Source organism: Chelonia mydas, chromosome 3 (genome assembly GCF_015237465.2).
Source record: "Chelonia mydas isolate rCheMyd1 chromosome 3, rCheMyd1.pri.v2, whole genome shotgun sequence".
In the NCBI taxonomy this organism is placed as follows: Eukaryota; Metazoa; Chordata; order Testudines; family Cheloniidae; genus Chelonia; species Chelonia mydas.
Genome location: NC_057851.1, coordinates 193,616,108 through 193,671,660, shown reverse-complemented (window position 1 = coordinate 193,671,660; position 55,553 = coordinate 193,616,108). Strand labels below are relative to the sequence as shown.

Sequence of the window (55,553 nt, the reverse complement as noted above, 5' to 3'; positions counted from 1 at the left end):
CCCCCTCATGCTTGACTAGCCAGATTGGCTACCAAGTAGGGAAGGTCAAACCAGAGCTCTTCTCACCCCGTGGCTCTCTCCACCCCTTCCATTCCACCACCCGCCTGAGGTGGGATTATCGGATATGTAGCCCTTGTTCTCCTCATCTAGCCCCACCAGAGAAAGGCTGAGCAGATGAACAGGGTTGGGGCTTCCGGTAGATTTAGCATCCCTCCTTCCCCACAAAGCCAAGTCGCTTTAATTTGGGAATTGCAGCCATCTTTCCTGACATTAGAAAATCTGGTTCATCTGTACATTCTTCACATAGGGTAGGTAAACTGTGTGCCTGGCTCACGTGGGGTTAGCATTTGGTACACTCACAGTGAGGGAGCACTTTACTTCTAAAGTAGATCCTTTTAAATCAGTGGGACTGCTTGAGGAGAAAGGGACAACACAACGTCAGGAAGGGTTTCACAATCCAGCACATGGTACACATGGCCGTTCTGCTCCTTCTGTCTCAAGGATGATGTTGCTTTTCCATTACATGCTGCTTTACTTTCTGTTTACAGGTTACATTTCCAAGAGGTTCAGCAATAATTCGGGGTTTGCAGGAAGACAGCAGCCATTTCAGAAGAGCTGCTTTCCCAACTCACTTCTGTCTGACATGCATTATTATTAGCTGAAAATTGCTCCTTTGTTTGCTGCATATGCAATGAGGGTGATCAATATTTCATTCGCCTTGTTTATAAGAAATGCTAGGTGAATGACGCACTTGAGGCCATTGTTTCTCATCAGTCTGGCAAACTTAAGTAAGCACCTACAATACTTATTAGCGGACAATAGTGATAATGTAACAGCAGGGCTCACAAGGGTTAGACATTAGTGTATGCAGAATCAAATGGAGTCTAAGATACCCTAGGGTTGTCCTGGAGTCTCCAGGAATTAAAGATTATGACATCTGATGAAACCTCCAGCAATATGTCCAACCAAAATTGGCAACCCTAGCTACGTCTCACCATTACTAACCTGCCCTAACTACACTAACATTAATGCAAAAGAACTACAAAAAGAACTCTCTTCTTACTTTTTTTTGTCCTAACGATAGTTGCCTACAAAGAACTAATGAAAGGAGTGAAGTGGATCCATACTACTGTATTCATTGGGCTTTGGCCTAGGCCCTTAGACAGGTGGACAAAGATGACCTGAGGAATGAGTAGGGGACAGTAACTTATATCCCCTCAATTCCAGAGCTTAAGAAGCATGGAGCACCTTTCCAATGGGGATTGGATACACTAAAGTAACCTTAAAGTAGGGGTTCTCAAACTGTGGGTTAGGACCTCTCAGGGGGTCGTGAGGTTATTACATGGGGGTCGCGAGCTGTCAGCGTCCACCTCAAACCCCGCTTTGCATCCAGCATTTATAATGTTTTTAAATATATAAAAACATTTTTTTAATTTATAAGGGGTGGGGTTGCACTCAGAGGCTTGCTGTGTGAAAGGGGTCACCAGTACAAAAGTTTGAGAACCACTGCCTTAAAGGGTTAAAGTGCAGAGCCTCCCACAGCACTTTAAAATTCTGGTCCTATCTCTTTTGTGCATCCAGAGCTCCTGCTGAAGCGAGTGGGAGCTTTGGGTGGACAAAGAAAGCAAGGCAGGGCCCGACATTTGTACTTGGGAAGTTAGGAGGCAAGTAGAGCTGTGTGAATAATTGACTTTTCAGTTCCCTGGCTGGAGCGAGACATTGAAACAAAACATTATTTTAGATTGACTCCAAATTAATTTTTTCCCCTCTCTTGGTGAAACAATAAAAATCAAAATTCATTTGGGGTTGACTAGAGGAGAGGTAGTAATTTGAGACACCCCTTTATGATGTCTCCCCAACCCTATACACCCATCCAGCTCCAGTGGCCAGGTTGTGAGGGGGAGGATATAGGGCTCGGTCCAGACCGCCCTTCCCTACCCAATCCCACTCATTTGCTCCTGTGAGATTCTGTGCTCCCTTGAGAGTCTGGAGGAGAGATGTGGGCAGCACTCAGACAGCTATGCAGGAGCTCCTCCTTCCCTACAGTGCCAGGTGAGGGCTAGGCACAACCTAGCCCTTGGTTAGGAACAATGTGTTATTTAATTCTACCAAGACAAATACATTCATTAGCCAGGCTAAAGTGATCTCACTCTCCTGCAAGGTAACATGTGGCTGATTTTAACATCATTTATGATCAAGACAGACATTATAATTAGCCTCATGCTAGGCTTGTGTCATTGCACTAAGCATCAGGCTTGCAAGCTGGTATGGAGAAGAGCATACAACAAAAGGACGAGTCTTGCAGTAACATGGGACTAGATGAAAGAGTATAGTAGTAATTAACCTTGGGAAGCTAATGATTGGAGGAGCAACAGGTTTAAGTCACAAACATGCTCAGCGTAATACAGAACAGCATGTAATACCAACGAAAATCACACTAGGCTCCAAACCAGCTCCCACTGAGGTCAATAGGGCCAGAATACCACTCTTTGTGCCTCAGTTTCCCCTATCTGCATAATATTTCTGACAATATACAATGCCACCTTCACAGGTGGGCTCTGAGGCTTAGTTAATGTTCTAGGCTTTGGGATCCATGGATGAAAGGCACATTGAGACTGCCAGCAGTGTGCTGCTCCTGTCTTGTAGAGAGAATTTCTCCAGTTGCTGTCAGCCTGGTGCCTTACACCAGCACTGAACAAAGCACTCAAAAGCTCTTATATTTTAATTCCAAGCACTCTGAAGCAGCTGTTCTGCATCAAAATCTTTTCATGTGTAATTAGCTCATCCTGCTGCTGCAAAGTGAGCATATTGGTAATGGGAGCTTTGCCCGCCATCCTATGAGGCACGCATGCTGTCTGAGTCTGAATAGGTTAACACTTAGCATGTATAAAACAGGACGAAACAAATTCCCTTCTTACAAATTAATATTTTATTGACATAGCGCTGTTTAGAAACTAATACTTCATTTATTTCTGATCATCTAACTATCAGAATCTGCTGTTATACGCTGAACAAAATGATACCTCCTGCATCCTGTTCTGTCGTTGGATTAAATTCATTCCTGGTGTCACTCTTTGGAGAACACTTGAGTTTGCTCCATCAGTTGCAGGTTTCCTTTTGTTTACCACTGTCAAGGGCAGATCCTAGCCTTTGTTTCGTCCCTTTGTGTCCTCCAGCAGTACCAACAGGGCTGTAAACTCCCCTAAATGGGGCAGCTGAAAATTCACCTGGAGTGGGGGACTCCCCAGCTGGCATAGTCAGCTTTGTACAAATCTCTCTTGGCCCCTCGTAGTGTAAAGAGGTGTGTGGGGAATAAGGGCGTATGGACAAAGCATGCAGAACTCTAGTAAGTCCTGGACAGCTTAACAGACCTTTGGGAGCTGTTACAAACTAGTGCCGGTTAGAGGAGCTCTGAGGCTGCCCTAATTTATGACATGGGTTAAAATGGCTCTGCCCAGCTCTGCAGATCAGATGAGCACAAAGGTAGCATACAGCAGCTTTGCCTGCTCCATTGAGTGCTACATCAATGGCAGTTCAGCCAGATCGAAGTAGATCAGGATCTGATTTTTCCTGTGTCTTGATCCCAACTTCTTCACCTTCTCTGGCTGATTGATCCCTCCATCTAAGGAAGCTGTTTTTTTCCAGTCACAAATCTTTGTGGCATAGTCAAGGCTCTGCACCATTTATGTTTCCTTAGCGAATTCAGTCTCTCTACCTCTGACATGGCATCATACTTGGCTCATCTCCAAAACTGAGTTGTCAACCAACAAGAGCTAAAAAGTTGGGAAACTGAGTCACAAGTCTATTTAATTTAGGCTTAATCAATTTTCACCTTTATTTATACAATTGCCAACAGAATTATTGTCACTTATAGTATCTGGAGATATATTTATGCCAGACATATAATAACAGACAAGACAGAATTGGTAAATGGGTCCAAGTTGCCACATTTTGCCATGATAGTTTCACCCTCTATGATCTCTTGGCCTGGTCCGGCAGTCCCATTCTTCAGTTTTCTGGTCCAGTGTCTCTTAAGTTTGGGCCCATGTTCAGTTAGGTCATTTATACATTTCCACATTACAGATTACTTAATCTTTATCCAAGTGGTTTTAGCATGTCAACTGTTTGGATTTTAGGTAACCCATATATTATGCATGCACAAGCTTCAGTTACCCAACTTCTAAATACTTTGTGCTGAGTTTGCAGTTTCTAGCTCATGTTGTTTTTGTGTCACCTTGCCCAGGGCCTTCCCAGGAAAAGGGTTTTTTTTTAATTTATCATTACACATTTGTGTATCTTTTATTTACATCTTCCAACACGACATGTTACCTTTGTTCTCTCAGCAATAACATTTTAAGCAGAGTTGCAAATCTATGTAAAAGAAGAATTGGCAAAGCCACATTTATACCAGCAAAGACTTGGCCTAAGTGTTATCTCATCTGTACTCCCTCACTATACATAATTACAAATCATTAAAAACATCACTATCAAAGCTCTTAATCGTACCATTAATAATTCTCCATTTTATATTTCACTGTTATGAGTCAGTATATGTCATTCTGTGCTACCTTATTAGAAATGGGAGGGGCAGTTATGGAAAACATGATGATTCTTTAATGTCAACATTTGCTTTCATCTGTAAACATGGGCTTTTCATTCAAATCCAGCTTCATTAAAAAGAAACTTCCTTAGACATTTTCCTGTGAATGCATTTTGATGGGTATCTCAGTTTTAGAGCCTTGATATTTAGTTGTTTTTAATGGTACCCCAACAAACCCAGCGGTGTCAGGCTCCAATTCCTGTATAATTCTTTCTGATGATTTTTTTCTATTCAGGGATCTCGATTCTGACGGCTTATGTTGCTGAGAATTTGTCATGCAGGATTTTGATCTAGTCCTGTCTTGGAGTGTGGTCAGGGCAGTTCCCTTATGTCATAGTGGCAATTGTCTAGGCAGAGACAGACTTCACTCTTGGGGTAAAGATGCTGTGAAATACCTAATTTTTCTATTCCACAGCTGCTGAAAAGGGATATTTTCCCCTTAGAATCAAGAGTCCCCAGCATCATTCTCAAGAGCATGACAGGATATAGGGCAATCAGACTGCATGGTCTGAGGGAATGAGGCAGTCACTATAGAAGGAGGTTATGCCCCACTTAGAATAGAATACAAATCTCAGAAGTTCCCATAATGTATTAATTTGAAGGTATCATTCTTATTTGTGTGTGTGTGTGTGTGCTTAATTGGATCTCCTGTATTTTGGCATTAAACTACATTTCAAATTAATCAGGTTGGCGCCATCTTGAATTGTCTATTTTAAAAACCAAAAATGAAAAAGAAATATTTGCAAAAGTTCCTCAGCATAGAATTTTGCCACCCATATTAGTGCAAGTCTTGCTTTCGGAAGGCCCAAAAATACAGCAATCGCCGCAACAATATGGGTGAGCAGACAACATTTTGTCCTGCCATACAAAAGCACAATGACTGTGACACCAGCCTAATGCAATGGGGCATGTACCTCTGCCAAAGCAGGAATGATCAGCTGAACTAAAGTAATAATTGGCCCACAGTCTGGCTAACTCAGGTTCCCACCATAAGCAAGTGCTGGCTGGAAGCAGCTACCATGCACATGGCACTCCTGTTAGGAGAAGCAGTAAAGAGCTCACATACTGAGATGAAGCAATAGGAGCCATCCTGTTTTGTGGCAGCAGGATGTCTCTTCTTTTGGACCTGGATCCGCCTATGCATCGCTGCCCATTTTGATGAAGATATTTGATACATAGTAGAACTGTCAAGAGACTAAAAAAATTAATCACGATTAATCACGCTGTTAAACAATAATAGAATACCATTTATTTAAATATTTTGGATGTTTTCTACATTTTCAAATATATTGATTTCAATTACAACACAGAATACAAAGTGCACAGCGCTCACTTTATATTTATTTTTTATTACAAATATTTGCACGGTAAAAAAAGGAAAAAAAGAAGTAGTATTTTTCAGTTCACCTAATACAAGTACTGTAGTGTAATTTCTTTATCATGAAAGTTGAACTTAGAAACGTAGAATTATGTACAAAAAATAACTGCACTCAACCCATGGTTTGGGTTCTGTAGTTTCTGCATTGGAGTTTTGCTCTTTTAAGACTTCTGAAAGCATGCTCCACACCCCGTCCCTCTCAGATTTTGGAAGGCACTTCAGATTCTTAAACCTTGGATTGAGTGCTGTAGCTATCTTTAGAAATCTCACATTGGTACCTTTTTTGCGTTTTGTCAAATCTGCAGTAAAAGTGTTCTTAAATCGAACAATATGTGCTGGGTCATCATCTGAGACTGCCATAACATGAAATATATGGAAGAATGTGGGTAAAACAGAGCAGGAGACATACAATTCTCCCCCAAGAAGTTCAGTCACAAATTTAATTAACTCATTTTTTTTTAATGAGTATCATCAGCATGGAAACATATCCTCTGGAATGGTGGCCAAAGCATGAAGGGGTAGACAAATGTTTAGCATATCTGGCATGTAAATACCTTGCAATGCCGGCTACAACAGTGCCATGCAAACGCCTGTTCTTACTTTCAGGTGACGTTGTAAATAAGAAGTGGGCAGCATTATCTCCCCTAAATGTAAGCAAGCTTGTTTGTCTTAAGGATTGGCTGAACAAGAAGTAGGACTGTGTGGACTTGTAGGCTGTAAAGTTTTACATTGTTTTGTTTTTGAGTGCAGTTATATAACAAAAAAATTTACATTTGTAAGTTGCACTTTCATGATAAAGAGATTGCACTACAGTACTTGTATGAGGTGAATTGAAAAATACCATTTATTTTATCATTTTTACAGTGCAGATATTTGTAATTAAAAAAAATATAAAGTGAGCTCTGTATACTTTGTATTCTGTGTTGTAATTGAAATAAGTATTTTTGAAAATGTAGAAAAACATCCAAAATATTTAATAAATTGCAATTGGTATTCTATTGTTCAACAGTGCAATTAAAACTGTGATTAATTGACAGCCCTAATACATAGCAAGGGTTTGGCCTTATGCTTCAGTTGGTTCTGAAAGTGTTTTAGAGGGGATGTTTTGACAGTTGTCTTGAATAAGAAGTGGATAACTTGCCTGATTATGATAACCAAACTGATGTTAAATGCAAGGGTCTGATCCTGCCAACAACAGGTGTCCATGAAGCTCCTGTTGAATTTAGTGGGAGTTGAGTTCAGATTAGCAGGCAGAGTCTGGGCCCAGATGTTGAAATCAGAGACTGATCAAAACGGACATAAAAGAAATAGCTCACTCATCAAAAAGGGTGGAATTTTCAAAACCTTCTAAGTGACTTAAGAGCACAAGATTTTTAAAAGGGCTTTGTGCTTCAAGTCTCTTACACTTTTTTTCAAAATCTTTCCCCAAAATATCTAGTTCGAATGCACACCAAGTGGGATTTTCAGCAATGCTGCCCCTTGAGGATTTTATATGGCTGTCACATTTTGGAGATTACCCAGGCCAGTAAGGGGTTCTGTCACCACCTGCCCTATAACCTTGGGCATCTTTATACTATACTATACTGCAGAGCCCTGACATCAGCAGACAGCCTAAAAGTATAAAGGTTTTACCCTGCAAGGAGTAATTAGGCTGGAGCAGCCAGGGTGACCCTTATGCTTTTAGGCTGGCTACTGGTGTCAAGAGTACTGAGCCATAGCAGCATGCATTAAGAAAACCAAGGTTATTGGTCTGGGTGATCCCCAAAACATCACAGCCACATGAAATCCTCCGGGAGCAGCTGTGGAATTTTGGGCATGGGTTAGACACACATTTCATTCACTTCTTCTTCTGACCATGCGCTCTAAAGACAGAAATCTGAGGAGATCCGAATGCGCTCTCACATTCAGAGCATTGCTACCCCTAGTGCTGCTGCACAGGGATGTTAAGACCCAACTCGCCTGCACAAATCAACAGCGGAAATGGGGTGGGGGTTAGGGGAAGCCTGTTGCTCAGAGGAGCGGTGACTTGCAGTGCATTTTGCATGGTGAATTGCAGGACTCGGAGAAGCACAGTGTACCACATTTAGTGTACGCGACCTTAAGGGGGTCTCCTTTCCAGGGGACTGCACAGGGGCAAAGGTGGCTCTACTGCTCTTTCCCCCCCTCCCTTTGCACCTCCACTTTCCAAAGCTTTGCAGCAACCTGGGCCCCACCTTGGCCCTCGGCAGAGAGGAGCAACATCCCAAACCATGGTGAGTGCAAATCTTCCCTGTGGTTTCAGGGGGAGTTAGGCAGGCGGACGAGGGGGGCACAGGGAACTCGAGCAGGGAATGGGGGGATCATGCACATTGCGGGGAAGACGTGCAGGGAACAGGGGGGGGTGCGGATGAGGGGGGCAAGGAGCCGGGCTGCAGACTAGGAGAGGGGGTGCAGGGAACTGGGGCCCAGAAGGGGGGAATGGGGCGCAGGGACCGGCGGAGCGCAGGGAAGCGGGGATGGGGGCGCAGCTGCCCACAGAGGCTGGAATCACCCCACCCCGCAGCAGCAGCGCGCGCCAGGCGGAGCCGCCCAGCGCGGGGGCGGGGCAAGGCTGGCATTATGACGCATGTGCGGGCGGGGCTGCCGGTTGCTATGGGAGCTGCGGGGTAGCAGCGTCCCTCGCGCGGCCTGTCCCGGGGCGCGCCGCGGCCCCTCCAGCGCGCACGCGTGCCTGAGCCATGCTGCCCGGCCGGCTGCTCCCCGCCGGGAGGTGAGTCCTGGGCTCGTGCTGGGTCCGCCCCCCCCCCCTTCGCTCCAGCACGTCACAAGGCAGCACGCGCAGGGACCTCCCCCAGTGCACGTGCGGCAGGATTCCCCGCCCCTCTCCCGAGCCCTCGTGCAGGAGAGGGGGTGCAGCTCCAGTGCGGTGGCCCGCCCCCAGAGGTGGCTGCATTTTAGCACTGGGTGAAGGGGGCGGGGGAGGGGATCCTTGTGCGTCGCTGTTGGGAACTCTGGCCTAGTTCTTCTAGCAGGAGACTAGGGTGACCAGACAGTAAGTGTGAAAAAAATCGGGACCGGGGGTGGGGGGGTGCTAGGAGCCTATATAAGAAAAAGACCCCAAAATCGGGACATCTGGTCACCCTCGCGGAGAGGTGCGGTAGGGATGCCGCGGTGGCTGTCCCTAAAGCCTGGCCATAGGGACACCTGCGCTCCACTGGGCCCTGGCCTGTGCGGGAGTGAGGCCCCGGGGCTGGCCCATGCTTTGCCAGCCCTGGTGCGTTCTCCGGACCCTTCATTAGAGTTAGGGAGGAGCATGTCAGTTGGAGAGGGATGTGATCCCATGGCTGTGTGAATGTATTTCTCATTAATCTTCCGAGATGTTGCGTGCGAGGGCAGACGAATGGATTCATTAAGCCCCCGCTCTTTAGCTTCAAGGCCTGCTTAGCCGCAGGCCTCTCCACGTGGCCCTCGGGATTGGCCCTTACACCCCTGTTGTGCAGTGGGTCTGCACAGGCAGATCCTTGCACCAGGGTGGAACCCCTCTACCTTCCATGGAGGTCCACCCATGAGGAGCTCAGAATAGGAATTGGAGATTTAGCAATTACAAATTAGAAACGGACTGTGGCGCTGATTTTTAATTTTCTAGGTGGGTGCGTGAGTCCGGTGTGAAGTCCCTGCAGTGTCCATTCGCTTTACGCTATACAGTGTATCTCTGTCCGAACAGAACATTTTTTGAGAAGTGACATACAGTTTAAAACTAAAAGGCGTAGAAGGGAAGGGGATATCCATCTGAGCCTTAACTGTAGCCTTGTAGTTATTTGCTGTCCTGGGATAAATTTTCATCAGACGTCGTTGCTCAGGTCCCATTAAACATGAGTCAAATGGAGTCTTTATTTGTATAAAGCAATAAACGCATGGGGGTACTGTTACCATGTTACGTTCTTTTATGTCACACTGTAAGGTTCATGCTTAGATACAGTCAATGTGTCAACTAATTAGAAATTTTTAAATGCCTATTTTTTTAAAATAAAAGGTCTGATAACTTTGTTTACTGATTTGTGAACAGTCATTGTTAAAAGGGACATTGTCAACTTGAAATTTAGCTTTTAGAAAGGTTTCAGAGTAACAGCCATGTTAGTCTGTATTCGCAAAAAGAAAAGGGGTACTTGTGGCACCTTAGAGACTAACCAATTCATTTGAGCATAAGCTTTCGTGAGCTACAGCTCACTTCATCGGATGCAACAGCTTTTAGAAAATGAGTAAAAGTAGTTTGTGACTGCACCTGACCCTGTATTTCTTTGCCAATTTTTGTGGTTTTCCATTTTCCAGGGTTGTTGTTTTTTTAAGTGTTTCTTTTTGTTGTTGTTGCTGGGCGTGTCTCCCACACAAACAGTGTGTTGCAAGGAGCCAACAGTATACACAAAGTGCTGTCACATGCACACGCTAAACAAACAGAGGAAAAAACATTTCTCTTTTTCCGACTCTTAAGGCCTTGCTCTTGCAAAGACTCATTGTAATCCTTGAGACTACGCTTGTGAGTAAAGCACAGTGCATATGTAGGTGTTTGCAGGATTGTGCCTTAGGTGTTGCTGGTAACAATAACGGGAAAAAATCTGGCAGCAGTGTGATATTTTTGATAATGGCCTTTGAGAAGGCCACAGTGGGGGAGATTTTCAAAGACATAAGGGGCAATTAGGCCCCCAGCTTCCATGGAAAGTCAGTGAATGGGAGTTGGACATCTAATTCACACTTGTGTGCCCTTGAAAAGCTTTCCCCTTGTGCATCTAGCTGGTTTGGCAAGTTCCACAAAGAAACAGGAATCTGCTTGAAAGGATCTTCCTACTAATTGGTGCACTGGAAAAATAATTAAATTGAAATTAAAATGAGTTTTTTGATTCTCAGCCTAGTCCATCACAAAACCATGATGAAATCTGGCATGATTAGCTAGAGTTTCCCTCAGTGTTTATCAAGAGAGACAGAAGTGTTACAGGTTTTGATTTAGGTTTATTGGCATAGCTGTGTGAGATGTTCACCAGAGTATACCTGGCTCAAAGCTATGCTATCAGTCCTTCCTCCCAACAAAGAATAATCCGTCACAGGTAAAACTATGTAATGAGTTCCGTTCCAAATATTTGCTTAACAACGCAGACTAGCAAGATGCTGAATAATATTTTTTAAAAATCAATACCAGTGTAGTTGCAAATTGCACAGAATTAGAGTTGGCGTTGGTAACATAACCCGTATTTTAACATTCCCTGACACTTCCCAGGCCTGTTTTCAGTCGTTTATAACTTTGACAGACTGTAACTGCTTAGGCTGGAATTTTCATGCTGAGTGTTTGTCTGAAACGAATTATTTAGAAAAGTTTCAGCAAAAATGGTTCAGCTATTTCCAAGAATGAGTTTAGGGAAAAATATTGTTTTTTCCCCCATGTTTTTAAAAAAGATTGTACAACCATTTTCACAAGAAACTCCAACTCCACCATGCTTTGGAGCATGAAAGTTGGCAGGGACGTCGTGCTAGTGTCAGGGGTGTGCCTTCTGCGGCTGTTGTGAAAACCTACTAAATTATAAGCCTCTGAAAAATCAGTTTGCACATGGTCAGTAGGGATGCTACTTTGGCACTTAAGTTCTCTGAAAGTTTAATCTGCACTGGACATGCTCCACTCTAGGGATGCAGAGGCAAAGCAAGACTTTCCTTGCATTTGCAGGAGGTTGGGCACTAGAACTGAAAGCAGGGAGTCTTTTTCCTGTGCTGTTCATACTCCCACTGCTGGTGCCCAGGGAGCATGGAGAAGGAAGAAGTTGCTGGAGACTGAGATCAGATGAGAAGTCTGGCGGGAGAGGGGGAGCCGCATGGAGAAGTAGGATACTGAGACTGATTGGACAAGGAAGAGGAAACCTGGGGGGAGAATGGAACTGGAAGCTGGGGCAGAGGGAAGACTGGGAATTGGCTGAAGAGCCTGGTGTGGGAGCGTGGGACTGCGAGGATTAGCTTAGGTTTGAGGGGATTCAGATGAGTAGCCTGGGGAGAGGGAGACAGGGACAAGGAGCTGCTGGGGGAAGACTGGGATGAGGCGCTGGGAGGGAAATACAGGACTAGGACAGAGACAGGCTGAAAGGGACAGGGCCCAGAGGGGATCAGCCTTTGTGGAGGAGAGAGGAGCAGAAGGGTCTGTGGCCATTGGCGCATGCTCCCTTCTAGAGCCTGGAATGGCACCCACTATTTCCCAAATCTGCCAACAAATATCTGTGAAACCACTGGCAAAATGTGACTCATCCCTTCCTAGTGGCTGGTCCACGTCCAGTATGGCAGCCTACTATTGCTTTCAGTTACTCCCTTAGCTCAAGTAGCAGAGGTCTCTGCTGTGGCTATCACAGTTCTGACCCTGCTGAAGACCCTTGTGGAGATCAATATGGTTCCACGTGATGGAATCTGTTTTTTCAGGGTTAAAAAATATGCACAAAATTAGTTATTAAAAGAACAGTAAGGTAGCAAGGTCAAATGCTCTAAAGTTAGGAAATGCCAGAATTAAGATTGTCTATGCATCTTTATTTTGGTCCCTTTGTGTATATGCATTATGCTATCGTCTGTAATTACATGATCATATACTCTTATTCCACAGGACTCTTGCCTTATTCAGAGCACAGGATGGGCAGTGTTCTGGGTTGGAATCAGGGTTGTAGTGAAGGAGGCTGTTGTCTGGAGGACTCCTGCTTCATTTGTTGCAGAAGTTGGGAGATACTTAGTGAATGAAACTGGGAGCTGCTATAAGAGAAAGGAGGGTCTTGTGGTTAAAGAAGTTGATTGCTGCCATGGAAAATTGGATTCTGTCTCTGCCTTTGCCACGCAGTTCCAATGTGATGCTGGGCAAGTCACTTAAAACAAACTTTTCACAGGTGGCTGCAAATTGTGAGAGCCTCATTTTCCAGGCGCCAAACTTGAAACATCTGGGTTTGGATGTGCACATGTTGTAAGCACTTAAAACTGCAACTGAAGTCACTGAGAGCTGTGTTTTGGACAAATAAAGTGCTGTAAAATAAGCTGTTTGAATTTTTAGACCTTAAGCATCTCAGAGTGGGCACCCAAAACTAGTGGACTCTTGTGACCTTAATGTCTATGACTCAGTTCCCCATCTGTAAAATGGGGATAATACTACCCCACCTCATAGATGAGTTGAGAAAATTAATGTCTGTGAAGCATTCACAGTGATGAGCCCAAGAGCAAATTAATAATCCTGGATTCAGAGCAGGGCTTGAATAGCATGCAGTAAATAAGACCTAAGCCCACATACTGAACACTAAGGGTTAAACGAGATAGTGAATAGCTGCTCGTTCAGTGAGCGCCGTCCATCCTGTGTACTTACTGGGGCAGAGATCCTGTGGAATAAATAGTATGCGATCGTGTAATTAAAGACAGTGTCATAATGTGTGCACACAAGGCAGCCGAATTAAGGTTGCACAGGCAACTTCAATTTTGGCATTTCCTAACTTTTGAGTGCTTGACTTTGCAACTTGAACATTCTCTGTTTATTACACACAAAAAAGCTACATTCAGTGTGTTGAATCAAAGAATGTCCCATAAAACAAAGCCAGACGCGCTGAACATCGCACCTGTTATGTATGGGTACTACACGTGGCTGGCAAATACTTATTTTTCTAAATTGAGACACTGCCCCTATGTGGGAAACCTATGGCCTAACTGTCCCCATTCCAGTGAGAAGGAACCTAAAGTTTGTCTTTAGGCTTTTATGTGGGATATGGAAGGGAAGAAAAAGTAAGACTTGCTCCTAAATGCATCACTGACAAGTACTGCATCGCATTCAGATTTGTACATAAAAGCAACAACCTTGACTGTAAAATCATCCGATCTTCAGCTGGTGTAAATCAGTCAATGTAGCTCTTTTGACTTCTGTGGCACTATGCCAGTTATCACCAGCTGGGTGGCAACTTGGCCCGTACTCTTGTCTCTAGGTCTTAGATAGAACAATGGAGGATTTTTGCACTTCTTCCAGAGAGCAAGGAGCTTTGTACGTCCTTCCTCTTTCCACTTCTCTCCTGGGATAACTTTGCGTTTCCTGAACATCATTTGGATAGAAGATCTCATAGCCTGAGGGTACTGCTAATGACAGAGCCAGTTGGCACCGCTCACATGGGGAGTCTCATGGCCCCAGAGGGGAGCTCTTGGAGGGATTGCGCCTCCCAAAGCTCACCAGCGCACACGGGGAATGCACAACCTGCACCATCCTTTTGGGTGTTACAGCATGCTCTCCTCTTGGTGAGGAACCATTTATGCTGGCCGGGGTGGAACCTTCCCACCCTTCCTTGTCCATTTTGGGATGTCTTCTACCTCCGGAGCACTAAGAAGGAGCAGGGACTGTGAGTATGCCTGGCTGTTGCTCGGAAGTAGGGACACACAAAGCAGCTGAAGGACTCTTTGCGCACCCACTCCCCCCACCCGGCCACCAGCACAGGGCCAGGCACAATTGTGCCTTGTAATAATATAGTGGTATGCGTTTTTTGCGGAGGGAGGGGGGAAGAGTGACCAGAGTCTCGAAGCACTACCACAATGCAAATCAACAACAAGGTGGGTGACGAAGAAGGGCTCCACTAAAACATGTCAGATTTTTAAAAAGCGAATCCAGTCTTCCCTAGCATCCTATGCCAGCAGGCAACGGAACATGATTACAGGCAAAGAATTCATAGTGCAAATTACAAGGGGCTTCCTCCTGTTCCCCTTAGCATCTTCAGACACCCCAGCCCTGCAGAGCTCATGCCCCTTTGCCCGTAGCGGCCAGGCCCCTGTGCTGACTTGCTGTGTAGAGTCTCTGCTCCCAGTGGCTTGTTAACATTCCAAGCTGAACTCCCTTGTGGGTTACAGCTTCCCTGGTGATCTGGAATGGAGAGCACCTCTGAGTTCTCTTCCGTCTGGGGCGAGAACCGTGGGATGCAGCTCGCATCAGTATACAAGACATTCATGATCGTCTGTTACAAGCGACTGCACTTATTCCCTTTGACAGAATCATCAAATGCAATATGTCTGAGGATGAAATGACAAACCACACATGACTGACGTTAGTCTTTTTGCTTAGGATGCTACCGGGTGGTGTCTGGATGCGATGGTAATAAGGATGGTATAAGAACCGACACAGAATAGAATTTAACATTTCAATCCAAGTATTTGCCTAAACAGGTTGTCACTTAGATTGTAAACTCTCTGGGTCAGGGAATATCTTATTGTTCGTGTTTGTACAGCACCTAGCACAATGGGGACCTGGTCCGTGACTGGGGCTGCTGAGAGCTATGGTAATACAAATATAAATAAATAATAATCTAATTCCTTGTGATATTTAGATTCCACATCCTCTGGAAAGGTAATTCGTTAAATTATAGGCTGGTACAGGGGTTGGCAACCTTTGGCATGCGGCCCATCAGGGTAATCCGCTGGTGGGACGCAAGACATTTTGTTTACATTGACCATCTGCAAGTACAGCCCCCCGCAGCTCCCAGTGGCCGCGGTTCGAATTATATATATGCACATATAAAATCAAGAATTATGAGGCTGCTCAGTGACCTCTGAAGTCAAAATGAAAGACTTTAATTGACTTAAATGCGATTTGGATCAAAACCCATTATGGCTTGTAAGGAGAATAACTTCACACGTGTGTTTTGTGTTTTTTTGCCCAGAAAGCCTTCCCTTTGAAGAAGACTAGCTTCAGTTGATCAAGGATGTCTTTGACGGACAAAAGACTTGAAGATTTGCAGATCTACAAAGTTCTCCAATGTGTTCGCCAAAAGGACAAGAGGCAGATAGAGAAGCTGACCAAACTTGGATTCCCAGAACTCATTAATTTCACAGAGCCTGTTGATGGAGATAGTGCCCTTCATTTGGCATGCATCGCAAATGACATAGACATGTGCAACTTCCTGCTGGAGCAAGGAGCTCATCCAGATGTTCAAGACCGAATGGGACGCACTCCTGCAATGAAAGCAGCTGAGCTAGGCCATGACTTAGCCTTGGATAAACTAGCGAAGGCCGAGGCAGACATGACCGTAGTTGATAATGAAGGAAAAGGTAAAAAGAGTCCCTCTTAATCATATTAGACAGAAAAAGTATCTTTGGAGCCAGAATCAACACAAATTGCAGTCCTGCTTTCTCACCACATGTCACGTGCTAGCCATGTGTGTTATGTCCCCCTCTAGTGGCTGGTCAGCATAATGGATAAGAGTCTTCTGCTGCAGAACTGTTCTTTGGCTCATGTAGCAAAGGTCTGTGGTTTGGTACTGAACATCCTAAGGTTCAGCCCCAGGTGGGTGTTCACTGCACATACAACCCAACAAAGCCATTTTTCTTCAGAGTTTTTGTGGTGCTGAAAGTGAGGACATTTTTGCTGGATCAGGCATTTTGGTAGCTCTCTCCAATAGTTAGTTTTAGATGTGCCTAACTATTAAGGGTCAGATTCTGATACCCTCACTCTCATTGAATATTGCTTTACTCCACAAGCGGTCCCGTTGAAATCCCAAATATCATTTCATGTGTTAATTTCTGAAGTCTTCATCCTGTAATCTGATTCAAATGGACAGGCCCTTATGCCTGAGAAATGAATGGGTCACTATACTGGTTCAAGGGGTCTGTCTGTGCAGATCAGATTCCTGAATCAGGGCCTTTCCTGCTATTTGATTCAGCCCCCTAACGTTTGTTGCTTAACAGCCATTTTGTTTTTTGTTGCAGGTGTTTTGTTTTACTGTATTTTACCTACGAAACGGCACTGCCGCTGCGTTCAGATCGCTTTAGAATGCGGCGCAGATGTTAACAACTGTACTATCAATGGGAAGCCAGTATTCCTACAAGCCTGTGAACAAGCACACGAGATTAAAGAAATATGTCTGAAATTTTTGGAAAGAGGAGCAGACCCCAATGCGATAAACCTAGTAGGAATGTTCCTATAATTAAATATGTATGCATACTATTGTAATGCAGTTGTAAGACCACTACAATATAGGACCATTCATCTTTAAAATGAAATAATAAGACACATCAGGTAGTTAACTTTTGGGCAATGTACATATTACTGCCACTGATAGCACCTCTCCATCATTCTTGTTTTATTTTACCGAGGTCCCACACCTGGATCATTTGTCTCCTGTTTTGGATTTTGGTAGGTTGTGATCCAGTTATTTATATGCATAAAAACAACCAGGTCATCTCCCCAAATGGTGTGAAGCGCTATCGCCCGTTGACTTCAGTGAAGCTGTGCCCATTACACTGGCCGAGGGATCTGGCCTATTGTTTTAAATGTTGAAATTATATTCAATACAATTAGAAGCATAGTGTGGCCGGCCCTGCATGAGAACCAAGGCAGTGAGATGTTACAAGAAACCTTGTCCTTTACCCTCCTTTCCGTCTGCACAGCTATGCAAGGGGCAGCCATAATCCAGGTCATTTATTTGTTTGTTCATTACAATGAGACATTTTAAAAAAGCCAGACCAGTGCTCAAGGCACATTCAATGTTTCATATGTTTCAGGTAACCACAAATCCAGGAGCTCATCCTCATCCCTCTAGTTAAAGTTAATCAGCCCAAACATTCCTCATGTGCCCACAAACACCGTCCCTTACCGCATTTTTGTCTTCAAAGATGAAGATGCATTAAAGGTCAAGAGACTCAGGCTATTTCAGCCCAAGAGGGGGAATGAGTTTCAAAGCCACTCACAGAGAGTGCCCTTCCAGCTGCACCTCTTTATTAAACTGTGGGGGCCTCCAACTGGAATGGCTTTACTGATTGTGGGTGATTTGAGCTCCAGAGTGCAAAGAAAGAAGAGTATTAGTACCACAGATGGTGCAAGACACTCCATAGGGAATGGCTTAGGGCTATTGCCCCGCTCTCCCTTAGTACCACCTGGTGGATTGAAGCTGGAACAGGAACCTGCAGGCTATGCACCCCCCAAAAAAATCTTTACAGCATTTCTCCACAGTAAACTCCCTGAACCCCACAAGACACATTCAGCCTGCCTGGAATTTGCACAAGCATAATCACTCCAGCCACTTACCAGCAATACAGCAGCTACTTCCATCGCTTACCCCAAATATACCCTTCAAAACAGACCAGAATAACGTATGAACAATCAAATTTCTTTACTTATTAACTATTGAGTTAATCTGCTTGTTTTTATTGGGTCAAAAAGCAGTGCAAAACTGAATGTTTTTTAATAAGATAAAAGAATCCCTGGCACCTCCTCCTAACAGTGATAGGCAATGAGGAACATTTTAATATCAGAGCTTAGCCGTAGGGAATTATTTTCTGCTCAGTCAGTATCTTCACCACTCCCTAGGACAAATAGTTTCCTATTTACTGCATTTCGCGCTGTTTGGCCCCAGCTTGTACAGAATAATTTTCAAAGGAAGAGAGTCGCACTGCCTGGCTTGCATGTCCAGGGTGATACCAAGGGGAAGGAGATTCTATTTCCTCCACCTCTGGTCAGCTAATAATACTTTACATGACTGGAGCATCTCTTATATTAGAGTGCTTCACAAACTATATATATATATATATATATATATATATAGACTCCACTGAAATGTGCTTGCCTCTGGGGTGTAAAGAACAACAGCACAATGTCTTAATAATTCTAGACTATATTTCCTATTCACATAAACACATTTGAAAGAGATAAAATGTGCAGGCAGCTATGCAGAAAGGTCGTGATCCAAGTAATTCTGCAGTATACACTTGGATTGGTGTATAGCCCCGTGCGTGAATAAACCCTTCATGTAGCGCACTATCCTGTGGTTATTTCACTGGAAATCCAGCATAAGGCCACACTCCAACATGTGGGCCTGCTGTAGCAAGTAAGGGGCAGAGCGTGTGCCACTGACTGTCTAAGAAGATATGCTGTGTCAGGCAGGGGTGGCCAACCTGCAGCTCCGGAGCCACGTGTGGCTCTTCAGAAGTTAAGATGCGGCTCCTTGTGTAGGCACCGACTCCGGGGCTGGAGCTACAGGCGCCAACTTTCCAATGTGCCGGGGGGTGCTCACTGCTCAGCCCCTGGCTCTGCCACAGGCCCTGCCCCCACTCCACCTCTTCCAGCCCCCTTCCCTGAGCCTGCCGTGCCTCGCTCCTCCCCCCTCCCCCACAGAGCCTCCTGTATGTCACAAAACAGCTGATCAGGAGGTGCAGGGAGAGAGGGGTGGGGCTGCTGGTGGGCGGGCGGTGCTGGGAGCTGGAGGGTGGGAGCTGATGAAGGGCTGCTGACGTTTTACTGTGGCTCTTTGGCAATGTACGTTGGTAAATTCTGGCTCCTTCTCAGGCTCAGGTTGGCCACCCCTGTGCTTTGTATAAGGAAAGGTCTCTGGGTCTCCTAAAGCCAGACATTCCTAAGAGTGTATATTCTGTTGTAACTAAATGCGTAGAGATGTCATGCATAAATTTGATGTTTGTACTAGCATATGCTAGTTTTGCTTGGGGATATAATACTACTGGTGGAATTCCCAAAACCCTGCCATCTTCTAATAAACCGCTGTCCCAGTTGTGCTGATTGCTCCTCCGTGACAGAGCTGGTGCACTGAATCAGTCTTCCCTTGCACGTCCATCTTACCACATGGACACATCTAGCACCAGTGGTTTTCAGGCACATTTTGCAAAAAGTTCTTGGTATTGGCTAGAACAGTTGCTCTCAACCTTTCCAGACTACTGTCCCCTTTCCAGGAGTCTGATTTGTCTTGCATACCCCCAAGTTCCACCTCACTTAAAAACTGCTTGCTTACAAAATCAGACATAAAAACACAAATGTGTCACAGCTCACTATTACTGAAAAATTGCTGACTTTCTCATTTTTACCATATAATTATAAAACAAATTAATTGGAATATAAATATTGTACTTCCATTTCAGTGTCTAGTCTATAGAGCAGTATAAACAAGCCATTGTCTGTATGAAATTGTAGTTTGTACTGACTTCGCTCGTGCTTTTTCTGTAGCCTGTTGTAAAACTAGGCAAATGGCTAGGGGAGTTGATGTACCCCCGGAAGACTTTTGTGTACCCCCAGGTTGAGAACCACTGGGCTAGAGGAGCCTATGGTCCCGTGTCCCTCTCTAGGACATCTGTGACATGGAAAAACAATGGTATTCTGTTTTAAGTCTGTGTCCACAGTTGTAGACCTCCTAAGCAAGATCCAACAAGCCCTTTGAGTGTATGGGAACGTCAGTTGCTGGCTGAGGAGCACTTCATTGAAGTACCCAAGTGGCTGAGCTGAGCTCTTCTGAATATCTAGGGGCCGAGCCCATAAACATGTTGCTGCATAATTTTACTCAAGTGAGAAGGCACATTGACTTCACGGGGACTACTCACTTGAGTAGAACTACACACGTAGTTACTTCTAGGTTTGGGCTTATGTGGCTTGATCCTGTAGCTTTTACTCAAGAGAAGACAGTGGGACTCGCTCATGTGTTTTAAAAACTGTAGAATTAGGTTCTTAAAGGTGACCTGCAGAAGACTTTTGAAATTATTGGGCTTGCACCCACCCTTCTTTGCTTCTTGATGATGCATAAAGCAGCCCTTCAGTTCTTCTATTCCCTTGTGATGCTGACTTTGACTGTCTAACACGAAAACGAACATAAAACACGGCTGTTTAATTTGCAGGCTACTGGTCGCACGGCCTTAATGGAAGCGGCAAGAGAGGGAGTAATAGAGATGGTGCGTGGCATACTTGAAAGAGGAGGAGATGTTAACATATTTGACAACGAAAGACACAATGCTGCACATTTTGCCGCCAAAGGAGGCTTTTTTGAGGTATTTTTGTTGATAGTACTGAAACTTAACTTCAAAGCTGCTCAGCCGGTTTTCTTTCCCCCCAAGACAAGCAGCTTTGCTGATTAAGCAGAGACATCATTATTCATGAATGGCTTCTATTAAACCATCAAAGGGAATTTAGAAATTATGGTATTTCTCTTATAAATCTGCAACAGTTTTCTGTGAGGTACCTATAAATACATGTTCCTACTTATGTCTTATGTGGGTGGGCCCACCAGGGCGGAGGGGTCTCACAAGGCTGTGTGTCCTGGCTGTGTCTCACAAAGGAGGTGTTGCTTGTAGATGCCCAGTGACGGGGGAGCGGCTTCTTTTCTTCCCTGTTGTCTCTAAGACATGATGAGGACAGCTATGGATCTGCCCCCTCTAATTTCAACAGAGGTGGGGGAACTGATCAGCAGCAACTATCCTCCTGCCCCCATTCCTACCCCAAAGATCACTACATTTCTGCTATAGAGAAGCCTGGAGGCAATGCCCACCCCATTAGTACCCTGTTGTTTGGATCTAGGTCACTTACTGTAGCAGTATTGTTCTATCTATCACAGTATTGTTCTAGCTATCTATCTATGCTTCTTAAAACACAACAGCCTTGGATGGGTTGATTGAAAGCGGGCACTCTGGATTTAAAAACACAAGTTCCTACTGCCTGGCCAAGGAACCACATAACTGTAGCAACCTCATAAACTTTTGTATGTAGACTAATCAGTGGAGAGGGACAGAGAGCTGCACAGTGTGGGTATGGATTACACAATATTTCAATTAGGGTTGTCAAACGATTACAAAAATTAATCATGATTAATCGCCATTTTAATCGCACTGTTACACAATAATAGAATACTAATGTAAATGTATTATAAATATTTGTGGATGTCCTACATTTTCAAATATATTGATTTCAGATACAACACAGAATACAAAGTGTGAAGTGTTCACTTTATATTATTATTTTTGATTACAAATATTTGCACTGTAAAAAAGATAAAACAAAAGAGAGTGCAGTGTACAAGTCAAAGCATGAAGGAGCATACAAATGTTTAGCATATCTGGCACGTAAATACCTTGCAACGCCAGCTGCAATAGTGCCATGCAGACGCCTGTTCTCACTTTCAGGTGACGTTGTAAATAAGGAGCGGGCAGCATTATCTCCCGTAAATGTAAACAAACTTGTTCAGCCAGTCACTAAGACAAACAAGAAGTAGGACTGAGTGGACTTGTAGACTCTAAAGTTTTACATTGTTTTGTTTTTGAGTGGAGTTATGTAACAAAAAATCTACGTTTGTAAGTTGCACTTTCACGATTAAGAGATTGCACTACTGTACTTGAATGAGGTGAATTGAAAAATACTATTTTTTATCTTTTTTACAGTGCAAATATTTGTAATAAAAATAATATAAAGTGAGCACTGTACACTTTGTATTCTGCGTTGTAACTGAAATCAATATATTGGAAAATGTAGAAAAACAAAATTAATAAATTTAAATTGGTATTCTGTTATTGTGTAACAGTGCAATGAAACCTACAATTAATCACAATTAATTTTTTCATCAAATTAATCCGTTTTGAGTTAATGGCTTGAGTTAACTGTGATTAATTGACAGCCCTAATTTCAATTTTTTTTTTTTTTTTAAAACCCACAAACTCTAGTCATTTTGGTGCAGGGTTTTTAATGGCATTGACTTTGCTTTTCTAGATCCTAAGAATTATTTCAGCTTATAATGGAGATGTGGGGCTCATTGCTATGAATGGAAACACGCCTCTTCATTACGCTGCTGCTGGGGGCTTTGCGGATTGCTGCAAATTTATAGGGCAAAGAGGTAAACAAAAAATGTGTATTTACATAGATCGTACAAATCTTTGCTTGTCTTCTGTGCTAAATACAGGATTTCACTTCTCTATAAATGGAGGATTTAACTTTCCAGAACTGTCACAGTTGCACTAGTAATGAGTATTTAATCCACTGACAAATATAGATTGTCAGGAAAATTTTCCTAACTGTGTGGCTGTGAGCCTGTAGAATAATTCTCAAGGGAGGCAGTGGATGCTCAATAGATTTGAGTCATTTAAAACAACATTGGGCTAAGTATTTAGGCATACACAGGTGGGAACGATATTCCATTAGCATTGGGATGGATTTAATTCTTTCAGAAGTGAGTGTCCACAGCTGCTTTGGACCCTTTACATTTCAAAGGAAAATACTCATTGTATCACTTAAAGGGCCTGATCCAGAGCCTATTGAAGTGAACGGAATGACCCCCCTTAATCTCTGTGGGCATTGGATTTGGCCTCAAAGAAGCTGTGGTCATGCTGACTAAAATCAAATTCAGTGTCACCCCTGGAATTTCACTGTCATCACATGAACCTGCAAAATCTCTTCATGCTGTGTTCATGAGGTACAAACATTTTAAGGAATGGCACCACACATAGCCAAACTGCAGTTCTTGGGTACAGAATGGTGAGTTAGAAATAATATTTCAAGCTTAGCTCTGCTCTTCATGACTTCTTTTATTGGTTTAAGTAAAATCTTTTAATACTTTCAGTGTAGTTTTTGTGTATTTGTGTATAATAACTATCCCACTCCCTAGTTAAAAAGTGCAATTTAATAGTTCTGTCTAGATCCCAGACAGTATAAAATTGTAGACCCGTGTTAATAATTATCTGCAGCAGTTGGCTGCAAATCTGAATTAAGACTCAGCTAGTTTTATACACCATCTTGTTTTTTCAGTAAAACAATGTCTGTATGTTTAGGCTGTGATCCTAAGTGGAAGAACCTACTAACAAAAACCCCAAGAATGACTGCCAAAGAAGGTGGCTTTAAAGCAGCATCAAAGGAACTGCGCAAAATTGAACGACTCCATGCTAAAATCACCAAACCTGGAGCGAAGGAAGCCAATCCACGCTTTGCGATGAGGTTGCACGATTGGTCCTTAGAACATCAGACAGCCCTTCGTGAGGCATTTGAGGTGGTGGACAGAGGTGACGGAACAATAAGCAAAGACGATTTTGTATCAATTATTCAGGAGAGGTGTGATTTTGTGGATGCTGAACTAATACAAACTGTTGCCCAGGCACATGATAAGTCTCGTGCTGGGGGAATTAACATTGAAGAGTTCTTTAAAGGTTCCAAATACTTGCAAAAAGCCTATCTCATTTCGTCTTTTGGACCCAAAAAGAAGAAAGGGAAGAAAGGAAAAGGCAAGAAAGGCAAGTTCTCCATCCCCATGCCCATCTGCGTCATTCCAGAGAGCTTGTGCCCACGCCGAACAGATGGCGGGCCCCCTATGTACATGATTGAGACCTATCAGAATGTGACCGATGGTAACCGCTTTCATCGGGATCACCCCCCTGAACATCCTTTGCAGGATGACTCTGCATGGTACATCGATGAGCCAGAGAAGACTTACACCAAGATTAACTATCTTACTAAAGAAGGAGACATTGTGTCGCTGAAAAAAGCATTTGAAGAGGGGATACCAGTGGACATTAGAGATGTATATTATAAAACTCCTCTGATGGCTGCATGTGGAAGTGGAAACATGGATGCTGTGAAATATCTTCTAGAGAAGGGGTAAGTTTTTGTGAGGAGTGTTGTTTTTGCAGTGTATATATTTGATAGTCACTTAGACACAAAAGAAGAAAACTTGGAGATATTTAACTTTATTTTAAAGAATTTGCGTAGTGTTTATCACTGTACAATCAAAGCATTGCAAGCAGTAATGAATTTAGCTTCATAACGCCCATGAGGTAGGGTATTGTTATGATGATCCTTGTTTTTGAAGATGGGGAAGCAGAAGCACTTAAAGGTGATCTTCAAAGTTGGTTAAAGCCAACGTTTTCAAAGTGTTTGCTAATTTGGGGGGGGTCTGAGCTTTTGGTCTTTCAGAAGTGCCGGGTACCTAAATATCCAGTTGAAGTCAGTGGGATCTGCCGGTGCTCAGCACCTCTGAAAATCCACCTCAGCGTGTCCCAAATTGGGCATTCCAAAAACGGAGGCACTCAAAATTAGAGGATGCTTTTTGAAAATGTTGGCCTAAGTGACTGGCCCAAGGTCACACGAGCAGTCTGTGGCAGAATTGGGAATACATCCTAGATCTCCTGATTCCCACTGCCTTTAGAGGCAAAGGTGTGAATTGAGACTGGTGCATAAAAGCATTACTGTACTTCCTTTCTACAACCACAGCAGGCTGACACATGTGCTGAGTAGATTAGGCTTAAGGCTGTAGTCAGAGACACTGCTATCTAATATATTCACCACTTTAAAAGTTCTGCGGCAGATTGTAGTCAGCAGACACGCTTGGGAAATGTAAATAATAAAAGGTAGGATTTTTATTTTGAATGATAGTTAACGATTCATTCAAGTAATTTGGAAGATGTTCCCTTAGGCATTTATCTGAATGACTGTCGGGCTGTACCAGGGCACGACAGGGTGTCTGTTCAACGAGGAGAACAAAAGAGCAGAATGTTGTGTTATATGCAAAAATCGTTACACACAAGTGCGACGGGTTTTTAAAAACCCTTTATTTTTTTTAATTTGAAAGACAGTGATATTTACCTTAGCATTACTCTCTACATATAGCAATTCCCATTTCCAAGGGTGAGCAGTTACTTACAGTCTTAGGCTCTGTTGTTAGTGAAGCCTTGTTGAGGCTGGTAGGTGCTCCTGTATCCATCAGCTTCACCAGCAGCTTGCTGATTCAGCAGACCTCGATGTTGTTCACAAAGACCATGGGGCTCGGTTCAATGCTGAAGGCGCTCAGCCAGGTTAGATGTCGACAAAGCACAATTCCAGTGCCCCATAGGAGCTACAGGTACGCTAATATATGTATGCCTGCGACAATGGTACCAGCTCAACCAGGACATTAGGATCTGGTCCCCTAGGCCAGCACAAAGGTGCCCCTCCTATGTCTTCTCCTTTTATACATTGATATAAAGACGTTACATGTTACATTCCATATGCTTTTCATTCTTTTCTTCTACCTTGCACCTGCTAGTTCTAACAAAATATCCTCATCCATTATCCTGTCATTCCCTCAATATCTTATGAGGGGTCTGTCTGTCCCCCAACCATCGCCTGGGAATGTGTTCATGCAATTACTTGAGAACTCTGGTTGTTCCTGTATCATCCTCTCAGGCCTGGAATGTGCTTACTTGGTGTTAGCTAATACCTGGTGCATTGAAATTTTGCCAAGACCAGGCTTCCTCTGGTTCACAACCTTTGGTTCTTACTGTTAGTTGTGTGCAGGGCTCCAGTAAGGCCTACGCTGCCTACAGGCCCCAAGCCTGAAGAGACTTAAACTCATGCAACCTAGTGCATTTCAGCAGTCCCACTAACATTAATGGGACATTTGTAAAGTTACGTACATGTTTAAGCCTGTGCATTCTTGGAGTCTAGTGGTTATGCTTATTGGGCCAATTGATCTTTACTGACTTTATCAAACCTCCATTGAGTTCAATGGAGTTACATCTAGGATGAATTTTGCCCCTTATGTTTAACATTTGGACCTTGTAACATGGTAAAGCAATGTTAATTTTGGGATTTTAAACAGACAAAAACAGGAAATTCAGAGGTAAAGTGCCATAGTAAATGTTAGCTTTGCACCTTTTGGCAAGATAGAATTTCAGTACATGGTGAAAATATTGCTATGGGAATCTATCTGGGCTCCCTTTTACAATATGGTCTTTCAACAAACCATATCGAGTGGAATACAAAGTGTTCCGTATGTTCATCTAAGGTTATAAAAAATGGTGCAGTTTGACCGTAAATCGGCAGTGCGTGCTGTGGTTTATTTGCACAGTTTTGCTGGAGCAGTATTATAAATCGGTTTGATAAAAAAAAAAATACAGCAAGAAACAGTGCTAACATGCAAGTCCTATGTAAATCAATGTTATGTCCTCCCCTGGAATACTCTGTTCAGATCTGATCAGCTTGTCCCTAAAAGGATAAAATAGAAGCGGAGGGGGTTCAGTGAACAGATGGAGAGAATAATGGCAGGCATGGAAAATAATGCATATGAAGAGAGACTGGAAGGATTGTGAATCATTTACTCCAGAAAGGAGATGAATAGGAAATGATAGTGATGTATAAAATAATGTATGGTATGGAGATGATTGAGCACTTCGCTCCCCTCGCCCTTTCTTATGCAAGATCAAGAGTTATCCAATGACACTGAAAGCCAGCAAATTTTAAAACGGGTAAACAAATAACACTCAATTAGCCGGTGGAACTTATTGCCAAGATGTCACTGAGAGCAAGACTTCAGCAGGATTTTAAAAAAGATTAGACATTTATATAGATTACAAGAACATCCAGGACTACATTTGTAAAGAATTTAAAAGACGTGTGGATGGAATGCAAACCCTTGTGTTTCAGGGCATAAGTCACCTTTTGGCCAGAGCGGGTTAGGAAGAAACTTATCCTGAAACATCTTATAACTGTGGGGTTTCTTGCATCTTCCTGCGAAGCATCTGGTATTGGCTCCTGGACTAATGTTCTAATGGATGTTCCAGTTCAGCAATTTCTACATTGTACCTGTATGGGACAGTCCCAGATACAATGAAGCTGATGTAGCTGGGGTGTGTGTGTGTGTGTGTGTGTGTGGAAGGGGTTGGGGAAGAACCCTCAAAGGTCTTTTACTCCTTGTAAACCCATTCAGTGGGGCTTCTGAGACGCAGCAGACTTGGGGAGGATTATGGGAAGAGCCAGTGGCTTGTTTGAAAACAGGAGGGAGCATCGTTCTCCCCTTTGATAACTGTGAAGGAACCTTGGTGAAGTGATAAGTCAGGAGAAGTGGCTGATGGGGCCCCTCCTGTTCTGAGCTCCACCTGAGGGAAGTGTACCACAATCAGCTGGGTCCTGGTCCTGCCCGGATGGACCCCTGCATGCCTGCAGGGCCTCATTAACTTCAGCAGTGTCCTGCTTGCGCACAGGTGTCTGCATCCCTGGATCTAATTACCTTGGACTGGAGACAGTCTTTCAGACCACTGCATTTTTGTTAATTCAGTTCTTTGCATGTAAATTTTCATTTCCACAAAGTAAAAAAAAAAAAAAAAAAGAAGAAGAGTGAGTAAAATAAAAAGCAAATGCAAAAAATATGAATGGAGAAATATTAAAAATATGAAATTAACCAGAAGGGAATATGGAAGACGGAGAGAAAAGTCTGAATATAAGATGTAAAAAGTGTAACGGCATAATCAGGATGGCTATTCAGGTCACATTTTATGAAGCAGCTATGTCAACAATATTGCAGCAACGTTGATTATTTCTGTTTCTGTAGTAAAATAAAATATTTATATTCTTTCTGCGAGCCTAACTCTTATGCTTTCTCTCAAGTTGCACATTTCACTTCTGTCATGCCATCATTGCTGTACTGCTATGTAGGATAAACTAGATAAACAATACTGAAAACGTCCCCCGATTACACCAGTGTGAAGTTTTTAATATCAATCTTTCTAGCTCTGAATAATTAAAGAAATACTGAGCTCTGAATAATTGAAGAAATACTGTAATTTTCTAACCTAAAGCTGTACAGGTATGCAGTGTTGGATCATCAGCTTGTATAAATCAGCATAGATACTCTAGTTTCAGGAGAGCTACACTGATTTATGCCAGAGGTCTGGCAATTTATAATTAGAGAGAGTCTGTTTAGTGTTAAAATATGAGTATTATTTGATTCTACAATATGCATCCGGTAAAGTATGGTGAAATCTGGGTAGTAAACTACTTGGCCACATCCCTTATAGAATGTAACTATTTCAAAATAAAATTGGGTGCACTGACTTTAAAAAAAAAACGGTTGAGAAAAATCTAAAGAAAATCCAAGGAAATGATCTGATAATTGGATGAGCTTCTCTTTCATGTCTCTCTTCACTGTCATCCCTGTTTGGAGTCCATAGGCTTTAATTCTTTGGGCTGTGGAAGAACATTCAACAGATGAAAATGTTAAAGTGGGAGGGGAACTGAAATAAATGATGTAACCAGAATCTAGAGCACGCACCTGGAAGGGTTTCTGCCTCACATCCATTGTGGCCTGTCCCTTAGGGCTTGTCTTCACTGCATCAGTGAGCTCAAGTTACTGTACTCCAGCTAACCTAGCCCCAGTGAGAGCAACCACACTGCAAAACAACACTGCAGTGACGCAGTGTGACTGGATGATCGGGTGATGAGTTACTGTAAGTCACGCCGTTGCATCCCCCCAGCATTACTAGCTCCAGCCTCAGCATCACTTGAGTTTAAACCCACCCTCCACCCCTGACAGGCTAGAGTTTAAAGCACCATTTAACTTGACCAAGAGATTTTTGTGAGTGGATAGGAGTTGAGGAAAGAGTAACATTTGAGTTATCACTTGAGCTAACTGGGCTGTGAAGACATGCCCTTAGATATCCCTCGGCCCACGCCACTTCCCGCAGCCCCCATTGGCCTGGAGTGGCGAACTGCAGCCAGTGGGAGCCGCGATCGGCCGAACCTGCAGGCGCTGCAGGTGAACAAACCATCCCGGCCCGCCAGCGGATTTCCCTGACAGGTCGCGTGCCAAAGGTTGCCGATCCCTGGTCTAGATGAGTGGCAGATTCCTGTCCCCTGGATCATTGCTTCTGAAGCAGCAAAGCAGCATGCAGCCCCTTAACTCAGGGTGGATTTTGAAGTGACAGTCAGCCTGAATTGTTCTGGTAAGAAGAATCTGAGGATGCTGATCTTTTGTTAAAGAACGTAAAACATAGCCATAAGGGTTAGAAGATCACACCAGGGGGCCCAAGTGGAAGCCAAAGCACAGTAGTGGCAGCAGTATAAAAACGATATGTTTGATTCGTGACATGAATCATTTACAACCCTATTGTTCCCCTCCTTACGGAAGCATTCTTGCAGTAATTCTTGCAGTAATGTGAATAGGCACCATACAGCTGTTCAAAGATGGGAATCATAGGATTGGAAGGGAGCTCAGGAGGTCATCTAGTCCAGTCCCCTGCACTTATGGCAGGACTAAGTATTATCTAGACCATTCCTGACAGGTGTTTGTCTAATCTCTTAAAAATCTCCATTGATGGAGGGTCCACAAACTCCCTAGGCAATTTATTCCCACTGCTTAAGCACCCCAGTAGTTAGGATGTTTTTCCTAATGTCCAACCTAAACCTCCCTTGCTGCAATTTAAGCCCATTGCTTCTTGTTCTATCCTCAGAGGTTAAGAAGAACAATTTTTCTCCCTCCTCCTTGTAACAGCCTTTTATGTACTTGAAAACTGCAATCATGTCCCCTCTCAGTCTTCTCTTTTCCAGACTAAACAAACCCAATTTCTTTCAATCTTCCCTCATAGGTCCTGTTTTCTAGACCTTTAATCATTTTTGTTGCTCTTAGTTAGCTAAGTGGTCATCAGCCATACGAACTCCTAAAATTCATTTAGTTCCATGATAAGCCACATCAGGTATTTTAAAATATTTCAAAGCTGTATGACAGAGAGATGAAAACCCATGAAAAGGCTTCTTACATTTAAAAAGTAACGTCATGCATTTAATGTTTACTGGACCTGGAACTGTGAAACAATCAATCTAGATACAGTAGTTGTATTCATCTTTATATGTACACAGTACCTCTTTATTAGAGAAGTTCATGGAGGACAGATCCATCAATGGCTAGGACATGGAGGACAGATCCATCAATCCATCAATTAGTCAAGGTGGTCAGGGACGCAACCCCATGCTCTGGGTGTCCCTAGAGGTGAAACAGTTTGAAGCTGGGGTTAGATGACAGGGGATGTCACTCGATAATTGCCCTGTTCTGTTCATTCCCTCTGAAGTATCTGGTACCAGCCACTGTCAGAAGGCAGGACACTGGGCTAGATGGACCATTGGTCTGACTCATTATGGCCGTTCATATGTTCTTATGTTTTATTTATTTACAGGGCTGATGTAAACGCAACTGACAATTTCAAGTGGACTCCTCTGCACCATGCCTGCCATGCAGGTCAACAGGACATTGCTGAACTGCTTGTGAAGTATGGAGCAGCGATAGATGCAGTTACAATCAACAGTGCCACCCCACTGATGAGAGCTATTGAGAGCTGTAGATTGGACTCAGTGCAATTTTTAATTGATTCTGGTGCGAAAGTCCAGATGGAAAACAGAAAAGGTAAATATCCAAATTATTTGTGGTCACTTTCGATTAAAAAGGCAGGAGAGGGTTTGGAGTTTTTCTCAGTTACACATAAGCTTTGTTGAGACAGTGGATCATATTGTAAAAGAAGTAAAATGAAGTGGTATGTTCTTTGAGGATCTGGCTGTACTACGTTTCTGGTGGTTCTCAGCATGGTGCTCTGGGGAGAGAGTTAAAGTTGTCTTAGTAAATTTAGGGGGCGTGTTCCTATTTTCCAGTGTTTAGGGGTTCAGTATTTACTACGTGGAACCCACATTTTAAGAACATTAAGAACGGCCATAGAGGGTCAGACCAGTTGTCCATCTAGCCCTGTATCCTGTCTCTAATAATGGCCAATGCCAGATGCTGGAGCATGGGGTTCTGTCACTGACCATCTTGCCTAACAGCCATTGCTGGACCTATCCTCCATGAACTTCTCTCATTCTTTTTGAACCCCACTATACTTTTGGCCTTCACAACATCTCCTGGCAACGAGAACCATAGGTTGACTATGTCTTGTGCGTGCATTTGTTTTAAACCTGCTGCCTATTAATGTCATTGAGTGAATTTCATTCTTATGTTACGTGAAGGGGTAAATAGCACTTCCCCGTTCACTTTCTCCATACTACTTGTGATTTTATAGACCTCTGTCATGTCACTTAGTCATCTCTTTTCTAAACTGAATAATCCCAGTTTTTTAAATTTCTCCTTGTATGGAAAATGTTCCATGCCCCTCATAATTTTCGTTGTCCTTCTCTGCACCTTTTCTAATTCTAATGTACCTTTTGGGAGATGAGGTAACCAGAACTGCATGCAGTATTCAAGGTGTGGCCATACCATGGATTTATATAGTGGCATTATGTTACGTGCTGTTCAGGATTTCTATCGTTTTGTGCTTTTTGAAAAAAGTGGGTCTCAAGAGTTTTGGGGTTTTTTTTGTTTTGATTTATTCTTTATGTAAAAATTCAAGCTTAACTCTAGGTTAACAAAGTTTTTTGCAGTGAAATAGAGTGTCATTGAAAACAACTCTGCTAGGACTGTAGTGGCTCCCTTGGTTTGCAAATGGTTAGTAGTGAGTACTAGAGTGAGGTAATGCTAGTTATGTAAAGCAAAATTGTAAAGGTTTTAATTGTGACCCATCTATAATAGCCATTGTGTTTTTACTTTTAATTCTGTATGTGGCACTTGTTTGATGTGCTTCTTCCTGTTTAGCAGTTGGATAAATATTATGCTGTGTTAGCAAAAATGACAACAAAAATGATCTGAATTTATACAGAAGTTATTACCTTGTAGTAGCAGTAGAGACAGGGATCTCGTGCAGCTCTGTTAGTTTCCTTGGTTTTCACATGATGTAGTGGGAGAGTCTCATTAACTTCAGTCTGCAGAGGTGTCCAATAGATGTCATGCATCAGAAACTACTTCCAGTAAAATAAATGTTATTAAATTAAAAATATATTGGCTGGGTGTTTTGGCCAGCTGCTGGTATTTATTGATGCAGTCTTGTCCCCATTGACCTCCGCTGGCAAACTCCAGGGAAGGAATTCTGCACCTGTACTCCAGCCCCTATGCACTGTTATGTCACCATGCAGTGGCCAGAAAAGGGATACAGGACAATTCTTCTGGTGAAGGTCAGTAGCTCTACACAGGTCCCCTTAGAAGCCTTGGCATAGAAGATATGCTGGGGCAAGAAGGGAGACTTCATAGCTCATTCCTCAAAAGGGATTCTGGACAACTCAAGGTTGCAGGCTGCTGTAGTTAAGAGCAGCCCTGGAGGCCACTCTGCATTGTGCTGGAGGCTGCATTATCCGCCAACCAGACCAAAATCCCAACACCATGAAGGGGGTTTAAAGTCCTCTTTAATCCATGCTGTTTAAGTAATAGTAAGGGGACACGTTTGTTCTGAATAAAAGAGGAAAAACTTGCTCCAGCTGTAAACTTCACTGTGGGCCAGTTTTTCAAAATAGCCCAGCATCCAATGCCTAAATAAGTAGTTGGATTTTCAAAAGAGCATTTGAATTGCCGGGTGCTGAGCAATCTGGAAATCTGGCCCTTATTTAGGTCTGCAACTGGGAGCTGAGCTCTTTTGAAAATCTGACTCTGTATATGTATCTTCTGCTCTGTTCTAATCACACCTCTGTGGGCAAACAGTTGTAAGTAGTGGGGGAAAACTTCTCACACTAGCCCTTTCTAATTGTTAAACAAACCATTCCCTTCATCAGCTATAGTGCACATTTAGGGTTTGTTTGTTTTTAAACTATTGTGAAACGTTTTAGTACTTTCTATAAGGTATGATTACGTGAAATGTCAAAATTGTTGGCAAATGTGGCTTTATTCCTGGGGTTGAGACGCACAGCAGCTGTTCAACTAAAACAATGATTATATGTGATTCATGTAGCTGGCATCATTTAAAATGAAAACTTTTATTTCTGTCACTGAACATTTTAATCTTGTAGGTTTCTTTTTTTAAAGACATGGGAGCATCTATGAGGGGATGAAATGCTTGATCCAGAGGGCTCTCAGTAGAGCTGATTTGGGAAACACAGCTTGTCCAAAAACATAGTTTTGTCAAAAGTGAAACTTTTTGCAAGAAAGGGTCAGTTTCAATGAAGCTTGCATGGGAAGGTTTCTCAGGTCCATGGAGCACTATCTGGTCAAAGTGTGTGTGCTCCCCCTCTTTCTCCGGCCCCCGCAAATAGGTTGGTGGTTAGGGTGCTCACTTGGGATGGGGGTTCAAGTCACTGTCTTTCTCACATCCCGGTGGAGAGTCCTACCTGCCAGACTATAAGCTGTTCTTGGATGTGGGGAGGGGTGTCTCTCTGATTTTTCAAAAAAAAAGGAACAAATTCTAAAGATTTCAGGTTTTTTTTCCCCTGTGTTAAACTGGACATTTTTTTTGAAATCCTAGAAATTTTTGTGTGGCCCCAAAACCATTCCCCATCCAGTTCTAGGCCAGAGCCTTGTAATACCCACTGAGTTCACTGGGAATTGCAGGTGCTCAGCTCCACTGAGTTTTGCCACAGAGGAATAACTTTTAAAATGATGGTGTTCCACTGAGGGCCCTAAAAGAGGTGGAGATCTACTCTAGCCTGTTTTAAAGCCCTGGCTCTGCAATATGCTGACCGCTTCCTGGGAGGTGTTGAGTGCCTCCAAGTAAAGTCACCATCTTGCTGAATTTGCTTCTACAAGAGTTCAAATATAAACAACAAATGTCAAAAACTATTACAAGCAAAATGACCAACCAAAGAATACATGTGAAACACAGTTTAGGGGCTTGATCCTGAAAACCCTTAGTCACAAAAATAGTGTCTACTCCTGCAAGTATTCCCATTGATGTCGGCAAGGCTGATAGCATGAGTGAGCACAACTCATGTGTTTCATGGTTAGGAGGCTTGAGCTGTAACTGAGTTCAGTGAATTGCAGTGTCATTATGGTGATCAGTGCCACCGTTTATTTTCATGGCTGATACAGCTACTGACAGTGATTCTTATTGTGAACTTTGCTTTTGCTTTTTCTTTTTTAAAAAGGCCAAAATACTTTGGACATTGCAAAGGCGTACGCTGACTTTAGACTAATTGACCTGCTTCAACAAAAACTGGACCGTTTGCCAAAACCACCAGAAACCAAAGCAGATAAAGGGAAGAAAGGGAAGCAACCTGGCAAGCCTAAATCAGCTGCTAAGCCCAAGCAGGGGGAGGCTGAAGCTGCAAAGGAGGAGGTATGATAGATAGCAGGGGGTAATGAAATACAGCCAAGGAGGTGATTTGATTTGCCAACAGTTACTAAGATGCTTGTTTTCTTCATTTATTTTCCAGACAAAAGCTATAAAGATGCTCTACAAAATACTTACGCAAACCACGCTAGCCCTATAACCGGTGACTGTGAGAAAGGATTAAGGCATTGGGTATCTGGGATTGAACCCCCATCTTCTAACTCATTGTATGATCCTTCCTTGTATGATCTTGGGCATTCCCCCCCCCCCTTCTCTATTTAGCTGTAAACTCTTTGGGGGCAGGGACAGTGCCCGTCACATAAGCCTCTAGGTGCTATTTTCATATTAACAATAGCACGTGTGGCATGCCCCCAGCCAAATGGTATAAGGACCATTTCATCTCCACGGTAACTTGAGCTTGCTATTTTGTTTCTCTGGTCCCTGAACTCCTGCTTAGCAGCGCTCTTCTCACGGTTACCAGTGCCCCGTCAGGTACTCCTGTGACATCCGCTACCTACTGGCATCATGTAAGTCACTTTTTGCCAACGTGACTCCATTTTTAAAAAAAGTTTTGCAATACCCTTATTTACTATCCCGGCAGATTCAGCACAAGATAAGGAAATTACAGATCAGACTTTCCAAAATGCAATTTTGGTGGTGGTGCGGGCTGGATTGGGTTGGAATTTAGTTCTCCGTAAAGTCTGCATGCTTCTGAGCTGACCTATGGTGAGAGGGTGTGCTGGAGGTTTATACCAAGCGGACATAGTGATTGAGGGGCAGTCTGGACCTCACAGATCTGGAGAACGTAACAGAAGAAGAGATCAATTGTCAGTATTTAGTTGCAGCTCTTTAGTGCAACCCCTTTGGCCTAGCAGGAGCTGTGGGAAGCATTCTGCCTGATCTTCAAACTAGAACAGGAATAGTTACAGTTTGCTTCAGGGCCAGGGTGAAGAATTCTGGAGGGAGCAAGAGCCTGGCAGCATGGACCATGAGAGTGGAGAGCATTGCAGCTAGTGGGACTCAGACACAGAGTTTATTATTTGTATTACTGTATACCTAGTAGCGCCAGTTATGGAGCAGGATCCCATTATGCGAGGTGTTGTACAGACACCGAACAAAAAGACGTTCCCTGTCCCAAAGAGCTTTCAATCTAAAATGTTAGGTGTCTTTCCAAAGGTCACACAGGAAGTCTGTGTCAGAGCCACGAACAGAACCCAGATCATCAGAGTCAGACCTTTATCCACAACTTCAGCCTTCCTTTCTGCTAAGCCGCACAGTCGGTACCCAGAACCCTCTGGTACTTTCGTGGCCTTGGCTGTATCCACAGATCTGGCCACTGAGAAAGTGCAAGGAACATAATCGCTATCCTAGTCATGGGCATCTAAATATTATTGTAGCACTTGACCCTCACCAAGAGTATTTACTTTGTTTAAAGTCGATACTTTGCAACATGTGGTTTCTGAATGACACTCTCCTGCTGCTTTGAACTCGTGTCGTACTCATTCATCAGCTAAAACTGTGGATTGGGTAATTATTTTAGTGCAGGGTTGCCCACTGACCTGCTTGGTGTGTGATATTCCAGGGACTGTGTGTTCTGTGGAACCTAAACACAAGGTAGAGAAATGTCCTTTTCCCTCATATAATCTTTACTGTCATCATGATTGTGATATGTTAAAAGGAGACCTTGTTACATCCGGCATATGGGGCCTGACCCAAAGCCCTCAAAGTCTCAATGGAAGACTTCCATTGAGTTAAGTGGGCTTTGGATAAAGCCCCTTGACTTTTCTCCCAGTAGTGAGTCTGCAATTATCACGTATTCCGCCTCTTCAGATGTTGAACTATTTGAGTTACATTTTTCAAACCCTGCCTCTGTTCTGAGTGTTCTTTTCCCTGGTGTGTTCTCTGCACCCCAGCCAGAGCCTTGAGTACCTGATCTTTCCCCCCTAATACACATTCTAACACCGGCCTTAGCAGCTTCATCATAGTTATGGCATTTTCAGTTGTGACTTTCTTCGGAGTTTCTCAGTGCTGCTTCTTAATCAGCCCCAGGGGATGCTATTTAGAGATGCAATGCAATTATTCCCTCCGGGACTAAAAGTGCTTTCCTTAAAATAATCCTGCCCTTGACAACCTAGGGAGAATGTGACTGAGACTAGAAGTCAAACTCTGGTTTAGCCCTTTGGTGTAGATGCCCTACGGGCTTTTTCTTTGCAGGCTTGTTAGTTAATACTTGTGATACATGGAAAAAGCATCAAGCTTTCTAAACTTGTCAACCAATTCTTTTGCAAATGTGAATATTTCGTCTGTAAATTCCCAAGAACTGCATCCACTCGCCTGATTCTTAAAATGCTTCCCTCGTTTTTATTTCCAATATAAATGCTTAACCCTTTTTTTTTTTACATGATTCAATAATAAAAATCCTTTCTAGAATGGATACACACACATACATCTATCTGGCTGGCTGGTAAAAGAAATATCCTACAACAACTAGTATGAACGGTGTTTGAAAGGGTGACATATTTGTCTTGTGCTTAAACTTTTGCAGCCACCTCCACCAGTCGCAGAAAAATCTATTTTTGAAGAAAAGAAAGAATCCTTTAAGGACAATGTTATTCATCTGAATTCTTTAATAACCAGTGGCGCTACTAAGAAAGTTGATATCACATTCATACCCAGAAAAGTAAGTATATTAGCAGAGCCTCGATACTGCTGCATTTTGACACTGAAATGAATATGACAATAGACCTGTATTCTCTGCTGGTGTAAATATCTACAGCTTGATTGAAGTCAAAGTCAATTCAGTAGAGCTGAACCCATTAACACCAGCAGAGAATCTGGCCCAATATATTCAGAAATATCAAAAATATACAACTTTTGTTTGCATGATTTGGAAACGTGGCTTTCATAACTAGTGTCACTTTGCTTGCTCTGCTTAAGATAAATCATTTTGTTCTGACTCTAGAAATTAATAGCCTTCAGTATTTTTATTACAAATCAGTTGATCAAAGAGCAACAACCTTGTAAAAATTCAGGTGGTTTCTCTCTGAGAAAGATGCTTTACAATGTTGACAATGAAGTTGTATCAGGGTGTAAGGATGGTCCTAGTGTACCAGGGGTTAACTCCAGATCAGCTTTCCTCACCTCTTCTACAGCTGTTAAGGGGAAGAGCTATAAGAACGGCTGCTTTGGAGACAGAGGGGCGAGTACCTTTAGAAGAGCAGGGCTGTCATTTGTCTGGCATAAATCCATTCTAAGGAGTCTTTCTACTTACTTGTCAGTTATGTTATTAATTTATTTGCCTTTCCTGTTTATAAACAATAATCATTGCGGAAAAGATCTTGCTGAAGACAACTGATTTTTTTTTCTGAGTCATTCTCTCCTTCAAGATATGTACTGTTGAAATTAAAGAAATTACAATTAACCTGTGGAACTCATTGCCACATGGTGCCACTGAGGTCAAAATCATAACAGGATTCAAAAAGGGGATTAGACATTTAATGTGGATCCATAGTTACAACTGTAACTATATTAAATGTATGTTAAAAATAAATAACACCTTTAAAGGCTGTAAACTCTTATGCTTCAGGCATAAGTTGACTTCTAACTGATGGGGCTTAGGAGGAAACTTTCCCTTTGGGCAAGTTATCCCATGACTGCACCTTCCTCTGAAGTAGCTGGTGCTGGCCACTATTGATGACAGGATACTGGGCTCGATGGGTCACTGTTCAGATCCAGAATGACAGTCCCTGTATTACTGTAACAATTAACAGGTAAGATACACACATGGACCCCTATTAATCCATCAGTTGCAGGTGAAAGCTGTGGACGTTGCAGATGCAAACTGAAAGAACAGTCAGGCCCCAGTCCTTTTCAAAGCATGTTTGTAAACGTTTGTCCTCACTTACAATGTGCTATGTGCAATAAAGGCCTGTGGCCTCCTTTGTCACACAGAGCTGCAGATTCTGATGCCATCAGTGGCTATTCAGCAGGAGTGCTGGACATCCATTTTTTTCTATATCAGATATTCTTGTCAAGTGACAATGGTAAAGAGCCTGTGGCATATGCTTCCCTGCAGCTATTAAAGACGTTTGGAAATTACGTTGGGGAACTCTCTGTCGCTATGACGTCTTTTAGCCGGGAAAGCTATTTGGTTGTGCCAGGTATGGAAGCAGGAAGCAATGCTGGATGCGCCATCCCATGGGCACTAATATTTTACTGAATGAGGAAGAGGTTTTGTAACTATACAGACTATTTTTAGGGTGGGATTTTTAAAAGTGTCTAAGGGACACAGGGTAGGATTTTCCAGAGCTTATAAGTGAATTCCAATTCCCACTGGAAGTCCATGAAAGTTAGGTGTCTAACTTCCTTAGGTGTTTGTAAAAATTCCACCCTCAATTGGCTGGAAATAATGTAATATCAGGGTGAATTTCAGGATTCAAATCACAGATCTCCCAGCTGATAAAGCAGATATTCAACTAAATAGCCAATAGTTTGTCCGTCTGATATTGATTCTAATTTAAAAAAAAACTATATCAAAAATGTTGAGACAATTGCATAAGCATTATTCATTAATTAGAACATACTAATGCTTAATTATTACAATTGTATTTACCTTTGTTTTCCAGACTTGGACCCCGGAAGCGACAACAGCTAGTCTAATAAGAAAGCGGGAATTGCATCGTGAGCGCTTTACTTATGAGGTGGACTTTGAAGACTTCATGATGCCATTTAAGAAGAATTTCATGGGAAAAGCCCGTGCGTTAGAAATGGCGTCTTAAATTAATTCGTGCCTTTCTTTGCATCAAAGTTCAGAAAGGGCTTAAAAGCAGAGGCTCCTTTTTGAAGGCAGAATCATGTTACCCTTATTTAATGCCCCTCAATTATGATAAAATTGGAGCAAAACTTTATTTTTTCCTTTGTACAACTGTGTAGTTTCCCTGTAGTTAAGGGCTTAATCTTCTAAGAGGCTGAGCCACAGCAAGATTCTAGACTCCTGAAAGGATCAGGCTTTGATTTACCAGTGTATACAGACTCTAGTTCCATAAAACAATGCATCCTTTAAAATTTATAAACATAGGCACCATTGGCTACAGCTTTATGCTGCCATACTCTTGGGCACAGGGCAAGACTCATCTAAGGGAAAGTAGCGTTTTATTTATCTTTCTCTTATTAGGATTTTTTTAAAAAAGAACAGGGTAAATTGCAAGCAGGATAAGTCCTCTATTGGGATGTCCTGAGCCAGTGCTACGGGACAGTCAGGAGGAAAGCATCATCCTTCAGAGAGATAGATGGCATCACTCCTATTAGTTAAAATTTGAAAATAGACGAGTAATGAGTAGTTCTGGTATTAATTCCTGAACTGATATTTTCATATCCCATTACACACACTTGCAAAATGGACACATGCAGGGATTCGCTCAGTATTGCATTACTCGAGTTCTGAGCCAGTGCACCACACTTGTGACTCAGGCCCATGATGTATTTTCAACAAACTTGCCAGAAGCTGGGACTGGATGATGGGGGATGGATCCCTTGGAATTGCCCTTTTCTGTTCATTCCCTCTGGAACATCTGGCACTGGCCACTTTTGGAAGACAGGATACCGGGCTACATGGACCATTGGTCTGACCCACTATGGCCGTTCTTATGTTCTTTCAAAAATAATCAGTACTGGGAGTGTAGTTTTGCTCTTGTGGGGCTTGATACAAGGTCTTTTGAAGTCAGTGGATGTCCTATACTCAAGGAATGAAGACCAGTGAATATTGTCCCTACCTTAGAAATAGGCTTTAGGAGTGATCTTGGGAATTATAGACTGGGGGGCCTTGTTTTAGCACCAGGAAAACTGGTTGAAAACATACTTAAAAAGAGAAATTATAAGACACCTTGTTTGTTTGAAGATGAAAACGCCCAGCGTGGTGATGTGTGTCATTTAAATAGTACATAATTTTTTTCCATAGTGCATGTGGAACTCCCCACTACTATATACCTGAGGACAATAACTTAGTACAAGATGTAGACATTTATATGGATTATGACAACAGCCATAGTTACTTCAGAGATGACTTTTTTATATATATATAAGGGATACAAACCCTTATGCTTCAGAGCCTAAGCCAATTAGTAGTTGAATGAGTTAGGAAGAAAGATTCCTTGTGGCTAGATTATTCTATAATTTTCCATTGCAGAGATGCTCGCATCTCCATCAGAAGTATGTTTCTGAGACACGATACTGGACTAGAAGAACCACTGGTCTGACCTGGTGTGACAGTGCTTGTATTTATATTTGTGTCTCCATGAGCTCTAGATCCAGTTTTTTCAGTTTACAAGGGTAAAAATATTCGGGTTTTTTTCTGTCAGTCCTGCCAACTCTACACGGAATCTGAGAGTCTAGCTGGGTTCTTTCCTCCATGTGTATCATCTCCAGTAATTAAGATTCTGCAGACCAAATTCTGCCCTCAATGACATCTGTGCAGCCACATTGCCCTTAATGGGTGTGCACAGGCACTGCTGAGTATAGCATGGACTTCGGTGGGAGCTTTGCCTGAGTAAAGACTGCAGGATTGAGACCTTAATAGTGGTGGTACTGTACATTTCTCTACCCAGCCTCTTACTAGCCCAGTTACCCAAAGGAGCCCGATGCTTTTTACCCTAGTTGCATGCAGAACGATAGACGTACTGTTCACTGGTACGGAGACAGAAACTTGAAGCAAATGACTTAGACACCCTTTGTTATGAAAATAATTCTTAATGAGCTATGTGCCTGACATTTGAAAATTTTGGGGCCAGGTTCCCAGCTAGTGTAAATGCACATAGCTTCATTGACTTTACATCAACAGAACCTTTGTGCTTCCTTTCTTTTGAAGATGAACACACCCAGTGCAATATTACGTGCAATTTAAAATGACTTTATTTAACATGTAATTATTTAGAATAGAATTGGCATCTTCGCCCTGATGAAAATTCTCAGGGCAAGTTGCTTCGCGTGGAAGAACGCCCCAATACTACTGGTATTGTAGTTTGTATATTTCAGAGTAATGGTGGCCTTTCAAGGGAAATAGGGTGTCCTGGGTTGACATCAGTTGTTTGGGGATTCTCAATATATGGGCATGGTATCTTTGATCCTCAGTTTATGCCCAGATAGTTCAAAATAATAAAATAATTGTATTCAAACTATTCAGAGAGAACTGTGCAAAGGAGGATGAGGTGGCAGACAACAAATGATCAAAAATAAAGCTGGATCTGTACATACGGGAAAAGCTTCAGGATCGGTTTGATAAATCATACACCCTAGAATAAAGCAGACTTCACAGATAGAAATGAGGGTGGGGGGAGCGGGGAAATTCATAAGTCAATTATTTCAGAAGGTAAATAACAATGTTCACGACATGGGCGTATCATGGGAATTAGCTGGGAGAGTTTTCTCAACATTAATGTCAGCTACTCATTAATACCGTAATAAATAGCCTACCCTTAGGTAATCACTGCTATGATTAACTAAGGGCAATGTCCTGTTTGGCTTACACAGATGAGTGGCTCCACTGGACGGGAGAAGGATTTTGTTTGGTTGCAGTAGAAGAGTTTAACCTAACCAGTGTACAGTGCTGTTTCTCCCATCGTTTTGTGTTGTGCGGTATGAGGCTTGATTGTGACTGGCCCTTGAAAGGCATGCAAAAAGCTTCTCCAGTGCATAGTTGCAACCCCTGGGCACTTGTGACTGACCCCTCTGTGCCCACTGGCAAAAAAAAAGGGGGAAGGGACCGTGTAGGGCCCCACCCTTTTCTTACACATTGCCCAAAAGTGGGAAGGGAAGGGGATTAAGAAGGAGGTGAAGCCACAGCTCAACCCAGAACAACATGCTGGGTGCAATGGGAGGAGCAGTTTGTGTTCTGGTAGCCTGGGAAGTCCGTCTGCACGGCAGGCTGCTCAGGGAGGCTCTGCCCCACCTCTCAACAGGCGCCAGTGTATTTATGGCACCACTTGGCCCATAGTGTTCTAAGGTGGGGATAGGATAAAAAGCACCCTCTAAAGCAGGGCTTCTCAACCTGTGGCCCACGTGCTGCGTACAGCCAGTCAGCACAGAGCTGCGGCCCATGTGACATCCTCAGAACCATACAGGTAGTACTGGATGTGGCCCACGTAAGACGTTGTGGGCTGCATATGTGGCTCACAATGGTAAATAGGTTGAGAACCACAGCCCTAAAGTAAAACTCCTTTGTGTGTGTGTGTGTGTGTGTGTGTGTGTGTATGTGTGTGGAGGGTGTATTTATAACCTATATAAGTATAATTTTCAGTCTGAAGGGCAATTCAGAGGCAACACTAGTTTGTAAAGACCTGGTTTGGTTAATTTTGGACCTGACCCTACTCATCCGCGCTCACATGAGTAAGGGGTACAGTGTGAGCCTGCAGAATCAAGTCCTTTGGTGGCACAATTTTCTCCTGTTACGTTTTTTTGTTCCATCTGTACCAGGGACTTTTAGCAAATCAACAATCTGCACAACCACCAACATAGTTTTTTTTTAACGTGGAGACTTCGTTTCCATTTGATGCAGCAGCTGCAGTAAGTCACTCCATGTGCTGCATTTCTTGGGATTACTACACTCAGACTTGAAGGCATTCAGGAGTTTACCTCACACCTCAAAGCACACCTCAGGTGTTTTATAACCTCACAGATTAACAGACCTCATTGTGCAGCGTCATGTGGAATGCAGTCCATGTCCATTGGGGGCTAATGAAACTACTCATGTGAGTAAAGGTCAGCACATACATAAGTGTTTATAGGATTGGGGCCTTAGATTGTAAACTCAGGGCAGGGATTGTGTTTTACTCTCTAGTCTGACTAACATGCTGGGGCCTTGATCCCTGACTGAGTGCTACTGCACTATATTAAATGATTTATCTGGAGCTATCCTTGAAGGCCACTCATATGCCAAGGTTACATATTCTCAGTTTGGCAGAGAAAAGGGAGTATCATTTAGAGCTTTGTTCAGCAAAACTATTTACGTGAGTAAGGATTTTGCATGATTTCAGTGCATCTCCTCATGTGAATAGAGATTACTCAAGTGAGGAGAGCTTTTCAGGGTCATGTTGCCTTTGGCTGTGTCTGACATGACTTGCTATATATAAACATGAAACTATGAAATATGTGGGAACGTTCTGCCTTAAAATTACCCACTTGGTGTTTGTACCTTGTTATATGTTTGAAAAGCTCAAGCTCTTGTTCAGGAAGCCCAGGGATGTGTGTGGAAAAACTTTTGTTACTTGTATGTTTAATAGCAAATCAATATTTATTAAATAAACTCATTTACAACTAATGCAGAATGCAGCATCCTGATTCCTCCAGGGCTTTCAATGGCAAAAGTCATTGCCACCCATGCAATAGAGGAGCGTAGGATATGAGCCACGATTTTCTGCGGGAGTGCCAGTATGAAGATAGTGAACAGAAACCCATCTGCAAGTGTGTAGACAAATCAAAATCTTGTATGTAATTGTGAAAATGACCTGCATCACATGACAGAAAAGAGGTAAGTTTGCCTCTAAACTGAGCTCCATGATCTGCACTTGGGTGGCTTTTATTCAGCAGTTAGAGTTCATGGTTTAAGCCCTAAATAAGAAGGCCTATCTGCCTAAGGGATTGTTTGCCTTATGTCCCTTCATAGAAATTGAAACTGGCTGGGATGGAACGGCTTACCATCCCTCTGGAGAAATCAAGAGGTAGATTCTTCTCCATTTAGGAACAGTTCTGCAGAATTCTCTGATCTTCAGCAAAAATACAGGAGTTGGGGGCGGGCATTCTAGGCATTCTAGCCTCTTTAGCCCTTAGGACTTTTTAAATTTTATTTTTGTAGGTTATTTTGTTTAATGAACTTTGCATATGTTGCGTGGTTCTGTGTTATTGTTTATGTGAGTAAGGTGTCACTATTTGCAGATGGTTGTGCCCTGTGGATTAGGAGTAGGAAATATTGAGGTGGCAGAAAAAAGAGAACCAACAAAGAGTTACGAGAGACCTCTGACAGGAAAGTGCCTGGGGTTTCAAGTTCTCCATTGCTAAAATGAAAGGATTGATCTTTACAGAAAGGAAAGTTACAAAGGTGTGTGAACAGTATCTGTGTGGAGAACAAAGAGATATAGTTAAAAAGTTCAAATTTTTAGGGGTCATATCTGATACTAAATTACTTTGGAAAGATCATATAGACGCCTCTGGGGCCTTCGCTTTAGATTCAAAAGTTGTGTTAGGCCATAAGAATTAAGACAGCCAGTTGACTGGATTGTTATGGTGATTTATTTTGAGTTGCACAAACTATCGCAGCTGTGAATTTCCATTTTGCAATACACGGATACGGCAAAAGATACATGCAGTGACTAACAATTTTAATCTAGGTTAGAGGACTCTCGGTTTCATAGCACCAAAGCAAATAAATCAAGGGGAAAAGCGAGGACAACTGCCCTGCCAATAAAATGTTAGACGGTGTTTATAGACATTGCATGACACAAGAGCACCTCTGGTCTCTATTGTCCAATAATCCCACTTACACAATTACCGTCATAACAGGGATCTTCCCTTTTTTTGTTTGGCTTAGTGTCTGCTAAAAGATTCTCTTCCATGGATGCAACTGTCATGTGTCTTAAGCAAAGGTTAATTAATATTTAAAAGTGACTGAGTAGAAACATACCCACATATTTAGAGCAATGGTTTTGGTTTCTTCCACCAGTAGGGCTGAAGACTTTGGCAACATTTTGGGCAGTGCAACCTGCATTGGCATAACAAGAATGAAAGGAAATCAGAGTTTTGCAAGTACCCACTTTTAATATATATTTGTGCCTTTGCCCCAGTACCCTTTAACAGGGAAGTTGTCTTAATGGCAATCATGCCGAAGGAGTTCCAAATTAGTGGGCTTTAAAAAACAAACAAAGTTGATCGAGTCTCGAGAAATAGATATGAGAGAGCTGGAGATATCAAAAGTGATTTCAGCCATAAATATCTACAGTAAAATGTCTGTATTGGAGTCAACATTTCTTTGCAGTACAGATATAACCCAGCATCTACCATCTTTACTCATAATGGGCCACATTCTTGGCTAATACAGATCAAATAGTACCTTGCTCATCAAATAAACCTTTTGATTTCAGTGGCACTGCTCAAGAAGCAATGCAATACTCAAGACTAGCAAAAGCAGAGCAGCACCACAAAATGGGAAATTCAAGTAAAGAAAGAAAAGAGAGGGGGGAAAAAAATCAGTAAATACCTAGTTACCAAATGGGCTTGAATAACTTACAGTGGAATGAAAACATAACAGGATAAACCTAGCACTACTAACGTTTGGAAGTGCTTTGCACTCAACTCACGCAGAGCGCTGTACAGACATTAACTAATCCTCACAGCACGCATATTTTCCAAGCTACGAACATTAGTGGCCTAGCCGAGGGACGGGGCTGCACAGAGGTTTTTGGGACCTGGGGCAAAATGTGAACCTGAGACGCCTCTGCCCTGTCCTTCCCAAAAACATTATCATGGAGACAAAAGTTTAAGAAGAAAGGAGGGGCTGGGAGATCAGAGACGGCTGAGGCCTGTGTGATCTCTGGCTTCCCTGTGGGGATTAGGAGTTGGGGAAGGGGTGCATGATCAGAGAGGACCCAGGCCTATGGAATTTCTGTCTTCCCCACAGGGATCCGGAGGTTCTGCCCTGCATGCAGCCTGGCAGCTGCTCCTGGTTCCACCTCTTCCTGAGCTCTGGCCCTGCTGCTAGTCGTGGCAATATCCCTCACCCTGCTTCTTCCTCCAGGTTCTCAGCCTGTGGGTTGCCTCAGGCTTGGTACAATGATGCCAGCAGTGGCCATGGTGGGATCTGGGCCCAGCAGGGGCAGGCAAATTGTTCCTCGTATTATTGTTGACAGGCGCCAAACCTGAGTGGCAGTGCGACCCCATGCATCAGGCTGCATCACTGCTCACTCAAATGGGGCCCAGCCATGCCTCTGTCATTTTGGGGACCCTCTCAAATGAGTGGCCTGAGGCAAATTGCCCCTCTTGTCCACCCTGACCCCCCGGCAGCCCTGGTAGGGATCGACTTTGACACCATGACAGAAAGCAACATTCCCCCCACCTCCAGTGGGTACCCCCGCTGCAAGTACCCCCTCCAGCACCCCCAAATACTCCCTCCCAGTACACACATACCCCTCAAGAACCTCCCAAATGCCCCCTCCTGCTCCCCTCCACCTGGGGGGGCTGTTGCGCTGTAGATGCTTCCTACATCGACAGAAGAGGTTTTCCCATAGACGTAGATAATCCCCCTCTCCAAGAGGGAGTAGCTAGTTCAGTGGAAGAATCCTTCTGTCTACCTAGCTGCATCTACTCTGAAGGTTGGGCCAACATTACTACAGGGCTCAGAGTGCAACATTTTTCACACCCCTGAATGCTGCAGCGAGGTTGACTTAAGTTTTCGGTATAGACCAGGCCTGTTCCCCTGTATGTAACCCAAAGATAACACCTACCTCACAGAGGCACCCTGTGGACTAAGTCAACGTCAGTCCACTGAACATGTAAAGAGCTATGTAAGTGTGAAGTACTATTCAGTGCCTTTAGTCCCTCAGTTCTCTTTCCATAGCATAGGCTAGTGCAGTGGTTCTCAGCCAAGGGTACATATTTTTCAGTAATAGCACACTGTGACACGTTTGTAGTTTTAGGTCGGATTTTGTAAGCAAGTAGTTGTTAAGTGAGGTGTGATTTGCGGGTACGCGAGACAAATCAGACTCCTGAAAGGGGTACAGTAGTCTGGAAAGGTTGAGCGCCTTTAATTCTCCCCTGAGCCCCGGGGCTCCCAGCCGCCTCTGCAGCTGGTAGCTCTGGGGTGATTTAAAGGCCCTGGGGCTCCCAGCCACAGCCGGAGCCCCGGGGCCTTTAAATCTTGATTTAAAGGCCCCGCCTCTTCTGGTTGAGGCCACGTCCCCAGTCAGGACTGCAGCGTACCGGTAAGTCCTTTAAGTTACTTTCACCCCTGCCTTTAGCTGTGATGCTTCCTGAAATCAGGTGGAAGTCAGGATTGCTACTTGAATATCTTTTTACAAAAAGGCCTTCTTGATGGGCAAGAAAGTGACCAGTCTGAAAAATAGAGAGGGGCTGAAGGCTGGAAACGCATGAATAATATTGCCCACATAAAAATACCTCCCTTATTCCCAGCAGCAGTCAGGCCCGGATCTTTGCCTTCCCCCATGGATTTCTCAGAGGTATCATGTAATCATTTTTTCAGTATATAACAGCTCAGTTTCACTGTCCAGCTTCAAAAAGCCTAGCACACATTCATATTCCTTATCTGGGCTTGATTTTCCAGGTACTCACCTTTTCTTTCCCTAGCCATGTAATCTTTGGAGGGTCCATTTTCAGATCTTCCTTTAACCGCTCTCCCCTCCATTGGGACAACAGGCCTTGTCCGTTGGAGGATGATAAAACAGCACTCTTTCAGCAGGAAGCTGAATGTTGACACAGCTTCTTCAGGGCACCATGCAGTACCTCACTTCCTGTGGACGCAGAAACATGAACCAGATGTAGAGGCTGAGTCAGCAGATACAGCCAGGCTAGATCACAGCAGCAGCAGTGTATTTACTGCATACCTAAGTCCTTGTTGTGAATGAAATGACTAAGTTATCCTAAAATGTGCCTTAATCATCCTTAGCATTTGTCTTGTTTAGAGTTCAAGGACTCTTCTGTTACCTATGGAACCCTTCAAGGGTGGCTTCACATCACTTCACCTGGGATAGAGGAAGCTGATATTAGCTTTGGTTTGATACCCAATAAAGGGTTTCTCTTACACTGTTCCATTGCATGATAAGGGCTGCTACATCCCCACCCCCCCACCCAATCTTCCTACACATTGTGCTGTGTGCCATGATTAATTCTTTGGCCAAACTAATGAAATTAAATTGACACTGGGTATTGTTATTGTAAATGCCGTTTAAATATTTAGTATGCTTTCCATATTATCTGTGTGAGCAAAACTCAGTCTTTTCTTAAGAAGTTTTTCAAATGTCTCTTTGGTTAGGCAGAAAATCTCTTCTCGGAAGACAAATATACTCAGATCCCGTCCATATAGCACCAGGTAATGGGATATGGGTAACTGAAAGATCGTCAATGGTTCAGAGCACCAATAAACAATAGATTTCTACAGCAATGTCTAAAGCACCCTCTGGATGAGCAGTGACTGCTCACTCAAACATATCTGCTTGTGAATGACATGATCATCCTAATGCTGAAACACCATGACCAATCCCTCTCCAAAACATTATCTGGGATTTGCTGAATCAAACGTCTGATTGTAATGGGCTGGGCAGCCATTAGCTCGCTTCGCAGAGGCAGAAGCTTCAGGTGGAAATCTTGTGCGTTACAGATCATTTTTCTGCAGACTTTTTCCATTTCACATGTATCTCAGAGGAGGATGACCTTGCTATGCTGACTATGGGCCTAATCTTGCAAACCCATATCCGTGCAAGTAATCTCGCAGAGGTCAGTGGTGTAATATGCTGAGTGTAGTTGAAGAAAGAGGGGCTACCCATGTGAGCAATGGTCCAGGGCCCGAACTGTGACTTTTCATTTCGGATCTGAGCAAGGGATGGCGAATAAGCAGCAGCACCTTAGAATAGCCCCAGGAGGATAGTGCCTCAGAGCCATAATCTCTCCTCTGCTTCTTCCTTGCACCAGAGGGTGGGGACAATGATTTGCTGCTGGCTTATCCCAGTCACAAGCTATTCCAACTAGAGGCGGTCAGGAATCTTTCAAGTAAACACTTTTTGTTGGAAAATGCCCATTTGTTGAAAGCTTTTGCAGAAACACGTTGGCTTCATAGGCGCTGACTCCATTGGTGCTCCAGGGCGGGAGCATCCATGGAAAAGTTAGTGGGGCTTAGTACGCATCGGCAGCCAGCTCCTCCCTCCCATCCAGCACCTCCACCGATCAACTCCTCCCCCTCCATCCCAGAGCCTCCCACCCACTGTAATTAGCTGTTCTGCAGCAGGCGCAGGGCAGGAGCAGAGACAGGGCGTGCTCGGGGGAAGGGGTGGAGCTGGGCAGGAAGAGGCAGGGTGGGAGCGGGGGCTTGGGAGAAGGGGTGGGGCAGGGCCTGGGGTGGAGTAGGGGGTTGAGCACCCCCAGGGCCTGCAGGAAGCTGGTGCCTGGGATTGGCTGTGTTGGGAAGATTTCTCAAGGTGGAGTTTCTGGTGAGAGAGCGGCAGCCTGGGGTAGCCAATAGCACGTTATTCAGGGTGCTCACCTGGGATGTGGGGGACCCTGTTTCAAGTCCCTTTTCTGCCTCATTGGGAGCAAGGACTTGAACCCATACCTCCCAGCTCTGTGCCATAGCTATTAGACTGTTGAGTAATCTGGGACGGGGGCTCTCTCAAGCTGTCCTTTCAGAGCTGTTCTACTTTATGTAAGCATTGGGCCAGAACAAGAGAGACAGCTAGCGCTCTCTGATTCAGAGCAGGTCTTGAACCTCGGTATCTCACGTGCCTGGAGAGCTATTGGCAGGGGTGAAAGTAACTTAAAGGACTTACCAGTACACTGGAACCCTGAGCGGGGGGGCGGGGCCTCAACCGGAAGGGGCATGGCCTCAATTGGAAGAGGCGGAGACTTTAAATCCCCAGGCCCTTTACAACGAAATTTAAAGGGCTTGGGGCTCCGGCAGTGGCGGCTGGGAGCCCCAGACCCTTTAAATCACCGCCGGAGCTACCAGCTGCGGAGGCGGCTGGGAGCCCCGTGCCCGGGGGGAGTGGAGCCCCGGGTCCTTTAAATCACCTCCGGAGCCCCCGGCCGCTGCCGCTACCCCGGGGGCTCCAGCAGCGGTGCTTGGGTGGTGATTTAAAGGGCCCCGGGCTCTGGCCGCTGCGGGGAGCTCTGGGCCCTTTAAATCACTGGCCTGGGGAAGCCGGTCTGGTATGACAGAACCAGCTTACTTTCACCTCAGGCTATTGGCTATAATGGGCTAGGTCTCGTTCCCCTGTTTTAAATTTTAGAAGGGCTCAGGTTCACTCCAGTAACACAAACAAATTCCCAAACCTCACAATTTTTCGTTTTCCGGTCAGCCTAATTACAGCTCAAGCCCTAATTACAGCCCCAATTACAGCTCATCAGTTCTGCTGGTCAGCAGGCAGAGGGTATGAACCCAAAGCTGCTCCTCCCATTCCACACCACTTGCAACCCAAATACTCTGGCTGCAGGGCAGGGAGGGAGAAAATGGGCTCATGGCTTCTTTCTACATGCCTGGACCCAAAGTCTGGGTAGCTGGTGCAAGAATGCAGGGGGAGTTCATAATCTCCCTTACTCCTTATGCGAGCATGAGGTCCAAGACACAGCCTAGTCCTGGAATTGTGATATGCCTTCATCTAACGATGCAAACAGACTTTCAACAGGCCATTGTTATCTGCTACACAGCCACACGAGGAACAAAACCACGGGTCACTCTTAGTTTTGGACTGGCGCCTTAAGTAATATGATTCTCTGATTTGGTTTCCAGTGCAATTGAATGGGTTTATGGTCCACACTCTAATCAGAGCAGGAGATGGAATGCTATCCATTCAGCTATGGGGAAAGGTGTAAGAGCATCACAAGGTCAGTTTGAATTGTGGACATGCAAACCATTAACTGCCAGGTCTGTCTTTATTTTCCCTCCAGAAATGAACAGCAAACTAAGGTCTTCCTCATGAGTTTCATTATGTAGCTGTGGTGTTATGAAAGCACTGATGTCAAATTTCAGCTTGGTTTAATTTGTAGTAAACGGTGTGAGTTTTTATTAAAGGCAAAATTGGAAGTAAAACACTGTGGTCTCTAGCCCAAGGGTTCTCAAACTTCATTGCTCCATGACCCCCTTCTGACAACGAAAATTACTACACCACCCCAGGAGGGGGGACTAAAACCTGAGCTCCCAGAGACCCGCTGCTCTGGGGGCGGGGGGTAAACAGGGAGTGCACAGCCGAAGCCCAAGGGCTTCAGGCCCAGGCAGGGGGCCTGTAACCTGAGCCCCACCACCCAGGGCTGAAGCCCTCAGGCTTTGGCCCCAGTCCCAGCAAGTCTAATGCCAGCCCTGGCAACTCTATTAAAACGGGGTCATGACCCATAGTTTGAGAACCGCTGCTCTAGACCAAATTGCCAGTGATTCTGGTAACCCAGCATTTTCCGGTAACCCATAAAGCATTGCACAGTAAACTCCTTTCCTGTTCAACTTACACACAACAGGGTATGATTGGGAGCAGAGTCTGGAAGCCTGCATTGTGGATATAGGACTCGTCTGTTGAGTAATGATTCAGAAGAGGAAGTTGAAGCCACCTTACTTCCCTCCCAGGTGAGTGCTTCAATTGAGTCATTCATGTGCTCTCTGGCCGAATGAATGTTCAAGTAGCTTAAAAAAAGCAAAACCACTTCAGAAAGGAGAGATTAAGAGCAACCCACCAGAACAGCATATGGCGGGGCTGCTTGTACAGGGGATCTGAGTGCAAGTCCCTGCTCCAGAGCGTGGCCTGCTCAAACCTAGGTCTCCCATGTGACAGGCACATTCATGAGTTTGCCGGCCTGAAACAGACTTTTCCAGTTTGACAATTATCAGAGCCAAATCAAATATGTTCCCTGGTTTTTCAGTACGCTGGCTGAATTGAAAAATCAATAAGTAAGCATAAGAGCGTAAGTGTACAAGTAAATGAGAAAATATAAACATAAGAATGCAGATGGGTAAGAGAGTGAATGTCTCAGATCAGAGGAATCTGTATTCTTTTTCCACAGTGTCTCTAAAGGTGGAAGACACACCTCTTTCCAGGGCTTGGCTGGATTTAAGTATCAGCTGCTGTCACCTTTCATTGTTTCATGGGGTGATCGTGATTGCATACTGATGAGCTGGAGATGCTGCCTGTTTGTGCGTATGCAGAGGGTTGTAATTCTCCTATGTTGTGGAAATTTTGGTTTTGTCTTTGTGGCTGGAAATTCTCAGCACAACTTTAAAGCTAGAGTTTTAATTCTGTTTTTTCAGTCCATTTTCAGAGAGATCAGAGAGATCCAGAGGGTGCTGGCTGGCTTCTGGGCTATCGGCTTCTTTGGCAGTCCAGACTTCCAGGGTCCATGCAGAGCTTAATTTGTACCAGGGCTTGCGAAGGTGGAGCCCTGGCACCTGTAGGCTTGGCAGTTCCTAGCCCCAGCACCTGTGGGCTCACCGCCTCGGTTATGAAAGTAAAAATATTGCTTGAGCCCTGGCACCTCTTTCATTACAAATTAAGCACTGGGTCTATGGCTCTGGGGCAGGCTGCCTGATGGACTACCCGGGGCTCCATTCCCTTTTGTGCCAAATGCTGGAGGTTTTGTTCCAGTTTGGAACAAAAGCAAATTTCAAAATATTGAAATCCTTCAGGAAAGCAAATTACCTTTCTCCACCCAGCCCTAGACTCCATAGCTCCTAGCCTTACTCCGCGCAAATTAACAACACCTCTCCAAAGTTCACCACCCTTCTCAAACGCAGACCTTGACACGGACGTCTCCAGGTCACTTCTGAGTTATTTTAAAACCAGGATGAATAAATCTGTAGCTGCAGGGACAGATGAACTGGAGCGTACTCAATTACCAGGGACCACTGGAAAGATAGGATCACAAATCAGAGGCTGACAGCTGCTGGGCAAGTACTAAATACACGCAGATGACTGCAAATACCATGGTTGTCAAAGAAATCAATCTTGTCTAGCAGTTTTTTTAAAAAGGCATTTTTTTTAAAGCTTGCTGTTGACTGGCACTGACAGGAAAGTAGAAGACCAGGGGATGATATTGAGTTAGCCATGTCTCTTACAACCAATGGGCTTAAATGGTCCTCTGGTGATGTCCATGTGCGATACCTTGAATAACAGAATTCTTGTCAATAATATCTTCTACAAGATTGGAACCATTTTAAAGGGCCAGCAGGGTCAGTGGTTGTGCACACATCCCAAACCCAGATCTAGTCAAAATCCCATTCCTGGTTCCCATAGTAAACATTCTCTTATAGTGATGAGTGAGAAGGGGGCTGTGTATTTCACAGCTTTTTACCAGGTTTTCCAGCTGGGACCCTGACATGACCCAAAGTTTGCCCAGAAGCAGAGCAAAAAAGCGACAAAGTCGCACATCAAGGTCACATCTCAATGGGCAAGACACAAGCCCGGAGCAGTCAGCAGCCCAGCGGATACTTCACATTATTTACACTGATGCTCAAAATATATGCTGGGCCTTCTGCAGCACACGCCTCAGTAGAGGGAGAGGGCTGGATAGCATGATAGGGCTAGTACTGAAACACCATATATAAAGGGCAAGGATGGCCAAGACATTCCCCAGGGCAGAGAGGAAAAGGGACAACCAGTCGTCCTCAGAACACTTTTATCCCAAATGTTGAACAGTTGGCTTGCAATATAAAAGGGAGGTGTTCTCCAAAAGCAGCCAGTTCCTGTTCAAAGGTTAGAATACATCAGAGGAGGGGCAAGAAGGGGTTAAAGAACTCCTGTGGTCACAATCAGACCCAACCTGCTGCACCTGTGGGCCTTCTTAGGCTTGGGGGAAGGCCCCAAGGGTGGGATGCTCAATAGTTGAGGTGGTGCCCTGAGCCGAGGAGAGCTCCTGCCCCAAGACCAGGATCAGCGTGGGAGTGCTGCCAGCCTGGGTCCTCTGAGGAAAGAAGATGGGCTGGCTTATTTCTTTTGGTGAAATCTCCAGGCGCAATTCTTGTCCTTTACCCACCCAGGAGGCTGGGAGCTGATATTTCCTGTAGAGGCTGAAAGCTTGCTTCTCCTCCTTTGTGTGAGGAGCGGGGGGGGGGACACCCTACCCTGAGTGGGCTTTGGAACCATGTTCCTTTTGGTTTGGACTGTCTTACACCCTACACCCACCCACTGGAGCTGGGCTTGCTAAAATGTACAGCTTGAGGGCCACACCCCAGGACTGGGCCACAGAGCTAATGTTGCCCAGGAAATAATGGGTGAGGTGAATGAAGGGTCTGCCTTCATTCCAAGGGGGTGACCCGGACATGTTACATTTGACAGCACTTGTAAAAATGGCTATAACCGACAAACAGCAGATCACCCATTGGCCTGGGTGTATTGCACTGATCTGATACTGGATATTAACAGATGTCATACTGGTCAGCTGTCTGACCTTGGGCAAGTCACTGTCCCTCAGTTTACCCACCTGCAAAATGGGGATGATCTGACCTCCTTTAAAAACTGCTTTGCGCTCTATGGATGAAAAGTGGTATATAAAAGCTAAGTATTATTTATGGTTTCCAGTAAACCATTCATCTTGTCCCAAGCATGGGGTCCTTTCCCAAACATTCTCCTCCTCTGCAAAAGAGTAATGAGCCAATCTAGCTAAGGGTCATCAGGCTTGCATTACCAGATCCATTGAGACCACATGGTTGAATGGTTAATAGCTTGTAAACCAGGACAGACCCAAACCAGTCCAGTCTGTCAGTGGGGCAATGCTCTGTCCTGTTCCAATCAGGTGCCATGAAGCAATGGCTGCAGAAACCGAACACAGACGGGAAGATTATGAGAGTGTCATAAAATCCATGCTCACTAGTCCTAAGAACCAAATTAGCCTGTAGATGCTGACAGGCTGTTTGTTTGATAATGTGTTCCAGTATCTTTCCAGGTATGGAAGTGAGGCTAGCTAGTCCGTAAGTCCCAGGGTTCTCTTTGTTCCCCTTTTAAAGATAGGTACTGTCTTGTTAATGGATGGGAAGATGTTCTTTTTCTGGGATCTCAGATGAGAACTGGGGCACAGCACCAGGTTTGTTAAGGCCACAAAAATGCCTCTTCTCTCCTCCTGGCAAAGAACCCCAGGTACCTAAAAGAGTGGGATTCACATCCCTGAATGGGCTTTAAAAAAGACAATGGTTAAAATTTGGCTCTGACCACTTCTTGTTTCCTCAGACTAGACATTTTAGCAAAGTTTAGAATTCCTTGGTGCTCACCACCGTGAAACTCC

The 55,553-nt window shown here is 43.8% G+C and overlaps 1 protein-coding gene across 4 annotated transcripts; it reads left to right on the top strand.

Annotated features, from left to right (window-relative positions):
* The first annotated feature begins 7,904 nt into the window (after positions 1 to 7,904).
* On the top strand, positions 7,905 to 43,894 carry ANKEF1 (ankyrin repeat and EF-hand domain containing 1). 4 transcript variants are annotated; one of them, XM_043544045.1, is made up of 10 exons: positions 7,905 to 8,230; positions 15,644 to 16,031; positions 16,689 to 16,888; positions 20,595 to 20,744; positions 22,453 to 22,576; positions 23,508 to 24,327; positions 30,651 to 30,877; positions 34,405 to 34,595; positions 37,135 to 37,269; positions 39,215 to 43,894. In XM_043544045.1, exons 2-10 carry the CDS (start codon positions 15,686 to 15,688, stop codon positions 39,365 to 39,367), a joined length of 2,346 nt encoding a protein of 781 aa, XP_043399980.1. In that variant the 5' UTR covers positions 7,905 to 8,230; positions 15,644 to 15,685; the 3' UTR covers positions 39,368 to 43,894. The 4 variants fall into 4 exon arrangements, with proteins under 4 accessions (XP_043399980.1, XP_037752083.1, XP_043399979.1 ...); XM_037896155.2 differs by lacking the exon at positions 7,905 to 8,230 and adding an exon at positions 8,614 to 8,727 and having other exon boundaries at positions 39,215 to 43,888; XM_043544044.1 differs by lacking the exon at positions 7,905 to 8,230 and adding an exon at positions 8,830 to 9,009 and having other exon boundaries at positions 39,215 to 43,888.
* Positions 43,895 to 55,553: the final 11,659 nt, after the last annotated feature.

What these genes read in the sequence shown, in the direction of transcription:
- ANKEF1 (XM_043544045.1), top strand. Translation starts at nt 15,686, where the DNA reads ATGTCTTTGACGGACAAAAGACTTGAAGATTTGCAGATCTACAAAGTT. An exon ending in CTGAAGCTGCAAAGGAGGAG is followed by an intron (nt 34,596 to 37,134) that starts GTATGATAGATA and finishes AAACTTTTGCAG; the next exon opens with CCACCTCCACCAGTCGCAGA. An exon ending in TCACATTCATACCCAGAAAA is followed by an intron (nt 37,270 to 39,214) that starts GTAAGTATATTA and finishes TTTGTTTTCCAG; the next exon opens with ACTTGGACCCCGGAAGCGAC.